The sequence below is a fragment of the Saccostrea echinata genome, unplaced genomic scaffold (genome assembly GCF_033153115.1).
Source record: "Saccostrea echinata isolate AGI-Se365-2 ecotype Australia unplaced genomic scaffold, CSIRO_AGI_Sech_v1 ptg000024l, whole genome shotgun sequence".
NCBI classification, from domain to species: Eukaryota; Metazoa; Mollusca; class Bivalvia; order Ostreida; family Ostreidae; genus Saccostrea; species Saccostrea echinata.
In genome coordinates, this window is record NW_026889773.1 from 530,787 (window position 1) to 602,875 (window position 72,089).

The 72,089-nt window shown below is 33.2% G+C and overlaps 5 protein-coding genes and 1 long non-coding RNA gene across 6 annotated transcripts; 2 read left to right on the forward strand and 4 right to left on the reverse strand.

The window, feature by feature from the left end:
* Positions 1-7,014: 7,014 nt before the first annotated feature.
* Positions 7,015-14,117, forward strand: LOC133191779 (uncharacterized). Its single transcript, XR_009721740.1, has 4 exons — positions 7,015-7,178; positions 9,708-9,808; positions 12,355-12,798; positions 14,029-14,117. It is a non-coding gene; the product is annotated as an uncharacterized LOC133191779 (long non-coding RNA).
* A 9,237-nt stretch (positions 14,118-23,354) lies between these two features.
* Positions 23,355-26,059, reverse strand: LOC133191780 (uncharacterized). Its single transcript, XM_061327515.1, has 2 exons — positions 25,596-26,059; positions 23,355-24,066 (listed from the first exon to the last, which is right to left on the reverse strand). Exons 1-2 carry the CDS (start codon positions 26,029-26,031, stop codon positions 23,657-23,659), a joined length of 846 nt encoding a protein of 281 aa, XP_061183499.1. The 5' UTR covers positions 26,032-26,059; the 3' UTR covers positions 23,355-23,656.
* Positions 26,060-30,488: 4,429 nt separating this feature from the next.
* Positions 30,489-34,447, forward strand: LOC133191781 (complement C1q tumor necrosis factor-related protein 7-like). The gene is made up of 3 exons (XM_061327516.1): positions 30,489-30,542; positions 32,515-32,575; positions 34,035-34,447. Exons 2-3 carry the CDS (start codon positions 32,515-32,517, stop codon positions 34,439-34,441), a joined length of 468 nt encoding a protein of 155 aa, XP_061183500.1. The 5' UTR covers positions 30,489-30,542; the 3' UTR covers positions 34,442-34,447.
* A 1,290-nt stretch (positions 34,448-35,737) lies between these two features.
* On the reverse strand, positions 35,738-40,844 carry LOC133191784 (protein flp-like). Its single transcript, XM_061327518.1, has 6 exons — positions 40,710-40,844; positions 38,596-38,792; positions 38,141-38,311; positions 37,364-37,636; positions 36,972-37,222; positions 35,738-36,431 (listed from the first exon to the last, which is right to left on the reverse strand). The coding sequence occupies exons 1-6, from the start codon at positions 40,821-40,823 to the stop codon at positions 35,878-35,880; spliced, it is 1,560 nt and encodes a 519-aa protein (XP_061183502.1). The 5' UTR covers positions 40,824-40,844; the 3' UTR covers positions 35,738-35,877.
* Positions 40,845-56,584: 15,740 nt separating this feature from the next.
* Positions 56,585-58,166, reverse strand: LOC133191730 (complement C1q tumor necrosis factor-related protein 3-like). The gene is made up of 2 exons (XM_061327467.1): positions 58,007-58,166; positions 56,585-56,985 (listed from the first exon to the last, which is right to left on the reverse strand). The coding sequence occupies exons 1-2, from the start codon at positions 58,164-58,166 to the stop codon at positions 56,585-56,587; spliced, it is 561 nt and encodes a 186-aa protein (XP_061183451.1).
* Positions 58,167-66,747: 8,581 nt separating this feature from the next.
* On the reverse strand, positions 66,748-68,849 carry LOC133191785 (complement C1q tumor necrosis factor-related protein 3-like). The gene is made up of 2 exons (XM_061327519.1): positions 68,634-68,849; positions 66,748-67,252 (listed from the first exon to the last, which is right to left on the reverse strand). The coding sequence occupies exons 1-2, from the start codon at positions 68,770-68,772 to the stop codon at positions 66,852-66,854; spliced, it is 540 nt and encodes a 179-aa protein (XP_061183503.1). The 5' UTR covers positions 68,773-68,849; the 3' UTR covers positions 66,748-66,851.
* Between the last annotated feature and the right edge of the window lie 3,240 nt (positions 68,850-72,089).

Genomic DNA, 72,089 nt, shown 5'->3' on the forward strand with positions numbered 1-72,089 from the left:
TGGATGCTGGAACTGAACTATATTTTACAAATGCTACCTGAACCAAACTAGCATAGATGATGTATAAAGGGATGCACACTATCCGACTTGCTTCAATTGTGGATCTGACCTGTATTTTCAGATGAGTGAAAAGGTTAAAGTTTTTAGGCGGAAGGTCTCACTTTAAACCAAACTTGCATGGATATAATTGATCTTGGAATGCACACTAACTAGAAAAAATTTGAGTGAGATTTGCCTTACTAATTATAAAAATCAATTGTCGAGGTGAGTTTTGTAATCTTTTATTACCGAATATTTGTTATTGATTTTTTGGGCAATAATTTTGTACAGCTATTTTTTGTACAGATTTCTGATGAGGCATTTCCAAATTTATTGTAAGTTAAATTTGACCTCATGACCTTGAAGTTTGACTTATTTTTCAAAAATTGTATCAATGGTTATAACTGGATGGCAATTGAATACAGAATAGCCAATTTGTTACCTGCAAGATGTTCCTGAAAAAGACTATAGCATTATTATGTTAATGCTTGATCTGATACTATTTTGATATATATGATTTCAATTATAACCTGACAAGATGACGATACAATTTTAGAACAAATTGGCCGGTATGTATACTTTACTATGGTGGCCAGTTGACTACAGGTGGCCTGTAAGAAAGTTGTGATTGTACAGTGTATGTAACCTTTGAAATCACTTCCAAGAAGTACAACCATTTTTAACCTCATTACTCTAAAGTTTAAAATACTCTTAAATTTTTTTAAACTTAAAATTGGCTTAAAATGGTTGCACCTGAAGAAGCTTTGCTAATTCAATTATCTTTGTGCACGTCAGCAGTCTGTGACAAGACCTTTCCAATATGTATTTGATTTTTACCTAAAGACCTTGAAATTATTGAAATTTTTTCATGGACCTACATTTCAAAAATTAACCTTAGCTGTGACTAATGCATCTGAAGAGACAATGATAAGACATTCATATTATTTTTTCCATAATGTACATTGTGAAAAGACATTTCATAATTATTATGGTTTTTTGTCCTGACATGACATAGACCAGTTTAACTTAAATATATTAAACTTTCAATAACTCTAATCTTGGCCATATCTTGTGCCAGAACATAATTTTATTTCAAAATATGAAACATTTTTGTGTGTGATGGGCAGACAAGCCAGGACAGTCATTAGGCAGTTACATTATGCCCCAGATAATTATACACCCTTAAACCAATAATTGCACTTATTCCTCAAGTATTTTACCCTGGATATCTCGAATCCTTGGTTATTCTAAATATTTTCTGTTTCTTCAAGTTCAAGATAACGAGGTTTGACTGTATTTTTTAACTCAGGCCTTAGCAGAAGTTGGGGTGGGGGGTTAGGGGTGGGTTGGTTAGTGGTGGTGGTGAGATATACTAGGTCATCAATTAACCTAAATTATACAAATACTAGCTGTATTCTGTAAATGTAAAATTTAGTATGTCAACACCCATAAGCCAATTCATAAATAAATAAAGTAAATCATCTACAACATATAGTCAAATATTAGGCCTGTAACGATGTATTGTTTATTTTCAGTTTCCTTCCAAACATTGAAATCTTCTCTATGCTCTTTTTGCTGGGACCTCATCGTTGGAGATGGTGGATTATTAGGACCCGCCTCGGCTGGGCATATTGGATTGGAACAGCATCCCAACAACGCTGGAATGGAGGTATTTCTTAGTCATTAAGAAATAGCAGAGATAAGATCGTTTCATTATTATTTTGGCACTCCTACTAAGTACTAACATTTCCCTCCCCTCCCCACTCTCAGCACATCTCTTGTAATAGCGGTAGATTTTTTGTTTTGTTGTTTTTTGTTTGTCTAATCTTCTCTGTTTTCTATTTGCCGAGGCCTCATCGTTGGAGATGGTGGAGAAAGGACTTGGAGGCGGCTGGGCTTATTGGATTGGAACAGCATCCCAACAACGCTGGAATGGAGGTATTTCTTAGTCATTAAGAAATAGCAGAGGTAAGATCGTTTCATTATTATTTTGGCACTCCTACTAAGTACTAACATTTCCCTCCCCTCCCCACTCTCAGCACATCTCTTGTAATAGTTTTTTTGTTCTGTTGTTTTTTGTTTGTCTAATCTTCTCTGTCTTCTCTTTGCTGGGACCTCATCGTTGGAGATGGTGGAATAAGGACGTGGGCGGCTGGGCTTATTGGATTGGAACAGCATCCCAACAACGCTGGAATGGAGGTATTTCTTAGTCATTAAGAAATAGCAGAGGTAAGATCGTTTCATTATTATTTTGGCACTCCTACCTAGTACTAACATTTCCCTCTCCTCCCCACTCTCAGCACATCTCTTGTAATAGATTTTTTGTTCTATTGTTTTTTGTTTGTCTAATCTTCTCTGTTTTCTCTTCGCCGGGACCTCATCGTTGGAGATGGTGGAATAAGGACTTGGAGGCGGCTGGGCTTACTGGATTGGAACAGCATCCCAACAATGCTGGAATGGAGGTATTTCTTAATCATTAAGAAATAGCAGAGGTAAGATCGTTTCATTATTATTTTGGCACTCCTACTAAGTACTAACATTTCCATCCCCTCCCCACTCTCAGCACATCTATTGTAATAGTTTTTTTTGTTCTATTGTTTTTTGTTTGTCTAATCTTCTCTGTTTTCTCTTTGCCGGGACCTCATCGTTGGAGATGGTGGAAAAAGGACTTGGAGGCGGCTGGGCTTATTGGATTGGAACAGCATCCCAACAACGCTGGAATGGAGGTATTTCTTAGTCATTAAGAAATAGCAGAGGTAAGATCGTTTCATAATTATATTGGCACTCCTACTAAGTACTAACATTTCCCTCCCCTCCCCACTCTCAGCACATCTCTTGTAATAGTTTTTTTGTTTTGTTGTTTTTTGTTTGTCTAATCTTCTCTGTTTTCTCTTTGCCGGGACCTCATCGTTGGAGATGGTGGAATAAGGACTTGGAGGCGGCTGGGCTTACTGGATTGGAACAGTATCCCAACAACGCTGGAATGGAGGTATTTCTTAATCATTAAGAAATAGCAGAGGTAAGATCGTTTCATTATTATTTTGGCACTCCTACTAAGTACTAACATTTCCATCCCCTCCCCACTCTCAGCACATCTATTGTAATAGTTTTTTTTGTTCTATTGTTTTTTGTTTGTCTAATCTTCTCTGTTTTCTCTTTGCCGGGACCTCATCGTTGGAGATGGTGGAAAAAGGACTTGGAGGCGGCTGGGCTTATTGGATTGGAACAGCATCCCAACAACGCTGGAATGGAGGTATTTCTTAGTCATTAAGAAATAGCAGAGGTAAGATCGTTTCATTATTATTTTGGCACTCCTACTTAGTACTAACATTTCCCTCTCCTCCCCACTCTCAGCACATCTCTTGTAATAGTTTTTTTGTCTTGTTGTTTTTTGTTTGTCTAATCTTCTCTGTTTTCTATTTGCCGGGACCTCATCGTTGGAGATGGTGGAATAAGGACTTGGAGGCAGCTAGGCTTATTGGATTGGAACAGCATCCCAACAACGCTGGAATGGAGGTATTTCTTAGTCATTAAGAAATAGCAGAGGTAAGATCGTTTCATTATTATTTTGGCACTCCTACTAAGTACTAACATTTCCCTCCCCTCCCCACTCTCAGCACATCTCTTGTAATAGATTTTTTGTTCTGTTGTTTTTTGTTTGTCTAATCTTCTCTGTTTTCTCTTTGCCGGGACCTCATCGTTGGAGATGGTGGAATAAGGACTTGGAGGCAGCTAGGCTTATTGGATTGGAACAGCATCCCAACAACGCTGGAATGGAGGTATTTCTTAGTCATTAAGAAATAGCAGAGGTAAGATCGTTTCATTATTATTTTGGCACTCCTACTAAGTACTAACATTTCCCTCCCCTCCCCACTCTCAGCACATCTCTTGTAATAGATTTTTTGTTCTGTTGTTTTTTGTTTGTCTAATCTTCTCTGTCTTCTCTTTGCCGGGACCTCATCGTTGGAGATGGTGGAATAAGGACTTGGAGGCGGCTGGGCATATTGGATTGGAACAGCATCCCAACAACGCTGGAATGGAGGTATTTCTTAGTCATTAAGAAATAGTAGAGGTAAGATCGTTTCATTATTATTTTGGCACTCCCACTAAGTACTAACATTTCCCTCCCCTCCCCCATTCTCAGCACATCTCTTGTAATAGATTTTTTGTTTTGTTGTTTTTTGTTTGTCTAATCTTCTCTGTTTTCTCTTTTCCGGGACTTCATCGTTGGAGATGGTGGAATAAGGACTTGGAGGCGGCTGGGCATATTGGATTGGAACAGCATCCCAACAACGCTGGAGGGGGGGGGGGGTATTATTATGTTTATGTTAGGTTTTTTTGTTATTTTAGTTATTTGTTTTAGTTTTTGCTTTGTTGGTGTTGTTAGTTGTAATTTTTTTGTTAAATTTTAGATAATATTATTTATCTAACATTGTTTTGTTAGTTCTGTTCTTGCTATAAGTTATTTGTTACAATAGGTTTTTTTTGTTAGACACTTGTTTATTCAAGTTTTGTTTGTTATTTGTTATGTTAGTTTAGTAAGTTAAGTGTTTAATTTGCTATAATTCTTATTAGTATAATTTTGTTGTTGTTATGATTATGTTATTTGTTTTTGTTATTAGTTTTAGTTATTCATTATTGTTATGAGTTTTAGTTATTTGTTATTGTTATGAGTTTTAGTTATTTGTTATTGGTATGAATTTTAGTTATTTCTTATTGTTATCAGTTTTAGTTATTTGTTATTGGTATGAATATTAGGTATTTGTTATTGTTATCAGTTTTAGTTATTTGTTATTGTTATCAGTTTTAGTTATTTGTTATTGGTATGCCAGTATTAGTTATTAGTTATGGTATCAGTATTAAGTATGTGTCTAATGTTCTTTGTTGTATTTTGCAGTGGTATCTACATTGGACATGGTGGATATAAAAGACTTGAAGTGTTGAAACCTTGTGTTTCAACTGAAACTTCTGACCTGATTGAGGGCCTATTATCTAATTATATTGGTTCTTTTTACAGCTTTATTTTATGGTTGGACAAAGCTTGAAAGTTGCAGAGGAATAAGCAATATTCTTAAGCAAGACAAGGTAAAATGTAACAGAAAGTATTGAATTAATCAAAAATTCAGAGTTAGAAAATAACTTAAATAATGCATCACTAGTATTGTTTGATGATTTAAAATGTTCCTGAAAAAAGTAAAACTGTGCTAATTGACTTGATTCATCTTTCGATAATAAAGAAAATAATGCTTGATATTGTGTAGCTTTTCTTGGCAATGGCCAATGTGTTAGCTCTACTGGTCAGAGACTAGAAGAGCTAATGCATAAGAAGGTGTCCCTTGTCTGTCTGTACATCTGTAAATAATTTTTCAAAAAGCTACCTCTCTTTCAGTTTTAATTAAAAAAGACAACAGGACATGGTGGAAACAACTGGAATATGCATGCCTGATGGACAATGAATCTCCAAGATGTAGGAACAGTAGCTGCACCCATCAGGACTTGGTGAAAACAACTGGAGGAGCAAGTCTGATGGATGTTGATCTTCCAAAATGTGGACACAGCAGCTGCAGCCAACAGGACTTGGATGAAACAAATGCAGGAGGCAAGCCTGATAGGCAATGATCTTCCAAGATGAGGAAACTGCAACTGCAGCCAACAGAACTTGGTGGAAACAACTGGAATACAAAAGCCTGATTGACAATGATCTTCCAAGAATCATGTGGAAACAGCAACTGCAGCCAACAGGGCTTAGTGGAAACAAATGGAGAAGACAAGTCTGATGGATATTAACCCCACCCCTTTCAAGACATTTTACAGTAGATAACTGACACTGCCTAATCAGGTATGTGACATAATCATGATCAATGATCATCTTATTGATAAAAAATACCAAATTACAATGGCTTCAATTTAGAATAATTAAATCAACACAGCTACAAATAAAGTGTTATATAAAATTGGTTTGAATGATACTCATTTGTGTAATAATTTTAAGAGCCATTTTGTTTCCAAGCTTCACAGTCTATTAAAATTTACATATATCATACACTGATATCAGATACACATCATGTATAGAAATCACAGAAATCTGATGAAATTTCATCAGAATTGAGGAATTTCCTAATTTTTCATTTTCTTGTAGCTTCCATTAATACACTTTAAATCAATACAAAACAAGCATCACTTACAGTTATTAATTTTAACTGCATTTCGATTTTTATATCAAACAAGGGCCATACCTTTGTCCTTTATGTTTCTCCCACCATCTTTTCATAGAAAAATTTTCCCCATCAAGCTCAGTCCATATCACTGCACTTAATCAGAGATCCCCTTCTTCAAGATAGTAGATCTTTTATGCAGAATGATAAATTTTTTTTCCTTAAGTTGATTTTTTTGTTAAAGTGTAAGTATTCATAACCCCTTTTTGCCCCTTCCAGGATAAGAGATTGAGAAAGGCACTTGAAGAACTATCTGGCAGATCAAAACTGGAGCCCTGTAAGCATGGAAGATATTTCCTACAGGCTAATGGATATTGACTCTGAAAAAGTGCAGATGCTGACAACAGGACATGGTGGAAACAACTGTAGGAGGCAAAGCTGATGGTTGTTAATCTTCCGTATTGTGGAAACAGCAGCCCCATCCAAAAGGACTTGGTGGAAACAACTGCAGGAGGCAAGGCTGATGAATGTTGAGGCAAACCTGATGAACAATGATCTTCCAAGATGTGGAAACACCAGCTGCTCTCAACAGGCCTCAAGACCATAAACTGAGAATAGACTTCAGTCAAAATTTCAAACCAAAATAACTTTTGAATGATTTTGATTATGAGACAAAAATGCCACCATATGTTTGAATTCAAATGCTATACAAAACTGGTAATGTTTTAGCAAATACATTAGATATGAAACTCAAGATATTGAAAATAAAAATTCTGACTCCGTCTCAGTTTATGGTCTTGGGGCGAGGACTTGGTGGAAACAACTGGAGGAGGCAAGGCTGATGGATGTTGATCTTCCAAGATGTGGAAACAGCAGCTGCAGCCAACAGGACTTGGTGGAAACAAATGGAGGAGACAAACCTGATGGATGTTAACCCCCCCCCCCTTTCAAGACTTTTCACAGTAGATAACTGACACTGATCAGGTATGTAACATAATCATGATCCAAGATTTTCTTATTGATAAATAGATCCAAATTATATGGCCTATAATTCAGAATAAATTAACATATCTTAGCTAAAAATAAAGTGTTATATAATGGGTTTGAAATTTCCAGTGTTTGACATAATATCGTAGTGTCTGTACAGATGTTTAGTGATAAACTTATTTTTTCTTTGTTTTTCACTAAAAAAAATAGTGTAAGTACTGAATTATCAACCAATGACATATTGTGGCAGGTGGCTTAATTTTGCTATTATGCATGCACCAGAATTTCATTCAAATTAGCTTTGCTTGGCGTTCATATGAAGCTAATGCGAAATAATTTTATGGCAGTTAATTAATTCGAATTAAACTAATTCTCATGAAATTCTCTGTGTGAATGCGATTCAGATTTAATTCACTGTAACTTGCATTTAAATCGAATCTGTGTGAACAGGACATAAATTGTGTAGCTTCTCAGACATGTGAGGAAACAATTTTTCATATTATTTCATGGGATTCCCACATTGGGAATGCCAGAAGGTTCAGGAACTGTGAAGCTCAGAATATATAGTTTCCAAGAGATAGTTGTACATGTACTTTCAAGCCCAATATTCAAAAAGGACTTAAGTATTGTTAAAAATATTTAATCTTTTATATACAGAACTAAATGTGGTAATGAGGTTTTGACATTATAAGGATTGCTTGGATACATTAAAACATACTATATGCAATGAAATGTAGTACAACAAAAAGTAATCAAATACACATGTGTAAATGAGTTTAAAAATAAATGGAAAGATTGGCTTTTACTTGTGTAAGACTCTGAAACCAAGCAGTCAAAGACATCTTGCAATTCTTGGACATACTCTTACCAGTACTGTACTTTAAATGTGTTTTTGACAATTGACATCAATGAAAAAAATCTTTTAAACAAGGTCAAGTTAACTAGCAGACTGAATTTTTAGCCGGTACGTTGCATAGCTTGAAGTCATTCAGCAGTAGCCTAAGCTTTTGTAATGGTGTACATTCAACCAGACATTCTGACTCTTCACACCCAAATTAAAATTTATGCTAAGAAACACGGTGCATATACTCTACATACTATTGAGACAGTTAACTCAAACACTTTAACAAACACAAAGTAAAGAGAAGTGAAGATTTTTTTAAAACAAATATTGAACATTAATGTTAATGCATTTTCTCCCATGTTCTTCTTTTGACTTAATAAGATTGCTTAAAATATGTGTTTTTCAATGAGCCTTCCAAGGCCTGTCTGTGTCACATTCTATAAATACAGGCTGTGCTATCATGTTAACACTATGTGACCTGATGCACACCTTGCTTGCAGAATTCCCTGCTCAGAGGCTTCAGTGCACAAATATTTGACTTTAATGCTTCATCAATGAGTGTTTACTGTTGAAAGTGATATAAGATGAAAGTGATATAAGACCCCAGAATGATACATCTGATATAAGTTGTTTAAGCTGTGAAATTCTAATCAAATTTCAGTTCATGTTTGACATTTTTTTCATTATAGTCTGTACGTCATGTTGTATACTAAAATCTGATTGGTTTTAAGACACATTTAACAATTTGTAATATTATACTGTCATGTAAATTAGTTGAATCTGATTTGTCGAGAAACATTTGTGAAAAAACACTATTACCCGCTGAATGATGAAGCCACGCCCTCCAGCGTAGCAACAGTTAACATTGCTTGACGACGGGTGATATTCCAAAACATAGTGACTGCCCAGAATTTATGCACACACAGTTCACTATTATATGTATTTGTATAAAACATTCAGTATGATATAATAAATATTGCATGTAGTTGAGTGTAACATTGAAAATTTTCACCCCTTGAAAACCACTGTCGACCGAGGTGCAGCCAATTTTGGTTTTCTTGGGGTGAAAATTTTCAATGTTACACTCAACTACATGCAACATTTATATAATGTTACCCTCAGCATTAGCAACACTTGACAACAATTAACAATAATGTCACATGCATGTAAATTATGCATGTATGGTAGAATTCTCAAGATGTCACCTGTGCATTTGAAAGAAGCCAAATAAACTTGACATCAATCATAAAGCTTGCGTCCATTCCCGTTATAGCTTGATTTAAAACAACAAACAACAGACCATAAAAGCATGCTTGCAAGCTAGTGCAGAAATAACAAACTTGTGATGATAAAGGGACTCTGTTATAAGTATCAAACAAACAAAGAGATAGGCTAATCTTCAAAGCTTAAATTTCTTATTGAGAAAAACAGAAGCAGGGAGTTTGAAAACTTTCTGAACTTAACAACGATCTTCAATTTTGCTGACATCCTATATCAATTAGACAATCAGTATAAAAAATAAACTGCACAATTTTTGAGAGTATAGTTTAAATTGACACCCCTGTGAAAAGCACTTTCAACCTTCGCTGACAATGGTTTTCCTTGGGGTGTCAATAGTTTTTCTCATTTTTCTGTTTTGTTCTAGTGGATACTATATAGCGTGTGTTTCCTCTTCTTTAAAGTTTGAAGATTTGGAGACCATTCAAAGTACTGGGAATTAAGCAGATCTTGTGGGCTTGCTGTGATTTGCTTGATGACATTATCAAGAATGTGGACCATTCAGGTATGGCAAAGTTACCTTGATTACTATTTTTGTAATTTTTAGGTCACCTAAGTGACTCAGGTGACCTATTGCTATTTGTCTGTCCTCATCAGTCGTGTTAACATTTTAACGTTTTCACTTCTTCTCTAGAAGGGCTAAACCTATTTTAACCAATTTTGGCACAGAATATCCAGCTATGATTGAAGGGGAATAAAAATATGAATTTCATGGCCCCTGCCACTCTGGGCCTTAGGGGCTTAGGGGTGAGGCTAAATTAAACCATCAAAATTAGTGTTATCTTTAAAAAGGTTCTTTACTCCTGGACATCAAGCAGTCAAACTGTTGGCATAATTATGATGAGCACGGGTGCCTCTTCCAAAATTGTGAAATTTGTGGTCTTGGGGTCAGGGATTCTGCAGGAGGGAGGCTCTATTGATTATAGGTAAAATGCATTATTATTTAAAAAACTTTTCTGCTCCTAGATATTTGGCAAATAAATAAAGTGCATGGTTATGATGATCAAGAGTGCCTCTTAAAAAATTGTGAAATTTGTGGCCCCTGAGAGTTAGTTCAATTTTATAAGAAGGGGGGGGGGGGGGTGGCTGAAGGGCTATTTTCAATACATAGTGAAGCTGCATTATTTCTTTGAAAGTCTTCTCTGCCCCTAGGTATTTTGCAGATAAACTAAGTGCATAGGTATGAAGAGCAAGGGTGCTGGTTTAAGAATTCTGAACTTGTGGCCTCTGCATGGTTCAGGGGTTTTGGTGTTGGAGCAGAGCTCTATTCATAATTAAGATAGTGAAAATGCATTAGTTCTTTCAAAATCTTCTCTGCCCGTGGGTAAAGAGCAACATACTAAGTGCATAGTTATGATGAGCAAGGTGCCTCTTGCGAATTTCTTTGCCCTATGGTCAGAAACTATGGTGTTAGGGTGGGGCTTTGTAATGGATCTATGGTGAAATTGCATTATTTTTTTTTTGAAATTCTTCTCTGCCCCTGTGCATTTAGAAGCAAACAGAATATATAAAGTTGTAATGAAGAAGGGAATTTTTACCAGATTTGAACCGAGACCTCAAACACAAAAACATATCAGCCAACAACACTAGACTAGCAGACTAGTAACAAAGCAGGTGTCTATTGAGTATATATAGCACCAAGATAGAGTCTTAATAGGATAACTGAGGTACATGTATATAATCAATTTTTAATATGAAGACCAAGTTAAACCAAAGATTTTAATATAACTGTATGCTATATAACATCAAAAGAACATAACCCCTTTAAGATGTCTCTGGTTTAAGTTGGATCAAATACGTAAATCTCTTTTTTTTTTATAATGCTCACTTGATAGTTCTCCATATATCGTATGCAAATTCTGTAAATTTCATTGATTTTGAGATGATTATGACTATTTTTTGCCATTTAATGGTATAATTTGTATTTGTTTATAGCTAGATTTACTAAATACAGTTGAACCTTGTTATATCGAACTCAATGGGACTGAGAAAAAACTTTGAGATATCTGGGAATTTGAGATATCAGGGCCAAAACACTTAAATAATAAGTGGTTGGTACTTCCAAATTACTTTGACATAATTATGGTCTTCGAGATATCAATCGTCAAAATATCAAAGTTCCACTGTATCATAAAATATTGAAATATTTTGGATGGTTGTAAATGTGCTGTATTGTAGGCCATGCCATTTACTAAGTGTGCTTTACCTCTTTGTACTAGTATTCTACTGACAGAAGTTATTGCTCTTTTCTGTTCATCTATGATAATTAATCACCTTAAATATTGTAATTGAAAGGTCAATTGAATAACAGAATTCTACAAGAATTTTTATAATATTTAATACGAAAAGTACTTTCATAGTTTTTAGTGGTCAGGAGGACTTGTAAACAATACATAAATAAAAATTGGACAAAAAATATTTGTACATTAAATGTTCTTCAAAGACTAAATGAGGTTAATGTTGAGAGGGAATGAGATTTGTTTACTATCAGTGTTCAAGAAATAGTGTTTTATTTAATCTGCATGGGGATAGTGTCAAATGGGGGAAAGTGCAGTCAGATAAATAGATCAACTTGTAAGGTATGTTACTCAGAGCACTAAATTATTTTGCTGATTCCTGATTATTTTTTTTCTCCTGATTTTGGGCAACATAGCTTCATTTTTTAGCTTTTGTTGTTTTATTTTATATTCAGTCTATGGATCCTTTACAGAGTTACATTATACTCATGCTTGTGCCTCTTGCTTTTTTTATAACCTGACAATTACTTCTTGCTTCATTCATTTACAGAAAATAAGAGGGAGCCCCAAATTTAAGGGAGCACATTCTTGAGATAATGTATGGAAAAGCAGGACAAGCTTAAATATCCAAACCTTCAAAGCACTGATATAAATGCATTCTAGCAACATCAAAAACCATTTTAAAAAACATTTTTGTAAAGGTTGTCCAATTACACAAATGGGTATGGGGTCGCCCAATTCGGACACATGGGTTAAATCTCTTTGGGTATTTCGACTTCCTCCCACACTGACCCCCCTTTTCTCTTTCTTTTAGGCAAATGAGATAATCATAATCCATCTGGCAGGTTGAAGAGGAGACTTCCAAGAATGGTGTTCATAAAGTTATTTTGGACAATGTGAAAAAAGCATTTGAAGCCTAACAGGAATTGGTAGAAACAACTGGTTGAAAATGCAATGTTGATGGATTTTGACCCTCCAAGATGTGGAAATAAGCAGCCATAGTCAGATATGAATTGGTGGAAAAACCTGGAAAAGGCAAGACTGATGGATGTTGACCCTCCAAGATGTGGAAATAGCAGTTATAGCCAGACATGAATCGGTGAAAAAACCTGGAAAAGGCAAGGTTGATGGTTGTTGACCCTCTAAGATGTTGAAATGAGCAGCTACATTGGTGGAAAAACCTGGAAAAGACAAGACTGATGGATGATGACCTCCCCAAAAGCAAGACTAATCACTGTGGAGAACTGTCACTGATCAGGTACGTGACATATATAATCATTATGATCCAACATCTTTTTTTGAAAAAGTACAGCAAAAGAATATCTCTTAGAGCTATATAATATTTAACTTAGATATGTCTGTTCTTTTATTAATTTCTGTTTATACGAGGGTTGTTAGAAAAGTTCGCGGACAAGTTCTATTGTGAGTGCGCTTTTTCCATGAAACCGGTTAAACTCTCCAGATAAAAACTTTACCTATTTTCCAATAAATATACAAAGATTTGATGTTTTCTGGTAATCCTTAAAAAATATACAGCTATATTATTTTGGTAAAACATGCTTCACGGAGCATGCTACTTTTTCGCACGTTAACAGTACATAGACTTTTTATTGAAATAAAAAATTGCACAGTTATAGTGCAGAAAGAATTATGATATTTTACCTGTCGCTACAGTATTCATGAAAGGTCACTTGCCGAAATTATTGAATTAAATTGGAGGGTGTATGACTGTTTTATAGCCATTTATAAATAATCAACGTGTAAAAACAAAACCAATAATGGGAATGTCATGGAACGTCATGGAGCACCGAACTACTAAAAATAATGTGTGCAGACAGGAAAATGTCTAAAATAAACTAAAATGCTTCTAGAAGCTGCTGGAAATTGCCTACATGTACAAAGGACAAAAGTATTCAAAATGTAGTAGCTTTATAAGAATGGAATGATTAACATTTTTAATAATCAACTCCATCGATACCTCATTACCCCACTTACCGCAAGGACATTGCGCCTATGGATTTTGCATTGTTTCCATACCTGATCTCTTAACTGCGTAGACTATTATTTTAAATTTTCACTAATTTCCGAAACAGCACAAAAGACATTATAGATGAAAAGTAACATGTCTTGATATAGTTATTTAACTTCTAAGTAGAAAAAAGACAAGAAAAGTCCAAAGAAATGAAAGATATTTGGAACTTTGAAAAAGCTTAACGGTTTTGAAATCTGATTGTCACGTACGTCACTTAACGTCAAGTGATTGCTCCGTGATTCCTATGACTGCATAGTAAAAATTGTAAATTTTCAAATTTTTTAGTAAATGGACCTGATTGTTTTACATACTAATAAACAAAAGATAGGAATTTAATCAGACATAAGTCATACTTCACAGTAAACAATAGATTTTCCCTAAATCAATGTGTCTGCGAACTTTTTTAACAACCCTCGTACTTGCATAGATGCTGAAGTATTAACTTTTATTTTATAGTGTGCTTTATGAGTTGGTGACAGTACCCAGGAGACTTAGATGAAGTCGTGTTGGTGTGCTTGACATTTTAAATTACAAGGAGCCCTCAGGTATTTGAATAATTTACTCAGTTATGCCATTCTATAAAACTCTGTTCTTCATTTTACTTCATTGGTCCTTATGGTCAATTACCTTTTTTTTATCATTCATTGACAGAAAATAAAAGTACTGAAGAGGCATATCCTTGTGATCGCATGTGGAGAAAGACAAAGATGACCATGCAGAAAGCCAGATCTGTGAAGTACACACAAGCACATCCAGTTTAAAATGTTATAATTTCTTTTAATCCAAAACAAATTCTGTTTAAAACATTTGTTTTGGAAATGGGTGTCTGAGTCATAGGAGGGTATGGGGTCGCCCACTCAGACACGTGGGTTTTCTCCGGGTGCTCCGGCTTCCTCCCACACTGACCCCATTCTTTTTCTCTGTGCCAGTGTAAAAATCTTGTGTTATCTATTGTTTTGCTCTAATGTTATTTTATTTTGTTTATAATATTTTATATTATAAAATGTTTAGATGAAGTAGTTGAAAGCTAGTTGTTTAGTAGGCCTTGTCGATACCCTGGGGCATTACTGGTTGGAACTTCGTGGATCCTTGGCCGCTACGGTTGCCAGGCTGGCCTGGGGAGGAGAGGTTGAAAACGCAACTAGTTGTAGGCTGCTTTGTCTTTAATAATCTGTTTTTATTTTATCTAAAATCAAAAAATCATACATGTTGCAGATGTAATGATTGTTAAATATTAAATTAGTATTCCTGGAATGTAATTCTGTCAGCTACTGTACCAGTAATAATTTGTATAGTTGATTCTGATTATTAGCTTAATATTGTGAAATTGAATGCCTTATATACTGATGTGACTAAATATGCAGTAAAAGTAATTGATGAGAAATTTGATGTGAAATTATGATTTGTAACATGAATTGTGATTTGTTAATCTTAAATTGTGATTTGTTAATTTAAATTGTGATTTGTTTATGTAAAATAGTGAATTGTGAATGTCTGATTTAATTGGCAAGTTTTGTGCAAAAAAAAAAGCCAAAAGAAAACAAGAAAAGACAAAAAAAGAAAGAAACAACACAAAAAAGGGGAAAAAAAAAAACAAAAACAAAAAACAAAAAAAAAGAAAGAAAAACAAAAAAAAAAAGAACAAAAAAAGAAAGAAAGAAAAACAAACAAAAAAAAAAAAGATTTGAAAAAAATATATATTAAAAAAAAAGAAGAGCAGAACAAAAAAGCACAGAACTTTTAATGCTGCCTGCTTGAATAAACATATTTGTATGTTTTTTCAAGCAGAAGGTTCCAAGCCCTTAAAAGCAGAGGAAAAGTTTTGGTATTATATTGTATATTGACATTACTGAATGTATGCCAAAGAGGATGGACAGACAAATTGACAAGAGAAATGCCTATAGTACAACAAACATGAAGGTTAAAAAATTAAATCTCAATTATAGCAAAATTTCCTTTGATACTTCATCTAACATTAAAGTATACTTTATGTTAAATCTCCACAATTTGCAAAAATCTTACAAAGATTGAAATTATTGCTTATAAAATAGCAAACACACAATAAGGAGGGCAAAAGGTTTTATTATCTCATACTATTACACAATTTTTCAATATGAGTGGGTCTTTGCTTCATTTTTTTGAAAGTTTATCCTCAAAGTTTATGTTAAAATATACAGTTGAACTTCGGTATCTCCAACACCAAAATATTTCAAATATCATGGATATATCGAACTGATTTGGAAGTCCCAATCACTTATTTTACCCTCGATATCTCGAATCATTGGATATCTCAAAGTTTTTCTTCGGTCCCATCAAGTTCAAGATAACAAGATTTGACCGTACATTTCATGGTGAACAAAAACATGGAGCAAAGACCCACTACCTCTTAAAAATACACTATTATGACACAACATTTGTATCTTTTTCGAGAAATACTTGGAGTCCATTTAGGGTCATATCACAAACATGATTTAAATGCATTCGTGTAGCATAGTGGTTAGTGTGTTAGTCTCAAAGGAAATTGATACTTATCATTTTTAGCTCACCTCGACGAAGTCGAGATGAGCTTATGCTATACCCCCGGCGTTGGCGTCGGCGTCCCGGTTAAAGTTTTAGGAGCAAGTCCCATTCCCAAGTTACTATAAGCCCTACCTGGACCAAACTTGCATGGATGATGCATCTAGAATGGACACTGCCACACTTGCTTCGGATGCTGGATCTGACCTAGATTTTCCAGATGAGTGACCAGGTTAAAGTTTTTGGAGCAGGTCCATTCCCAAGGAACTATACGCCCCACCTGAACCAAACTTGTATGGATGATGCATCTAGGGATGGACACTACCACACTTGCTTCGGATGCTGGATCTAACCTAGATTTTCCAGATGAGTGACCAGGTTAAAGTTTTTGGAGCAGATCCATTCCCAAGTAACTATAAGCCCTACCTGGACCAAACTTGCATGGATGATGCATCTAGGGATGGACACTACCACACTTGCTTCGGATGCTGGATCTTACCTAGATTTTCCAGATGAGTGACCAGGTTAAAGTTTGTGGAGCAGATCCATTCCCAAGTAACTATACGCCCTACCTGGACCAAACTTGTATGGATGATGCATCTAGGGATGGACACTACCACACTTGCTTCGGATGCTGAATCTAATCTAGATTTTCCAGATGAGTGATAAGGTTAAAGTTTTTGGAGCAGGTCCATTCCCAAGTAACTATAGGCCCTACCTGAACCAAATTTGCATGGATGATGCATCTAGGGATGGACACTACCACACTTGCTTCGGATGCTGAATCTGACCTAGATTTTCCAGATGAGTGACCAGGTTAAAGTTTTTGGAGCAGATCCATTCCCAAGTAACTATACGCCCTACCTGAACCAAACTTGCATGGATGATGCATATAGGGATGGACACTACCACACTTGCTTCAGATGCTGGATCTGACCTAGATTTTTCCAGATGAGTGACCAGGTTAAAGTTTTTGGAGCAGGTCCATTCCCAAGTAACTATAACCCCTACCTGGACCAAACTTGCATGGATGATGCATCTAGGGATGGACACTACCACACTTGCTTCAGATGCTGAATCTAACCTAGATTTTCCAGATGAGTGACCAGGTTAAAGTTTTTGGAGCAGGTCCATTCCCAAGTAACTATACGCCCTACCTGAACCAAACTTGCATGGATGATGCATCTAGGGATGGACACTACCACACTTGCTTCGGATGCTGAATCTGACCTAGATTTTCCAGATGAGTGACCAGGTTAAAGTTTTTGGAGCAGATCCTTTCCCAAGTAACTATAAGCCCTACCTGAACCAAACTTGCATGGATGATGCATCTAGGGATGGACACTACCACACTTGCTTCGGATGCTGGATCTGACCTAGAATTTCCAGATGAGTTACCAGGTTAAAGTTTTTGGAGCAGGTCCATTCCCAAGTAACTATACGCCCTACCTGGACCAAACTTGCATGGATGATGCATCTAGGGATGGACACTACCACACTTGCTTCGGATGCTGAATCTGACCTAGATTTTCCAGATGAGTGACCAGGTTAAAGTTTTTGGAGCAGATCCTTTCCCAAGTAACTATAAGCCCTACCTGAACCAAACTTGCATGGATGATGCATCTAGGGATGGACACTACCACACTTGCTTCGGATGCTGGATCTGACCTAGAATTTCCAGATGAGTTACCAGGTTAAAGTTTTTGGAGCAGGTCCATTCCCAAGTAACTATACGCCCTACCTGGACCAAACTTGCATGGATGATGCATCTAGGGATGAACACTACACACTTGCTTCGGATGCTGAATCTGACCTAGATTTTCCAGATGAGTGACAAGGTTAAAGTTTTTTGAGCAGGTCTATTTCCAAGTAATTATAAGTCCTTCTTAAACCAAACTTGTATAGATATTGATCTTGGGATGTGCACTAACTAGAAAAAATATGATGTGAGATTTGCCTTACTTATAGATAACCTTCGTCGAGGTGAGCTTCGTAATCTTTGATTACCTATGTTTATTGCTAAGGTTAAAACCCCATGAATACCACACTTTTTAAATTAATAACAGAATAATTTTGCTGAGAAAATTTTCATCAGAAAAATTTTGTTTATCACATAAATTCATAAATTACAATAATGTTAACATAACTCTAAAGACTAAATTAAAAAATTGAATATAATTCTTGTATATCAGAATCAATAGGCATTCTGCACTCCATCAATTGTTCACTCATCTTCTTAATGTTGACACAACTGATCATGATATTTTTTAATCATTGGAAAATATCAATTATTTTGATGTGTACAATGTATCAATTTAAATCTCTTAAAAAATGCTAGTAAAGGCATCTTCAGTTCTGATTTTTTAATGCAGTATTTTGTTGAAATGAGGTGCAAAATCAAACTTTATTGCTCTCTTCAAATGGATTAACATCAACAGTTGAATAAATGCATGCACAAATTTAAAAAAAAAAAAGGGTCACAATGCTCATCCTAGTTAAATTGATCCTGCTGTTCTCAAGAAAGAGATTTTTAGCTCACCTGAGCTGAAAGCTCAAGTGAGCTTTTCTGATCACATTTTGTCTGTAGTCCGTCTGTCTGTCTGTCTGTCCATCTGTCCGTCTGTAAACTTTTCACATTTTCGACTTCTTCTCCAGAACCACTGGGCCAATTTCAACCAAACTTGCCACAAAGCATCCTTGGGTAAAAGGGGTTCAAGTTTGTTCAAATGAAGGGCCACGCCCTCTTCCAAGGGGAGATAATTAAGAATTGGTGAAAATTTGGTGTCATCTTTTAAAAATCTTCTTCTCAAGAACCATTGAGCCAGAAAAGTTTATACTTATGTGAAGTCTTCATTACATAGTGTAGATTCAAATTTGTTCAAATTATGACCCCCGGGGGTAGGGTGGGGCCACAATGGGGGATCAAATTTTTACATATATAGGGAAAATCTTTAAAAATCTTCTTCTCAAGAACAACATAGCCACAATTAGTCATATTGATATGGAATCATCCTCAGGTAGTGTAGATTAAAATTTGTTCAGATCATGACCCCCGGGGGTAGGGTGGGGCTACAATGGGGGATCAAAATTTTACATGGGAATATATAGGGAAAACCTTTAAAAATCTTCTTCTCAAGAACAACAAAGCCACAATTAGTCATATTGTTATTGAATCATCCTCAGGTAGTGTAGATTCAAATTTGTTCAAATCATGACCCCCAGGGGTAGGGTGGGGCTACAATGGGGGATCAAATTTTTATATAGGAATACTTAGGAAAATTCTTTAAAAATCTTCTTCTCAAGAACAACAAAGCCACAATTAGTCATATTGATATGGAATTATCCTCAGGTAGTGTAGATTCAAATTTGTTCAAATCACGACCCCGGGAGTCGGGTGGGGCCACAATGGGGGATCAAAATTTTACATGGGAATATATAAGGAAAATCTTTAAAAATCTTCTTCTCAAGAACAACAAAGCCACAATTAGTCATATTGATATGAAAGCATCCTCAGGTAGTGTAGATTCAAGTTTGTTCAAATCATGACTCCCGGGGGTAGGGTGGGGCTACAATGGGGGATCAAAGTTTTACATAGGAATATATAGGGAAAATCTTTAAAAATCTTCTTCTCAAGAACAACAAAGCCACAATTAGTCATATTGATATAGAATCATCCTCAGGTAGTGTAGATTCAAGTTTGTTCAAATGACCCCCGGGGGTAGGGTGGGGCCACAATGGGGGATCAAAGTTTTACATAGGAATATATAGGGAAAATCTTTAAAAAAAATCTTCTCAAGAACAACAAAGCCACAATTAGTCATATTGATATGGAATCATCTTCAAGTAGTGTAGATTCAAATTTGTTCAAATCATGACCCCAGGATGTAGGGTGGGGCTACAATGGGGGATCAAATTTTTACATAGGAATTATATAGGAAAATTCTTTAAAAATCTTCTCAAGAACAACTAAGCCACAATTAGTCATATTGATATGGAACCATCCCCAAATATTGTAGATTCAAGCTTGTTTAAGGCATCCTCCAGTAGTAGGGTGGGGCCATAATGGGGGATCAAAGTTTTACAAAAGAACTCATACAGGAGATATCTTTAAGAATCTCCTTCAATCTCAAGAACAACAAAGCCATGATCAGTCATATTGATATGGAAGCATCCTCAGGTAGTGTACATTGAAGTTTGTTCAAATCATGACCCCCCCCCCACCCCCCCCCCCCAGGGTGTTAGACATATTTAAAATTCTGTTTTAAAGAACAGCAAAATCATGATTAGTTATATGAAGATAGAAGCATCCTCAGAAGGTTTATATTCAATTTCATTCAAAACATGGCACCTTGGGGTAGGGTATGCCTAGAACAGGCGATCAAAGCTTTATATAGGAATATATAGGAGAAATATAGGAGAAGAAATATGCTGACGAAGAACAGCAGGGCCATATTGACTCAGGTGAGCGTCGTGGCCCATGGGCCTCTTTTTTTTTTTTTTTTTGGCTCAACGAAGTTGGGGGAGCTTATGTAATTTACTGGCGGTGTCTTTGTCTCAGGTTAAAGTTCTTTTCAAGTACCGGGTACTTCTATGCCCTATTTTAATCAGAGATGCATGGAGGATACTTCATAGCATTCAAGGTTTCAGATGCTGCAATTTCAGCTAGAAAATGACAAGGTTAATGTTTTTGGAGCAGATCTCATTTCCAAGTAACTATAAGCCTTACATTGACCCAACTTGCATGGATGATACATCTAAGAATGCACACTACTGGACTTGCTTTGGATGCTGGATCTGGCCTACAATTTTCAGATGAGTGACCAGGTTAAAATTTTTCGAGCAGGTCCATTGCCAAGAAACTATTAAACTTGCATGTATGATGGATCAAGGAATGAACACTCTCAAACTTGCTTCAGATGCTTAAATTGACTTGCATTTTCTGGATGAGTGACTAAAGTTTTTAGGCAAGTCCATTCCCAAGTAAGTGCAAGCCCTATCAGACCAAAATTGCATAAATGTTGCATCTATAGGGATGCAAACTACTAGATTATTAGTTTAGTGTGGGACTTTGCCTCACTTAATTAAGGAGGAATGCCTCACCAAAATTTTATTTCATAGATCTTTAAGACATCCCTGCTAAGTTATGGTTTCAGCATTGAAAGGCCGATATTAGCTCTTAATTATTTTAGAATTTTTTTTTCTAATTTCTCATAGAAAATGAAAAAAAAAGTTTTTTTTGCAAACAAGATGCTTTAGCGTAAAAGTTTGCTGTTAATAATGCATAATATAAATATCTAATAAAATATGTAAAAGAAAAGCCAGATAAACATTTTAATTTAATTTGTGTAATATTGGTTAAAAAGTATTTGAACTTGACAATCAAATAGATTTCTTAGTGGTAAATACAAAAAGAAGGAAATAAATTATTATATTATTTATTTTGTGCTAATTTTGATCGAGATCAGTTTAATTTTGATCGGGACTTGGTCCAAATATTAAAATAATTATTTTCCTTAAAATTTTGCAATTTCATTTTCAATTTTTTTTAAAAAAATGTGATTGACTAAAATGTTCTCCCTAGTTGTGACTAGTTTTATGAGGATTATATCCATATGTTTAAAAAATATTCAAAAATAATGTGTTTTATTTTCATAAAAAAAAAAAACTTATTTAAAAAATTAAAATGTCTATCCTGCCTTTCTTTACATATTTTATCAGGCATTCATTCTATGCATTTATTAACAGCAATTTTTAACCAATAAATCATCTTATTTGCAAATAAAACAATTTTATCATCTTCTTTGAAAAAATACAAAGAAAATCGTATAAAATAATTAGGAGCCTATGTCTGTCTTTCAATGTTGAAACCATAGTTTAAAAGGGATGTCTTAAAGACCTATTAAATAAAATTCTGGTGTGGCATTCCTCCTTAAAGACAACATTGTGGTTAGCTCTATAATATCTTATTACCTATTTTTAAAATATACTTGGGAATCATCTGATTTGCTTCGACTTTTGACATTAAATATTTTTCATTAAATTATTACAAATATGTAAGCAGTATTTAACTGTGACATAATTTTCTGCTTTAACTTTCCTTGTGACCTTGAACTTACTACTTGTACGTCCTAATGTAGCATAGAAGAGGGTATTTTTTTCATGTTGCATAATTAATGAACCTTAATTGGGACATTCTTGTCCTCTGGATATATTTCTAAGTTTTAGATTTTCCCAGTAGATATTCCCATGGGGCCATGTTTCGAATAAACCACACAGGGATAATATCTATCACTAATCTGTTGTTCTCAAGAAAATTTAATTTTTATCTCAAATATTATCCCTTAATTAGTTGTAGCTCCATCCTACCCCATGGGGCCATGACTTTGAGCAAACTTGAATCCTCACTACCTGAGAAATTGTGCATATTACTAAGCATGTCCCTGCAGTTCTTGACAAGAAGATTTTTAAAAAATTCAAATGTATAAAATATGTATCTGCTATTGTGGCTCCACCCTACACCAGGGGACCGTCATTTGCGCAAACTTGATTCTGCACCAAGGATCCTTGCATTATTAATATCACTAATCATGGCCTTGTTGTTGATGAGAAGACTTTTAGCTCACCTCAAAGTTGGGGGGAGCTTATGCAATAAACCTTGGCATTGGCTTCCCAGGTTAAAGATGCATGGGAGATGCTTCAAGTATACATGTACTAGGAGTCAAGGTTTCAGATGCCGCAATTTCAGCTAAAGAATAACCAGGTTGTTGGTTTTGGAGCAGGTTAAAGTTTTTGGAGCAAGTTTAATTTACAAGTATTGACCAAACTTGCAACGAAAAGTCGTTGATTGACCAATGCTGGAAAGTGGCGAAATACATCCCCAAAGTGCGCAGAAAATCTTGCGCCGTGAATTGCACAATATATGCATTACGGAATCTGTAGCGTTATGGACAAAGACTAAAATATAAAACCATAAGCTACAGTTCTGCAGCTATTCTCTAACATAATCAGATTCATCACATTAAAAATGCAAATTCAAGGTTTTATCAATTGATTACTTCTTTTTTTAGATACAAATGCACTTTTAAAAACATGCTTACGCAGAATGCCACACTCGGTAAGGCGAGATATTCATGCTGCGCTCATTTCTCTATATTTCCTGATTCTGAGCTTAAGAATACAGTGATCACAACTTTGGGACAAATTCGCAGTTGAAAAATGCAATACGCAAGATGTCATGTTCTGAGTATATTAAAATAAGTATAACCTGTGATTTTAAACAGTGTCAGGTTTCAACAATCACACTAACACCAAATTTATTGATATTATGTAGCTTTGTCAGAGTCCCAATCATACCATATGTTAAGTTACAGACAATATTTTAAAATCGGGATAAAGTTTTTCACGAAGGTTTTCCTTTCATTCTTACCTGGCGTGCCAGGAGTACAATTTGCTACACATAATTTACTCGAATTCTACTTCCTATAACACAATATACAATAGATCTGACATTGTGAATTAAAAAAAATGTAAATTTATTTGAGTTTTCGTTCAAATAGTGAAAAATAGTCTACAACTTAAATCCCGAAAACGCAGGCCAAACTCCTCCATGAAGTTTCTGTGCCGACATTGCGTATGCAACAATCCATATCCTGTCTCCGGGCACCAATTCCACGGTTGTTGATTGAGAACACATAGTGTATGTGTTTTGAAACGCGGAACAGTAGCAGAATGCAAGGTAACCCGATGATTTGTTTTTCACAATTGCTGTATTCAGTCCTACACTTGGTGAGGTCAAGGTGCTCCAGGTGAAAAAATAAACACCGGCAGCCGGGGCTGTAAAAATCCCAGTGCTTCCGTCATAATTATTCCCTTTGTTGACTTTTATAGAATTGTAGATAACTGTGTCACCAGCGTCGTATTTAATGTCTTTACCACTCAAGAGAGCCGTGAAAGCAATAGGTGTCTGTTGAATCTCTCCTATATCAATACAGTAAAAAAAAATATTTTATATTAATTCATCTATTGATACCGATATATGGCAGCTACGTACAAGGGATGAGATTTTATGTTCGATATTATTTTTGTAAATATTCTTTAAATCTGGGTATTGATTCGAAGAAATCCAGATGTTTGATAAATGAGACACAAACCAAAGCAAAACAAATATATCGTTGTCTTAGTGGTTGTGATGCAGTTGTATTTATGGCATATTGTAAGTGTCTTGTATGTACAATGTATGTCATGTCTTGTCTGTCAATCATATTAAAAAGATTAATTAATAAAGTTATGGCCAAGATTTAAGTTTCTTAAACTACATCAAACAAACCTCAAGGTTCGGGTCCTGAGATCAAATAACATAATATAATCCAAAAGGTCTTGTCAAAAGTAATTCTCATGTAAAAAAAAAAAAAAAAAAAAAAAAAAAAAATCAAAAAATATGAAAAGCCCTGTTCTCTTTTAGAGCGAAAGTTACGGCCAAAGTTAAAACTTATCATATTAAGTACCCTAGTAGGGCATACCTCTAGGTCAAGGTATTGAATCAAAAATGATGATGAAATATGAAAGCCCCATATTTCCTCATTTAATAAATATGAACACTGTTTAAAAAAATGAAAATTACTGTAGGTTAAACTTCACGGTTAAGGTCACGAGACACCCCCCCCCCCCAAAAAAAAAAAAAAAAAACGTAGTAAAAGGCGTTGTAACAGGTAGTGCACATGTCAAATACGAAAACTGTAATCTTCTCCGACTCAAAAGTTATCACCAATGTTAATATTTTTGAAAAGTATGTAAGAATTCAAGGTCATGGTCACAGGTAAAAAAAATCATAGTTTGTCTTACCACCGGTCCTCCACATGTCAAATATGAAAGCCATGTCTTTTCTAATTGAAAAGTAACCACTAACAATGACTAATGTTAATTTTTTTGAAAAGTAGGTCTAATTTCAAGGTTACGGGGTCAAAAATCAAAATATTTGGAAAGATTTTGTCATAGATGATCTACATGTGAAATATGAATGTCCTTTTCCTATTTAAAAAAATATGTTAAAGTTAAGGTTAAAGTTTTTATGACAGAGAGACAGACTGACAGAGGAATGAGATTTATTGTCACCTTGCTTTCGCAATATTTACAATATTTATCAATCAAAAAAAACTGTACGTTACACTGTACTTTTGATGCTATGGATGGTTGATTCGGAATGATTCCGTCTCTAATGTACAAAATGCCGAATTTTTCAAGGTTATTAAAGCTTTTCTAAGCTAATTTGCACGTTATCTAAAAAAAAATCTAGATTTATATAATTTTTTTTATCAAATGCAAATTTTAAGGAAAGCTTATTGTCAATGTTCGGGATTACTGATTTATTTGTTATAAACAAGTATAAAGAAGACTAAGATTCTGAACTTGTTTCTAATTCCTTTGACTTTTTGTCAATAAAATGTTCAATACACACATTAGTACATGTATTTTTATTTTCTTCAAAGAATATTCTGAAGTCTACTTACCAACAGATCCTGAATCTTCACTCGAGTTTTTTATATCTCTCACAGGCAAAGGAGTCGTGATAACTGTAAGCTCAAGTCTTTCTCGTAGTTTTCTCGTTTCTTCTGACTGGATTAAAACAGTTTCTTTAAGTTTTGCCAGGCCGTTTTGAAAAACACCTCTGCTTTCGGACTGTTCATTTCTAAGGCTTATAACAAGGTTTAATATTTCTTTCAACAGAGTGTTTGTTTCATTTGCCATTTCTTTTTCTTCCAGAGCTTCATGTAATGCAAGAGATTGCTGGGAGCCATCGGTATTCCCGGTAAGAATTAATTTCATTAAAATATCCTGATTCAACAAAAATTTTAAAATTGTCTTGTCCATTACTTTATCTGTCACTACGGAATGGGCTTCCACTGATGATAAATATGAGATAATTAAAAAAGTGATGAAAAACATTTCTCTTACTATGGTTTAAGAAGCAAATGATTCAAAGAGTGCACAAAGTCGAATCTGTTTTAAATCTTATTTACTTTCTCGTTTTATATTGAAGTCGGTAAGGATTTAGCTCACCTACATATACTGACGGGACTTGAAAAACGCAACGCACGTTTTTTTCCTTATAATCATTTTTCAAAACATATTTAAAACTTTTATTGCAAACTTCACCCAACATTGTGTTAATTTTTCAAATCCATCACATGACTTACCTGCGTTCATTTTTAGCACGATATGGGTAGTATTGCACGAAACTTTCAGGACTCTTTTCAAAGCACATGAAACGATAAAAAAAAAAGAGTTTCGTTGTTTCGTTATAAAACAACTTTGTTGGTGATAGCATAGGCACCACTAACAGAAGAAATTAGCCACGTTTAAATAATGAAATACGAAAGCGAGCAATCGGTTTGCTGCAAGCAGGCGTTAGTAAGCGGGAGGTAGCAGTCGTTTTAATGTTCGTCCCTGTACAAAAAGCCGGTTGCTGCATCGGTTTCATCAGCCAGGATCAATAAATGATCGTCCAAGACCAGGTCAACCGTTTGTGACAACACGACGTCAACAAGCGTACATACGGCAAACGTCATTTGCGAGAATGGTATACGGCCGCTGCTACAACGGCGAGGGAAATTATCATGTTGGGCACAATTCCCCTTTTCAGTAATTGTTACGATAAAAGGAAATCCTCTTTTCAATAATAAAAAAACATTACTGTATACGGGAATTTTCACTCGTTTACCCTCTATTCTTGTGTTTGCTTTGAGTAAAAGATTAACTGCAAGAAAATTTTCACATCCTCTAAATATTTATAGTCTGTTAAGTATGTATGTACTTAAAACTACAATATTTATTGCTGCAAAAAGCCGAAAAAGAGTGATGAAATATTTCTACGATATAGATTTCTTGATAACTTTACAAATGTGCTGCATTAAATAAAAATTCCAGGCTTTATAATAAAAATATTGTGAAATTTGGTTGTTGTCTAGGTCGCATGTTAAATGTTAATCTTCAACCATTAGAATCTGCTAGTTAGAGTTATCTTGTTATACACAGAACATACCGTTACATGTAATATGAAGAGAAAATTCGGGATTTTCCCCTCTCGCATTGATGAAAATAACTATCTGAAATATTAAATTTTACAAGATAGTCATACAACGATGGTTTTAGAATGAATGCCCTTATAAGATTCCATACTTTTCGTATCATTTATCAACCGTTTTTTTTTTTGGTTGTTGTTTAACGTTCCTCTCGAGAATTTTTCAGTCATATGGAGACGCCACCACTTGCCGGTGGAGAGCTGCAAATTTGACCTATGCTCGGCACTCAGGGCCATTGAGCAGTGAGGGATCTTTTTCGTGCCAGCACCTACGACGACACGGGACCTCGGTTTATACAGTCTCATCCGAAGGACCTGTTCCACAGTGGGATTCGAACCCGCGACGTAAGGTTATCAACCGGTAAAATTAAAGTAAAAGTCACGGATTACTGCTGCATGTGAGTTTAAATTCCAATGCATATACAAAAGATTCACTTCCATGAAGCCAAGCTCTGAAATTTTTTTGTTTTTGAACAAATAATAACATACATTTAAGGGAAATATTCACACCCGTTGCAATAATACTCACGATGTCGTCCGATTAAATCTCATCATGCTTTCGTCTGCAGCATGAAAATTTTTGTCAGCGAGGTTGGCTAAATAAAGTTTAGCACTTCATATAATATTTTTCAAGCACTTTTTATTGGATAAACAGATTTCTTGCATTATTTTAAAAATATAATGAGAATTCCCTTTTAGCGTAACAATTACTGAAAAGGAGAATTGTGCCCAACCTGATTACTGGACGCCATGGGAGGCCTATCCATCCTAGAACAGTTACTAAAGTATTAAAACGCCATGGGATCCGCCGCAGAAGACCTTACAAAGGGCTATAACTTGAACTGCATCACTGTCGTTACAGATTGCAATGAGCCAGGCAAAATCTGAATCAACGCCAGAATTGGACACAGGTTGTCTTTCCGATGAATTTAGATTTAATGTTAGCAATACAGACGGCAGATGTCGAATTTTGTAGACAACTGGGTTCTTGAACCTGACAGATTTGGAGAGGATAGCGTCATGGTCTGGGGTGCGATTAACTACCATTTTCCCTCACAACTGGTCATTTTGAACGGAACCCTCACTTCCAAGAGGTACGTGGACGAAATTCTTCAGCCTGTTTTAGCACTATTACTGCAGTGTAGACAAGGCAACAGGTTAATTTTTCAACAGGACAATGCGCAAGTGCATACGGCAAGGTTGACACAAAATTTCCTTCAAACGAACAACATTAACGTCCTTGATTGGCCCGCTATGTCCCCAGACTTAAATCCGATCGAGCATTTGTGGGACAAGCTGGGGAGACGTGTACACAGCCCTCAGCCTCAGTATCCGCAAAGAACTTGGGAGAGCCTTGTTGGAAGAGTTGCAGAATATTCCTCAAAAGACTATTCGAAGTGTCTGCCAGTCAATGTCACGTCGTCTTCGCGCCGTCACAAATCCAAATGGAGGCCATACCCGGAAGTAGGACCAAAACCACATTTTTGACGCACCCCTCTTTGACATTCTTTTCAATTGTAACCTTTTTGTGCATAAAATGATGTTAAAAATCAAAGAACATTGGACAATTAACATGGTAGATTATATACCAAAAATTATTTGTTTATTAAATCTATGCATAAATCTACAATACAAAAATTATCAAGCATTGCGTTTTCTAAAGTCCATCAGTTTAGAAACAGTACATATAAATTCTCTCTTGTAGATATATTCTATTTCCAGCCATTTTTCTTTATGTCATATACCTTATTTCATATGCTTTTGAAGAAAATAAAACCATCTTTTTGGTGTTTCATTTTGTAAAAATTTTTGTACAAGAAATTAGAAATACTTCAATAAACCTCATTAGTTACTTTAACTACATGTACATGTTTTTTTTTTTTTTTTTTTAATATAAATATCGTTTTTTTTAGGTTCACGAATTTATGATGATAATTAAAATAGCATATAAGCAATGATTTAATTTAAATACTAGTACTCCTTATATTTTCAGTTCGCTATTACTAGGTATAAATACATACTGGAACATATTAAGCCAGAATTCCTGCTGCAAGCAATACAGGCACCTGTCCTCTTTGTTTAATAAAACAGAAATATATGTATAAACTTATGGCTCTTGTATTTCGGCTAATTGGTCACTTTGCTTGCTTCTGACGTCAAGTACTCTATCGCTAGATCTCTAGTGCGGACTTTTATCACATCCGGAATACATGTATAAAAATGGTAAATATGTAAAGAGACCCAAGTTGATGAATCCGAGAGTTAAAATTCAACGATATTCATTGGATTTGCAAACCCTTCCTTTTTTCTGCTAGTATTCTATGCTTTAATTCCAGTGCATGCAATTCAGTTTCCGGTTTAGAATTATTAAAAAAAAAAATGCAACTACTTGTTTGTGGCAATCATTTTTTTTAAGTGATCCTGTTTTGTTTCAATTATTTGTTTATTAATTAGTTCCCATAGGACTGACTTAATAATCTGATGGAAAATACATGTTGATGAATTTTTCGTAGCCCAGAAAGGATTTTTTTTTTTTAAATGGGATTGGCAAATAGTCTTGGGCAAGAAGGATACCTACTGATGGCAAATGGTCACCTATGTGACTAATTTGAACGATTAAGTAAAATGTTCAAACAAACAATGAATAATCTTCATGCATATGGTATTAAAAATAAAAAGATTGGACAAAGCATTCGAAATCAAATACAGTCAAACTTCGTTATATCAAACTCGATGGAACTAAGGTAAAACTTCGAGATATCCAAGCATTCGAGATTTCGAGGGTTAAATGCATAAAGAAAAAATGGTTGGGACTTACAAATCACTTTGACATATCCTTGGTATTCGAGATATCGGTGTTCGGAATACCGAAGTTCAACTGAATTTCAAATGATTGCTGATGATAAACACATCCTTGAACAATGTAGCCGCTGTACTTATCCTCTGTGCACCGTGACTAGACAATAAATTATGTTAATTAAGAGAACCCTTAGGCCAACATTACGCCAATATTTATAAAACGGAATGTTTTTCAATGCATAATTATTGATGTATTCACAGATTTGAAACAAATGTTCTCGTTTCCTTAATCCAAAATTGATTTTTTAAGGTAAATTTATGAAAAATTGCCTGGTAATGACACAATCATCGGCACGATAACAGATAAATAACCAATCAAATCATTTAAGAACAGCCATGGCAGATGTTACATACATGTATTTGCCTTCAGTAAAAATTAAATCACTACAAATAAAGATTTTGATACAAGATTTTATATAGGTAGAGGCAAAAAGGTTAAAAAGGAAATATTATTTGAGATAACGCATTTAAGTTTTTCTGGCCTGCATTTTTCTTGAAGAAGCCACTTCTGTGAAAGGTATGTAACAACACGAATTGTTAACGACTTTGGAATATGGGGTGCGTTCAAAAGTGATTCTACAGTTCTCATTTTTCTCACAAAACAAGAGCCATCTATCTTGTTTATGGAAGTCGTTAAAGGTTTTGCATTCAGTGTGGGCAAGAAAAAGAAAGTGATGATTTTTACGGAAAGAGAATCTGTATAGCAAACATTTCAAAACGTGCATATGAATATTAACATTTGATTTACTTAATTACAAGAAACTTTAAATAACTTGCTTCAAAATAATATGCTTTTCTTATAGATTTCAAATGTTTCAGTAAGATTGGCATCAAACTGTATGCTTTTAGCGAATAAATGAATTACAAGTTCAACAAAAATGTCCAGAGTCTAAATTGACGTGCAAGGATAATATCTTACTATTTTTCGAGCGATTAAATTCTATTTTTTTTTCATTGATTACAAAATTCATTATATGCTTATAATGTGCTAATTCAAACGCTCAAAATAAATGTCTGATTGATAAATTTACTCTGCAAATTAATATTTTATGCAACATTTAAGAGGTTCAACTTATTTGTCCAGTGCACGTTTTTGACGCGTGATTCGTTTTGCATCAACGTAATGTACGAAAATGCGTTTAAGACTGATTTGAGTAATTGACAATCTTTATCATACATAAATCAAAAGCTCCTTTTTTGTTCATTTGCTTAATTACAAGCAGTCTGTATTTTCTACGCATATTTCAAGTACAAAGAACACCGGTCATTCTCGAAGCGCTCTTAATAAGCGTAACGTTAAACGTCACCGACATCAAGCGTATAACGTTATAAAGTAGAAAGTCTTTTTTTTGGACAAATTTTTACAAACTTCTCAATGGAAATGTGTCGCTCAACAGAATTTATAATAATATATTTGTACCTCGACTATAGGCTAAATGAAATATACTTCGAATATAACGACTGAATGAATTATATTGAATTAAACTTCATTGTATACTGTGTTTCGACTACATGGTGAGTAAATGTTCTGTGTCATCCAGGCAGGTTTGTTGAGTTGTAACTGCAAAGCTTCTGACTGATAAAATGTAGCGGTAATACAACATCTGAAATCGGAATTCTTTTTTATTTGTTAAATTCCGTTCGAAAATTTTCATTCACATTGAGACGTCAAACCTTGTCGGTGGTGGGATGCAAATTTAGACATGTACTGTACTTATTGCATTTGAGATTTTTGTGCAAGCACCTAGTGTGACATATATGACCTCGGTTTATACGGTCTCATCCGAAAGACCGGTCTCCAAGTTACACAGTGGATGAAATCGAGGTTAAAAGTAGCGGTAATGAGTTGTAAATTCTTGCAATCTACAGGTAATTTGTTCCTCCTGTAATATACAGGAATCTGATTATAAAACTTTATGTAAGTAACACTTAATCCATCTCATCAAACCCAGTCCGGAGTCCGAATACGAGGGGCGTTCAATAAATAATGCAAAAGGTCATCAAAAATTAAAAAAAAAAATAAAACACACACAAAAAGCAGTTTCTTTTATGTTTTTAATCTCTCTGTGGACCTTAACACGTCTAAGAAGTCTTTGAACCTTTGACCAGTACACCTCAGCATACTCCTTTTTGGATTTTTTTTTTTTTTTTTTTTTTGAGTTATTTAATAAAAAACGTTTCAATGATTGATTCAAGCGAATACTGGGGAGAGCTAAGCTCTTTACACGTTCCTTTCTTCAAAATTTCCCTTGCACCTTTATACTTATTTACAGAAGCGTTTTTATGTACAAGAAAATCACCATATTGAAGGACCCTCGTATGATTATATTTATATTTTTTGGCCATGGTTTGCGAGGATGCACTTAATTTTGCTAGGAATAACATGCCAATTATAACATCAGTTAAACATGTTAAAAGCAGTGCACCAAAGACGCTCTCTTAGAACTACGAATGTTGATAATAAATATTTTTTTTAATATTTTCATTAGATGCTGGGAAATTTGCTGTTGTTTTCCACACTTTTCATTGTCTTGAACTGTGCTGTAAGTGGTGAGTATACTCAATAGGTTTGAAATCAGAAAATGTGAATTTTAATGGCTCACATAGTGGATGATTCAAACGGAGATAAATAAGGATACCTTACATTGTTCTTTCTCTTTTCATACCCAATACAAATTTCCCGTGGCAAAATACAATTAAAACCTCTTTGAACTGTATTTTCAATTCAAAATACAATGGGCCACAACGCTCACCTGAGTAACTTTGGCCCTGCTGTTCTTCACCATATTCCCCCTTGTAATACTTATTGTGGCCCCATCCTACCCCAGGGGGTCATAATTTTAACAATTATGAATCTACACTACTTCAGGAGGCTTCCACATAAGTTTCAGTTTTCTTATCCCAGTAGTTCTTCAGAAGAAGATTTTAAAAGATTTTTCCTACATATTTCAATGTAAAACTTTGATTCCCTATTGTTGCCCCACCCTACCCCTCGGGGGGGGGGGGGGGGCTATGATTTGAACAATTTAAAATTTAAACTACCTCAGAAAGCTTCCATATAAGTTTCAGCTTTTCTGGCCGAGTGGTTCTTGAGAAGATTTTTAAAGATTTTTTCTATATATTTCAATGTAAAACTTTGATTCCCTATTGTGGCCCCACCCTACCCTGGGGTGTCATGATTTGAACAATTTAGAATCTACACTACCTCAGGAGGCCTTCACGTAAGTTTCAGCTTTTTTGGCCCAGTGGTTCTTGAGAAGATTTTTTTAATAACACCACCCTATTTTGTCTTTTCTTGATTATCTCCCTTGGAAGGGGGCTTGGCCCTTCATTTTAACATTTTAAACTCCCCTTCACCCAATGATGCTTTGTACCAACTTTGGTTAAAATTGACCTGGTGGTTCTTGAGAAGTTGAAAATGTGAAAAGTTTACAGACGGACGGATGGACGACGGACAACGGGTGATCAGAAAAGCTCACTTGTGCTTTCAACTCAGGTGAGCTATATGAATAAAACTTCATCAAGAAAACATAAAACAAACAATTTGAAAACTGAAAAATGGGTTTGTCCGATGCTATTTCCACAGTCTTACTAAAATTTGTACTGGCAGATTTTTTTTCATAATTGCACGCGTCTTCAGTTTTTTCCTTTAAATTACATCTTTTAAAGAGTTAGCTTAAACTAACCCCTCAACAGTATTACACGTAGGATGTAGAAAGACACAACATTCAAGAGACCGATATTTTCATTTCGTCTTTTATTTTATGGATTTTCAAAAAGAAATATGCCTCATTAAAAACAGGCTGAGGTATAGTAAGATGTGTTCGACGATGAATACTTTAATCTTGACAACATAATTAGCCTTAATCAATAGTTATTTTGAAACTCTCACATGTGTATTACTATCTGTATATACAGTTTTGTCTGAGTTTCACATCAGTATACAATTACTATAGTAATATGCCGCACAGCATAAAATTATTATTAATTTCATTTACCCCTTATAAAGGTGGAGCTCAGTTGTCACCGGTTGCTTTTACCGCTCTGTTGGATGGAAACAACCAATACGAACAGGATGATACGGTCATCTACAACGTTATAAGAACAAACGCAGGAGACAATTATAACAGCTCCACAGGAATTTTCACTGCACCGGATGCAGGTGTTTACTTTTTCACCTGGAGTACCCTGACTTCGCCGAATAAACGACTAAATACAGCAATTGTGAAAAACATGTCATCAGGTTACATTGCATACAGCTCCTGTGCTGCGTTTCCAGACACGTACACGACGTGCACTCAATCAACAACTGTTGAATTGGTGCCCGGAGACAGGATATGGATTGTTGCGTACAAAATGACGGTGCAAAACCTTCATGGAGGACAGTGGCCTGCATTTTCTGGATTTAAGTTATAATTTTTTTTAAATTGTAGAGAAAAATCCCATAGATATTGAATTTTATAATGAAAAAAGAAACATAATCATTTGAAATGCTCATAACAATATTTTTTACCTCGCCTTTTTTAAGATTTCCGAGTAAAAAGTGAGATAATGAGTTCATGAAGTAATGAGAATTCAGGGGATTCTCATGACTGCTTTAAATCCATTTATTTCTACCATAGTTATTGAATAAATCTCTGATTGAAAGGAAAATCTTGCTTATTTTGATATATTTATATCTGCGTATCTGTACATACAATTTTTTTCTAGTTACTTTGTAAAGAAGACAGATTTTATTTACGCCTTTTTTATGTTATGGGTATTTAAAAAAAAATACGTTGTGACAGAAAAAAGTCCATGTAAGCTACATCGAATCAAAAGTAAGTTAAGAGACATTCCGATAATTTAAATACTTTCATCGCAAACTACATACATTTGTATCTCCTGCTTCCGCTTTATTTTAAGTCAATAAATTTAAATGTAATAAAAATACGCCAACCAAAAATTTCTCTCTCTCTCCCGCTCTGTGTGTGCGCGTGTGTGTGTATAGTGACACCTAATCGAAATACGTTGTACCCAATAACTAATGATAACTTATCATAAGTTTAATGACCCTTCTGTTAGTCATAGTATATTATGAAGTTTATCAAAAGTAACTAGATAACTATTCAAACGCAAATGAATTTTAATGATTTGAAGCTCTGGAACAATGCAATTGCAGCGACAATTGTGGTGTATGTCTTCACCTGAGAGAACTTTGTAAACAATAGCTTCGACGGTTAGAAGTCGCTATGTCACTGATCAGGAAAAAAATCATCACAAAAATTGGAGGATTCTTACGTACAGGGTGTTTCATCAAATATGTTCCAACTTTGAATGGCTATAAATTTGCACAATTAAAAAATATTTACAAAACACAATATTTTAGAGTAAATTTCCAAGTAAAAATTAAAATTTTAAATTATGATTTTGAGTGCGCTTATGTGTGAAGTACATGTATATCCATATAATGTCATTTTTTTTATGCATTTTATTTTCATCCATTAATTTAAAGCATGGAAAATTTGATAAATGGACTTTCTTCATTTCTACTTTTTTCATTTGTCTTAGCAATTTGTTAAATTTTATTGTCTTTCTTGTTTTGTTTACCAAGGAAAAGTGAAAAGGAAACCGAAAAGTCAAAGATACATCCATGAATAGGAAAACACCCCTTTTTAGTTTATACCTACTCTGGCATTTGAAAAGATCAAGGAAAGTTCTTTGTAACAATGGCATTTATTTTTTCCCATAAGTTATACTCTTCAAAAAAGAATATGTAAGTAAAGATACGTACACAGGTTAGACACAAACATCTACATTGAATAGCCATACATTTCAAGCTAAAGAAAGGTCTTAGAAAAAGAACAATCACGTTAATCGTCAATTTTCAAAAATACAGGTGGATATTCTCCACATGTTTTACACAAGCTTTCAATTTTAATCGACACGATTTGGTCTAAGTCGTTGGGTATGAACGTAATGTGATACATGTTAATCAGGTATGTTATGTCCCCTGTGCCCTCGGCTTTGAATTTGTCCTTTCCCGACTTTGTCCATAGATTCCAAGTTGCCACGCCATATTTTAGTACCAGGTGTTCGTTGTTGAGGTCCATTGTAACGTCAAGATTGCCATATATTGGATTATGGTAGGTGCCAACATACTCCCCAATAAACCTGCTCGGATTATTTGTATTGGAGTAACCCACGTATTTTGGCTTGGTTAGTTGTGCACATATTGATGACGCGTCCAACCAAGGTGTCACTTCAAGAGCAACGTCAGACAAGAAATTGTGCAACAATACACGCAACATATAGTTGTCGTCTTCACCGTTCATAGAAGTGAAAACCCCTATATTCTGGTTTGGGAAGAGTGTGATGAAAGACCTGTATCCAAACGTACTGCCGGAATGAAGGAGAATGTCTTTCTCTGTCAATAGATAAAAATGTATTGACACCTTTAGAAATGCAAACGGATAACAGCATTTTTTGTTGAATGTTATCTTCTTGTATTTTTTTTTTCAAATCATATTTCCCGAAAATTAAAGATGTATACACCAGTTTGGAAATACATTTTTTTAAGAAGCAAAACATAGATAAAATATTTGAAATATCTTTTTTTTAAATTGTATATAAAATATTTGAAAAAGAAACTTGATATTTACATATAAAATGAAAACATTTTTGTAGCATAAAAATATGTCATTAACTGAGCTCAATTGTATTGGGTGCCTGTATATTCTTGCTAAATGTTGCTTCGTTGAAAAAAAAATGCTAAAACCTTCTTAACGTATTAAAATTGCAGAGATAAATTTATTTCAAAAAACAAATTAAGATTTAAAAACATACATTTGAAGCGATAAAATCTGTTTTTTAAATTAAAACCCAAACATACACTGTTTAACATCTCCCTCCTACCCATCCACCCGCTCTCAGACCCCCCCCCCCCCTCCCCAAAGTACTTATATACCTCTATATGTTCCTCGTTTCCAACCAAGTCCATAACCATTTTCAGTCGTCGGAACCTCTTTACTCCCGAAGTAGGTGTTAACAGTGGTCGAGTACAATTTTCTATGCTCCTGATGTAATGCATCAAAAGACACAGTAGACATAAATGGATTGCCGTTCTTGTCTTTGTTACTTAAGTGAAAATTCATGTATTGCGCCATGTCCACAGCATTGGACATTATAGATCCCGAACCTGCCCAAAGACCCCATTTTCTACAGACAGAAGAAAACTTATGAGATGAATTTCATTCTGCATTCTGTGATACACATAATCATACAAAAATAAGACCATTGACTTGTCTCTGTGTGAAAGGAATTTCTATATGATAAACAAAATAGATCTGATTTACATACTTGCTGAAATCTAATGGAACGGGTACTAAAGCCTTTGGTTTAGACTTTGGTCCTTTGTCATACCCACGTGCAGCATTTGAGAGATCTGCTATTGTGGTTATAAAAGTGGACGATGTCATATTAAGAGGTTGAAAAATGTTTGATGTCACTAGGTTTTCCCAAGAGATCCCATTGGACATTTTCTCAGAAAGGGATGTGGCAAATCCATACATCATGTTTGAATAGAGGAATGATTTTCTGAAAGTCTTTACAGCTGTCATCTCTATGAAACGTCTACAGAATACACATTTTCATCAGATGTTTGTTGATTAAGCACCTGCATTAATACTATGTATACTGCAGGACTATTTATTGATGGATAGAAATATTTTAAAGGACAGTATTTTTCAAAATGTTACGTTTGTGAAAAAAGTAAGATCTAAAGTGCTAGTATACTGCTGCCAATTCTTTTCTTGCCTCTCCAACCCCGAAGTTAAAATTTTTTTGATTTATTACAATATTTGTTCTACAACGAGGCAAGTTTCTTTGTATCAGTCAGTGTATTATGCATCTTATATGTAATAATGATATCTTAACTATGGCAGTTTCCCTCCAAATTATACAATAGTTTCAAAATTGAAATGTAATTTTTTAGTTGCAGTTGGTAGATCAAAATGTGTGGTTTATTTCAGAGAATTTACATTTGGGAATAAAACTCGTGTTATGATCTCGAAAAGGGACGTGGAAATTATAATCTTCTAGATCACTGCTTAATCTAACAAAAACCAAAATTCCTACTGGTGTAAGTTTGTTCTAGTGAGGCTCTGGTCTAGTCTAAGATTCGTATGGTCAGGAACTCCCATCCTATGAGCTAGAATATCTACCACGGTGGCCTTTTGTGTTCGTTCAGCATCAACAAAAACGAGTCCTTCGTCCATCATGTCTTTGACTTTAGTAGACAGATCTAGACTAAAATTGTGCATATGAATGTATGTTTTCCATAAATAAATTTAATTGATTGTCATAAATGCTTTAACATGAATTGGTGATATTTTAGCAGAACCCGAACAAAGCCTTGAAAGTATGTAAAATTAGTCTAATGTAAGAAGCAAGGTTTTTTTTTCGAAAATTATACAAACAAATGAATTTCTTGTCAAAATTGAAACTTCTGCTTTATATCTAAATATTACAGATAAAATTTCTTAAGGTATCATAGGAAACTGCAGATTAATATTAAAGTAATGGGGCTTTACTTAGCTTCCTCCATTTGCTTTACAAGAAGTAGTGCAGCGAAAGATTTAGAAACGGAACCGATTTGAAAAAGAGTTTGGTCAGTGACAGAAATGTTTGAGTTGAGCATGGTCTCGCCATATCCTCTGGTGTATAGTGTTTCGAAATCCTTCACAACAGCAACTGTCAATCCAGGGATCCATGAAGCACAGGACATGACCTTTAATTAATGAGTAATTTATACCTGTTACATGCATCATGACATTTTAACAAAATGGATTTATAAGTAGATAAATGCACTATTTTATTATAAATTGTAATTGATTTCATGACGGTAAACATTAACTCAGAATAACAACCACGAGATAATGAAAATTGGATTCCTAGGAAATTGGAGTGGAAAATAAAGAAAAAGAATTCCTTTACATATGTAGATAAAAATATCGATTTCAATAACATATATTTATTTCATATCTTTTATGATGTTCAGTTAGCAGAATACCATCATATAATCAGGCAATTTCGTGAAGCATAAAAAACAACAAATCCTTTGAAATCCCTTTAAATACAGAAGTTATAAATGATTTAAACTGATTAATGTAATTTTTATGGTAAGAGGTATTTATATGATCATGGTTTATACAGAGTGCGAACATTATATTTTGTCGCCAAAAAATGTAGACATTTTAGAGCTTTTTGTAATATTTATTTATAATTTACGTTTTGCGTTATTGAATTTGTTAAAAAAATATATGGGGGAGAGATTTCAAATTATCAAATACTATAATATTATGGACGTTTGAATTCATAATCATTATAATTAGTGCATTATTTACACTTTTAATCTAAAATGTGGAGTTGACAGGGACTTTAAGGACAGACGATTAACGTTCCTCAATAATATATAATTTTTTCTAAGATTTTATCACTGAAGTATTGCTACTTTACTCGCAAAAACTTGAGATACCTTACCAGACATTTGTGCAAGATACCAGAGGATGTTGTTTCCTATAAAATCCTTTTGGAAAAAACTTAATTAGCCAATAACACATTTTTCAGTGTTTCAATTTTTAAAGACAATTAGAAACCAGTTTAGAAATCAGAAGGTAATTATAATTTTGAATATTTTCCATACAATACTTAGATATAGAAAACAGATATTTGAGGAACGTATCGTCTGACCTTAAGCAGAGGGATAGTGTTATATTATTTTTTTTTACCGATATAAATGACCATAGAAATGTAATAGCTATAGCTTGATTAAGAAGAATTAAATTAAAGTAAGAATTCTAATTTATATATATATATATATATATATATATATATATATATATATATATATATATATATATATATATATATATATATATATATATATATATATATATATATATATGCGTTTTAAAGAGGCGTTTTCTTGCCCTGTCTAAATACACTAATCAGCTTGTTGACACTACATGTACAATGTAATAGCGAAAAGGAAAGAATTAATCCATTTTTTTTAATTATCAACCTATGGCTTAGATAAAACTTGTTCGTTACGCCCAAAGTCTGCTAGAATAACGTTTGTTTAAAATCTTTCTAAAAATAAGACTTTCCTCGAGAAAGCACGTCTTAAGGCTCATATTTCCAACAAAATCTCTATTAATGAGCGCTAATTCGAGAAAAAAAAACCCTGATGTCTTGTTATATTTATTGATAACATTTGATTGCATGGAAATTCGAAAGTTAGAAAAACAATATACTTATACAAACTTTCATTACAATGCATTTTTATTACAAAATTCGATCATTTTTTATATTTTAATTTTTCCATAGACTTTAGCCTAAAGTTCCTTAGAGAATCCTTTCAATTAATTAAAAATTATAGTTGTAACAAAGCATCTGGGTTATATTTAACAATTAAGGCGTAAAACAAACATTTTTGGGGGAATGAATCCATAAAATATTTCCAAAGGGGCACACAATTGCTTGTGACTGTACAGAGCAATTGCTGTTTCTACAGCATATTATTCTAAGCTGATAATCTGCCAGTACATTTTGAATTTAAAATGCGTAAAACTGTGAAAAAAATCTTTTGTAAGAAACAACACAGAAATATGAAAGAAAGGGAACACATTTGTGCAAAATGACATACCTGCTTTAATGTTTGGTCAACTTTATTCTCATATTCCATGGGTGTAATTGACTGACAGGTAGGAAAAAGACTGGCCTGTATTAGACACAGGAACAGCAACAAACGTCCCTCCATTTCTAGATTCCCTATGTATCTCCTGATTACGGAAAGTCGCCTTTCTATTTTATATCTATTTGCTGCGATTAGCAACAGTTCCGGGTTTGCTAAACTCTGTATTTTGTTTACTAGTCGATGCTACTTTTAACCATCATTGAAGGATATTAAAGCTCTACGTTATGAAATGATTTACTGTTTGATAGTTCCAAAAGAAAATCTCGGTTAATTTTCCGATAAAAATGACACAGCTTTTCTCTCATTTCTAAAATGAAGGGGTCATTTAGAAGTCAGATAAAGGCGATGAGATATTATATTGGTACTTTGTGCATCCGTAAAACCTTAGTGACCTCATTATCAGCTTATTTTTTTAAGGAAATATAAGGAACGGTATTATTTAGTTAGTAATATTCTCTCAATCATCAAAGGGTGTTCGCTCACGCGTAAAGCTTCACCGGACGTAACTTCGTACGTTTAGGACGTATGTTAATATTAAAGAGCTCTTGCGACTTGTTCTGCTGGTTTTAGGATAGAACTTCTACTTGAAAAATTTACGATAATCTGAGTCTACCCCTATGTATGCCAAAATATACAAGTGTTGTATGTTTTATATAATAATGTTTGCATCTATGAAGTACATGTATGTATGTGGAATGATCAATGTAAGGTTTAAAATTAGCATGTGTTGAAGGACCTTTGAAGTTGTCAGATTTTTTTCATTTTTGCACCTGAGATTTCTTAAATAACTGTCACTAACATCCTGAAGTCTGGGGATCTAATTCCCATTATTGCTGGAGATATGATGCATTTATCTCCCTTACTCCAGAGCAGTCAAGAATACACACTGAGCACTCTGACAGAAGTTTTTTGTGCATATTTTGAAGCAGAATTTCATCCTTAATAGACTAAGCCTGGCAACCAATTTTGTATCCGTGGAGAGTATATGCACTGTTCTTCACAACAAACAAAAAATAATTCACAAGTCGGAGACCATTATGCAATTATTACATAACAAAATTGCATTTTACCCTCCTAAGAATGACAAAATTTACAGAAATTGTTAAATATTATGCTGATAAAAAAATCTGCATCTGGTCAATTTATGTTCCAAATAAAGCCTAGGTACTTGTCTACAACCTGCTATGCAGAATTTTATCTAAAAGCTGTGTTGTAACACAGGGCAGTCCAAATGATATCAGCATCTGGGGAGGTTCTGGACAGCTCTGACACTCCATTAAACTTGCTTTGATGATAAGAAAATGGAGAAAACAATTCAGATGTAATTTATTGTTGTGATTTATGTAACTGGCTTTCTCTGCAGACACAAATTAGCCATGAAATTCCAATTGAACATACATAATTATCCTCTTTTCATTGAATTACTCAGGAATTTCAAAGGTGTTTGATGAATTTGCATGATTAATTCAAGATTACAGCTTTTTGTATCACCAAATTTACATAAAAATTCAACATTTAAATTTAAAAATATAAATCTTAAGCATTTTTATGGGTCTTAACACTTTTAAATGTGAATAACTGCAACAAAGAAACTAATATCAGGCCATCTTCCATGATTCTTGGAGGTGAGTGGGTGTACAAAAACTGCTGATAAAATTTATAGGAAGTGACAAAAGAACAGGGCACTTTATTAGCTGAATTATGGTTATTCTGATATTTTGATTGTGTAAATATGTCAAATTTCTTTATCACTTTAATTTGTAATTTATTAATTTTTCAGTACATTAATGTGCCTAACAAATCATGCTAAAATAAGCATCCTGACTGAGACTTAATTTAAAAGAGAGGGTCAACACCTACATAAAAGTGTTAAAATGACAAAAAACATTCTCTGGCAAACTGAAAAATCTTGAATGTCAGCTGCGAAAGCATGGAAAAAGTCTAGAGAACCATAACAGGCATACCATGGTGCTAAGTGACATTCTGTACTATAAGTGTGATGCATGGTTGGGACTCAGAATAAGTATTCACTCTCATGCCCTGACAGTATTTATGCATTTTTGGTCATAAGCTTCTTATTTTTGAAAAATTCTTAATAAATTTTATTCGTGCATTACTTTTATTAGACAAATTTAACTCATTTCATTATTTCTATTCCTCCACTCCAGTAATAAATGAATCACTTAAGGTGAATAAAATGAAAGTAAACCAAGTCTCTGTAAAATTTAACACTTTTTAAAAACATGTTTTACTTCTTCACATTTTATCGCAGTTGTCGCTTTTGTTGAAAACTCATTCGCAAACCCAGAATTAGTCTTTTCTTGAAAAAATCAGCCTAAAGTGCTTTTACGGCAAAGTCTGTAGACACTATAATTGACTGCGGTCAGGTGGTGCAGAGTTTAAAGTCATCTAAAATTTAAAAAACCACATTTTCTAACTTCTTTCTACATGTCAGATGCATAATCCTACTTTGAAAGTCATAATTTGGAGTTTTGAGGGTAAAACATGACATATTATTTGTATTTTACATAGAAATCTGTATAAATTAATGTCAACCCTGCTCCTAAATTTAAAAATATGTGCTTTCACACAGAAAGTTCATAAAATGACATATTTTGTTGAAATATGCCTTTATAAAATTAAAACTGCCTTTAATATGGGCGTAGATGATTTTACACAATCATCTTCAAGGTATCACACCGGTAATTGTTTTCCCTATGTAATTCTATATAGAATAAAAATTCATTAAAAATCAGGTATTCGAATTCTTGAAAAAATATTTAGCAGGAAGTGTTAAACGTTACCAGTCACATCAGCTGACACCAAAAAATAGGGTACCTACACGGCATTTTCTGATTTTTTCCATCCGCAAACAGGAATACCCTCAAAACCACGTGTATTCAATGTGTTTATAAACATCCTGTGTGCACCCCAGGAAGTGGCCTCCTATGCCCCAAAAGAAATAGTTCCTGTCAGAAACCTTTAATATTTTACAAAGTACATAAAATATCCTAAGCACAGATACCAAAAATGTAAAAATAGAATAAGGGAAATTAAAAAATTTCTCACAATAAAAAAAATATTTCTTTATTATGTATGGAACTACAATTGACTAAGTTCATTTTGATTGGTCAATTACCGGTGTGATACCTTGAACTTGCTGACCGTGATACCTTGTCTTTCTAAATAAATGTTAGATCCGGTGTAAAGACAAATATTGACCCCCATGGAAAAATGACTGGGAGTCATTTTTCGACTTTGAATGATGATTCCCCCCCAGTCGTAGAAAAATGGGTTTTCTTGATAGAAAAAGAAACCTAGGGGTCAGTTTTCTACATGTGCAACCTATAAGAAATTGATCCCCGTTGAAACAACAGAGTGAAACAAAGTTTAAACGATATGATGGGTCTCAAAGTTTAATTCTCTTGCGTTTTCCTGGCAAACACTGAACGAACAAGCAATGTTAAAATGTAATATATCACCATTACATTGTGTGATCTTTTGTACCTATTTGGATATTTTACTAGAGAATAACACTAATGGCAAACTAACAACAAAACTTTGATAAACATGATGGCTTCAACATTTCTATCGTCAATTCCCCTTGTTTATGTGGCAATATACCATTATCACCTGCATATGGAGTTTATGTTTCCCGCAAGAGAAAACAACAAACAAGCAATTCTAAAACGAGACAAGCTATTGACAAATACGTTGATAATACGAGGATATAAACGGTCTCGATCAAAGTCAATATTTCGCAAATTCTATGGTCGATACAAATGACGTGGAAAAATGACCGGGAGTCGACTTCGAAAAATGACTCCAAGTCGTTATACTACAGAGGTCATTATTCGTCTTCACACGGAATGTAGAATAATAGCAGCAGAAACAGCATAATTTTGCTAGTTCTTGTTTTGGGCTAATTATTTGAAATCATATGATAGTAGAAAATTGTTGTCATTCCAATTTTAAAGTTTACTTTAAAGGAGAGTTTTTCAGTAAAAATCCATGGCTTTTGCCCTTATTTCTCAAATGAAGTGGACATTGAGATGTAAGATAAAAGAAATCTCCTATCAGCAGCGGATGCTGTGTTATATTATGAATATAGTTCATCCGTAAAACTCCAATTTCGTTTTTTTTTTAAGCAGTCTTCTGTGGAAATATGAGGATTGGTGATATTTAGAGAAGAAAATCATTAAAGTCTGGCCTTTATTTTTGACATTTTGGACAATAGTTCCTCTGATTATCTGACTTTCGTGATGACGATTCATCGTCATCAAACTCACTCTTTCCAATTTTTATTTGATAAATATATATATCAAGATTTATCGTTAAATTCTAATGTTATACTCAGAAATAAAAAATGTACACTGAGGATAGTTGTAAGCATTGATTTAGCCCCCTGCGCTGATTAATATTTTTGTACATTGAACTCTTACATTACCGTTAATGGATTTTGGAGCAATTCTTCCTCAAATGATTATAGCCAATACAAAATGTACAACTTCCCTTCTTGTCATGAAATAATGTTAACCGAAGCAGAAAATCAAGATTCAGAAAAAAATTCAATTTTACAATCATTTAAAAGACGAAACATATAAATTTAAGTCTAAATACATGTATGTATATTTTGCTGAAATGATATCGAAGTCAATTAGATCAAAATAAAAATGCTACTCATCATTACATCAACAAACTTCTGTCATCCGCAAGTTTAGATTTTCGGTAAATTAAAAACATTTTACAAATGAATTAAATTTTGACTTCTAAAAGTCTAATTCGGTTTCGTGATCCAGGGGCCTGGACCCTGATTCATTTAAGGACATGCGCTCACATGTAATCCTTTTCATGATGCACTTTGTAAATTTCGGGACAGCGTGCAATTTCCGAAAAATCTGCATTTCCTCAAACAATATAAGTTTACGTCAACCAAGAACGTTTAAGATAAAAAGTTGAATATGTTGTCATCTTAAAACGAGGCCTTTATTTTTGCATCCCTAAATAGACATCTTTGCTTCATTGTCTTGAAGTTTTTTTTAATATATTCAACATTTTTTACAACCATTCTCTCACGATTAATTAAAGACCAGGGACCCGTTTTACAAAAGAACTTACGACTAAGACCAAAATCTTTAGTTTATTATATTTACATTTCCAATGTCTTTGTCCGAGATAAAATTACAAATTGTAAAAATACTTTATTTCTACATAAATCTATTGGTTCATCGATAGGCGCGGTTAAAAAAAATCACGTGCGGGGCGGGACAAATAGAGAGAGAAGCGGAGCTATTAGCACGGGAATTTGCAGAATCAGGAGCATGTAAATATAAGGAATAACTGTCAGATTTTTTTTTGATTCATGACAATGATCAATCGATTGGCTTGCGTGATAATTTTATGCATAAACGCCTTCGGCGTTTATGCAAATTATCACGCAAGCCACTCGATTGATCACATCATGAATCCAAAAAATTAGACAGTTATTCCTTAAGTAAAATTTTGCAAAATTATTTATTATGTTTGAAATTGCTAGCATAAAAATATCTTGTTTAAATTATTTATTATGTTTGAAATTGCTAGCATAAAAATATCTTGTTAAATTCTTTTTTAAAAAATTAAAACCATTTTCAAATGAATGTAAATTAGAAAGCAATAAGCAGAATCAAATTTTGGTCTTAGTCGTAAGTTCTTTCGTAAAACGGACCCCAGGCTTTTTGACATCATAGACAATTGTTTCAACAATAATAATGGAACTCGTATATTTACATACATTGTCATTGGTCACCTGCAAATTATTTTATTAAGAAATTTCTGATTTATAACACAGAGTACTTTGACGTTGATATTAAAAATGTTGCTGGATTTCTCATTGACAATATCCATGTAGTTTTTGGAGACCAGGCCTTTCACTAATCTGTTGGAATTCCCATGGGTACTAGGCCTAATTGCGTCCCGTTATTAGCAGACCTGATTTATTTATATGAAGCAGAATTTATTTTAAAAAAACTTCTACATGACTCTTGTCGTGACCGTTAATTCGACATTTGATATATCGACGACGTTTTATCAATTAACAATGTTCATTTACACTCCTACGATTATTAGATACATCCTATTGAACTCGAAATAAAAGACACCATAACGTCTGGCACTTCTGTTTCATATTGGGATGTTTTACTAGAGAAAAACATCAATTGATGGCAAACTAACAAGAAAACTGTAATTTATGATCAACGTGATGGCTTCAACTTTTCTATTGTCAACTTTCCTTATTTATATAGCAATGTACATGTACCATTATCACCTACATATGGAGTTTATGTCTCGCAGTTGATTCAATCAAGAGCATGTTCTACAAACGAACAATTTCTAAAACGAGACAAGCCATTGACAAAAAAGTTGATGATAGAAAGATATCAACAAAGTTGTTTTAGGTCAACATATTGCAAATTCTATGGTCTATACAATGACCTTGTTAGTAAATTCTGTCGTTAAGTCGAATGTTGATTAACGTCTTTCATACAAATTGTTAGGCCTTTGTTTTCACACTGAATTGTCTACGGATTTTTCCGTTCACTCAATCATGACAAGGACCGAACGGCAGATGTGACCGGTCGACAGGGGATGCTTACTCCTCCAAGGCACCTGACCCAACCTCTGTTTTCAGAGGTCTATGGAGTTTGCTCTGCTCACAGTTTAAATTGTTTAAATGGATTTTTGAGCATGATCACTGTTTGTTATCTTCCCATTTCATTTGTTTTAAAGTTCTAGTTAGTTTTTTAAGTGCACACTGAAGGGATAAAGTTTCTGCAATTTTTGACTTTTACTTTAAAAAAAAACTTTAATTAGCTATGTATGATAAATGTGATTAAAAAATCAAACGGCATAATAAAGCTTTTTGTGTAGCAAATTGTATAACTAATTGATCTGGAAGTTTGGAGTTTTTTGTTCAAAACATGAAGTTTGTAATTAATATAGTTTTTTGGTACATATTTGAAAACTAAATGTGAAATGAAACTTGTAAAAAGCAATAATGGTTGAGGAGACAGAATCTATAAATTTAGAAAGTTTTGTAAATATATATCTGATGCTCCATCTTGGAATAAATGCATCTGAACTAAATTGCGTGATTTGGGTTTTCATTTAAAAGAAAAATTATATTTATTTATTGGCTACAGTCATCCTGGGAGCTTCTTGTTTTTAAATCTGCGCCGTGTATTGTATTTTTGTAAATACAAAAAAAAAAACACATTGCAATTTTAATTCTCACTTTCATTTCTTTTTAGCAGGAAAACCATGGTATCCATCAAATGAATAATTTCTAGTTTACTAACGTGAATTAATTGAGAAAACGTCAATTGAATATTAGATCTAAGATTATTTTCTTCAAACTGTTTTTTACATTTAGGACAAAAGAGATCACACTGTATGAAAAGAAAACGTCATACAACAACAATGAAACAACAAATTAAGTATATCATGACAAGAAACTTTACATTATGAGTCAAGATTTATTTTTACTTGCTTGTGATGCAAGAAAAATGAGATGCTTGTTTATGTCTGACTAAAATTACTTGTGTTTTTGCCATTGGTGTCTAATGACAAGACATCTATCTCATCCAACTCCACCCTCAATCCCGCCCCAACCCTTCCCCCGGTTAAGATTTTTTTCATCAATCATCTTTCTGTGGCACGTTTGGGATCTAATCCATATTATCTATCTTAAAAATCATCTAAAAGAAATGGTGGTGAAAAAATCCTTTCTAACTCTATATATAAAACAAGTTTGCTAACTTCGTCTGCAAGCCCAGCAAAATCTTTGACAAACTGTCCCATGAAACTACAGCCAACATTGAGTATAGGGTTCTGTAGATATATGGTTTTGTTCAATCAGAAGTAATTGTTGATGTTTTTGCTTTTTTTTAAAGAAACAAATATCACGTGGGATTTTAAGTATTAGTTCAAAATCAAAATATGTACATTAATTAAATGGACGTATTTACAAAAACCAAAGCATTTGATATCATTTTTAATGGCAAAATCATATTTGTGTAATTCTGAGTATATAAAATCATCGAGGAATGAAGATATACTCGGATAAATGGCTCAAATTCATTTGATGCGTGCAGCAATTCAACGACCTTTTCAAATGATTAACGATATCTGCAACTCTAAACTATTGTACGCATTAATTCAGTTGTTGATAACATAAATTAATTTACTATACTGAAGCGCAAAGTAATTGAGTTGTTCCTCTTTTTAAATGAATCAATGATATCAATAATCCAATTGATTAATAATCTAGTTATTTCTTGCGAGAGTATATATACAAAAGTATAAATGCAACAGTTCAATACACTCATTTTTATATTTTTCTGTAATTCTTTGATTTCCAAGCAATGATTTTATTTCAATACATAATCTTAACGTATTCTTTCAGTACACAAAACAAAACAATGATGTATCTTGCATAATGACACTACTATAAATGTTGACTCAGATAACTTGCATGTTTTCGTATTAAGTTTACATTACATTGTATGAGTAAAGAGTCAATATAAATAAGTTGCATGTTGACGTAATAACTTAAGTACGTCAAAATTATCACTCTCTACCATCAGCTCATACATTCACCTCTGACGTTGGCTCGCGTATATCACAGTGTTAAGCACAATGAATAGTACGTTTGTTTTAATTCATTATAATTAATTCCCGCACTTATGTTTGTCTTTTAAGGTATATATTTACTAAAGGGCTCTAGAACTATTAGTTTAATTTAAAATAATCCTGAAATATCATGTTTCTCATCTTATGTCAAAAATCTTGATGCGAGCCCATTGCAGAGGTGCTGAGAGAGAAACGAACGACAACTCTGCAAGGGAGATTGCAAAATTATTAGTAAATTGTCAACTCGTTAAGTTTTACTTTGCAAGTGAAATGTTACAAATAGGCACAATTTGTCCTTTTATAGGAATATTTTACTATATTATAACTTCCCTTATCTATAGCGGTAATATACCGCTATCAACTGCAAATGGAGCTTACGTCTTCCAACTTATTCGATACTTAAGAGCATGCTCCGAGTACGATCAATTTTCAAACCGAGGCAGGTTATTGACGTTTTAGTTAATGTTGCAGAGATATCGACTACCTCGTTTAAAGTCAGCATTTTGTAAATTCTATGGTAGTTATGATGACCTTGTTAATAAATATAACCAATCAGTGGGTGCATGGCTGACACACAGGCACTTGGGGTCTGGACCCCCCCCCCCCCGCCCCCTTTTCCATTTTTTTTTTCTTTTTAAATATGGGGTCGAGTCACCTTTTTCCTATTTTTGTATTCTAATATGCACTATATGTTATCAATAATGTAACTCTTTTGTCTCTATATGCTGTTTTTAAATATACCGTTTTCGACTGATACATAAAAAGAGAGAAGGCTTGCAACTCTTTTCTCGTCGTCAACAAAATTTACCCTAGATGCGGTTGATTTAATCGAAATATTTACAAATCGGGGGCACATAAAAATTAAATGGAAATATGAAAAGGAAGAAGAATATGTAACAAATTTATTGATGTATGCATATCCCATGTGTTCTTATGCTTTAGATAAATAGTCAGGCGAAGTTTAAGCGAGGTGAGGCAGACGACGAGAAAAGAGTTGCAAGCCTTCTCTCTTTTTATGTATCAGTCGAAAACGGTATATTTAAAAACAGCATATAGAGACAAAAGAGTTACATTATTGATAACATATAGTGCATATTAGAATACAAAAATAGGAAAAAGTTGACTCGACCCCATATTTAAAAAGAAAAAAAATGGAAAAGGGGGGGGGGTCCAGACCCCAAGTGCCTGTGGGCTGACATGTTCCATACCAATTGTTAGGCAGCCTATGTTTTAATGTTAAATTTGACCACGGACTATTCCGTCTACCTGATCTATACATAGGGCTCACTGCGGATATGACCGGTCAACAGGGGATGCTTACTCCTACGTACCTGATCCCGCCTCCGGAATTTCCGGTGTCCGTGTGTTATGCCCTGTTCACAGATTTATATCTAGTGAAATGTCCAATTATGAAAAAGATGTTTCAGACTCTGTGGTATTTTTTATTTCAGTTTTACTGGGATATATCGAGTCGACATGAATGGAAGTAACTATTGTTAATTGGTTTTGCCAAAGGTCAAGATGTCCAAAAATTTATCTTTACAATAGCTCCAAAACTATGTGAGGTAAATGTATAAAGTTAAAACTTTTACAGTTTATAAATATGTCATTGATTAACATATAGAAAGTATCACTTGAAAACAAATATTTTAAAAAAAATATTTTTTGAGAAAAAAAAATCAAAAAAATTGCATATTTTTAAAAAAATGCACCTGTTTAATTCTGTACTTTAAGTGAAAACTATCATTGAAGAAATAATATATGTTTATCAATGAAGGGCAAGTTAAAAGGCTGTTATTAAAAGCATGGCATGTATAAAGAAAAGACCCCTATAAAATCCGCCATTTGCAATGTACTTTCGGTTTCAAATCTTAACATTTGCCAAAATAAACAGGGAAAACAACTTAAATTTCCGAAGGCTATCGAAGTCCAACTTGCCCTTCATTGATAAACATATATTGTTTCTGCAATGATGGCTTTCACTTAAAGTACGAAATTAATTAGGTGTATTTTTAAAAAATATATGCATTTTTTTTTAAAAAGAATTTTTCTCGATAAATATTTTTTTTAAGTATTTGTTATCAAGTGTTACTTTCTATATATATGTTAATCAATGATATATTTATAGACTGTAAAACTTTTAACTTTATAAACCACATAGTTTTGGAGCTATTGTAAAAATAAATTTTTGGACATGTTGACCTTTGGCAAAACCTTAAGTGTTATTTACGGTAGTAAATATTTATTCAGCTGAAAATTTTGTTTGGTTTATTCAAGGATTTTTTTGTGAAGGCGTATAAACGCGGGCACTTTAAACTGCTTCTGCAAATGCCTTAAAAATTTCGCTATCAAACAAAAATTCAGTTTTTTAAATAATAGTTTTTTCAACAATCTGTCGAAATTCCCATGGGTATCTAATGCACCCCGTTATTAGCAGACCTATTTTTGTATTCATATGAAGCAGAATTTATTCAAAAGCATATATGAGAAGAAGAGAACACTTGCTGTGTCCTTCAACTCGACATTTAGATATTTCGACGACGTATTATCAATTAACAATAGTTACTTCCATTCATGTCGACTCGATATATCCCAGTGAAATTGAAATAAAAAATACCACAGAGTCTGAAACATCTTTTTCATAATTGGATATTTTACTAGAAAAAGACGTTAATGGAAACCTAGCAGCAACTTCAACTTTTCGATCGTCAACTTCCCTTCCTTTTGTAGCAACATACCTTTATCACCTGTGGTGTTTATATCTCCCAGTTGATTCGATAAGAAGTGCATGCTCCAGAGCATGCTACTTTATATATATATATTTTTAAACATTACTTAACGTTGTATTTTTCTTTCGTGTGTTGAAAGCCACGATCCGCTCCTGAATTCATAAGAAATATTGTAAGATAGAGTCCTTTTCTTCTAAAATTAAAAGAAGATTTTGAATATTTTGTTAATCAAACTGAGACATTAATTACACTTACTTTGTTTTGACATAAACGCATACTGTTTTCGCTCTCAATCGGATCAATTTTCTTTGGGTACAAAAATCGTTTAAGATTTAAAAAAAAAAAACATAGGTTGGCTTAGACTAGATTACCAATCATTGAATTCTATCATGAACAATTTGAATTAATTTGTGGTTTAGTAACATTGAATTACGTTTTACTTTAAATGAATACAAAAATGAAAAAAAAGTTTGTTTTTTTTTAAAATCCTAAATGATTTAACAACTTAATCAGAATAGAAGGTCTTCATTGTTTTTGAACGATACAACGTTACATTATTTCTAAATTAATTTTCAGAACAGCCTATCAGATTAAACAGTTCGGATACACTACCTTTTATGGGAGGCACTTTTCAACACGTGACGATGTTTTCGTCAAACCCATTCTCCAATCAATTGAAAGAATCGCAAAGCATGATGGTCTACTACGTGTTTACCATTCAACAGCGACATGTGTTTTTCATCGGTTTACTGCATAATGTTTACTTAGTCACCGGGAAAATGTACAGCTTCTTTTTCACTTTATAGGCTGAAATTGAAAGATTATAAACCAAAGACACTGTTCCGTGCTCACATTAAATATTGGAGTCGTTTTAAGTCGAGTTAAACAATAATTGCACACTTTGTACTGATGTCTTGATAAAAGAAAAATATCTTTAGTATAATACAAAATTATTTTCGAAATACATGAATATATATATGTAGATGCAAAATGCACTCAAAGACAGTAAATATGCTTTGCATCTTGTATGTCAACAAAATCATCCAGATCTTTTTTTTAAATTTCACGCCTAAAACTCCTATTAAAATATAATTAAATAAATTTTCTAGTCGCTAATGAGCACTCTTTTTAAAATGGTATTGGAATGCATGTACAGAATGCTATTACCAAGAAAAAAATTACGCTAAGCATTCTGTAGATTAACTTAAAAATACGAGGGGTTATCAAAAAGTTCGTGGACTAGCGTCATAAAATTAAAACCGCTTTAGGTACACCAATGAATTTTTACACATTTAGTAAGCATCATCTTTTCTATCTATAGAATAAACCATAAATCATAATTTTTATTTTTTAATAAATTGTTAGTGTTTTTGTAAGCAAAGGTATGTCCAGGCGGCGCAACCTCTAATATGACGTTTTTTTCTACCTGAGTGTAACTGAGAAAAACTCTTTAGATATGAGTATTTGTCATCAAATAATCTCGTTAATTCAGGCATGTGGTACGACACATTTGTTCAGTAAAATTTGCAATTTTTACCCCATTCTGTAATTTCTATGAAATTTTATCGTAAATTTTATATGGAGTGTTCAAACAATTATGGGCTTGAAAATAACGTCAAAAAGGGTGAGAGGTTTCTTTTTCAAACACTCTATAGAGTTTCGCTCCTGGAAAAACTGGTATTGACCTAAGGAATGTTTAAACTGGCTACAGAAAAATAAAATGCATCCAGAGTACTTGTTTTTTAATGCCCAAAAAGATTCAGAGAGATGAAATATGCACAGTTAGTGTCGATTTGTAGTCAGGGTGTCAAAAGTCAGTCACGTCGAAAAGTGACGTTGATCATGAATGGTAGAAATTGAACTCCAACAAGCTAAGTATTCTGGCATAATCAAGTGAGGATCTTTCCCCACATAAAGATCCGTTTACAATATTATATGCATTGAAAACAACTGCTCATGACATTGTAAATTCATATAAATAAGACGGGTTTAAGTCCTTACTTAACTCCAGGTAATCTCATCAAGATAAGTGTATGAGGTAGAGAGAGCGGACATTAAGAAACAATGACGTTAAACGGACGTCATGACACTAAACGGCGACAGCGCCGGATGATCACATAAAGTCTTTTTAATTTTAGAATAATTTGGCAAATTATCAACGTATCAAGCTAAAATTTTCAACATTTCTTAAACTTTTGTTGTTTTATGTTCCGCATAAATTTTGTAAGCAAAGACTACATATTATTAATTTTATCGCGTCAGTCCACGAACTTTTTGATAACCCCTCGTACTTTAAAGCGCATTCTGTCAAATAAGGTTTTTTCTTTGCTGTCTAAAACTACCTATATCAAAAGAAGAAGAAAAAACTATCGACATAACAACACCTCCGTGTCTTTGAACAATAGCTGACGTCGGTGTATTTTATGTTGATATAAGGATTCATGAACCAAATTTTGTGAATGTGAGCATACAAATGAAAGATTAATCATTTTCAATATTTCTTTTATAGAAATCGAAAAAGAATTGAAAATAAGTTTCCAAAGAACAATTAAAATTGCTCTTTATTTTCAACACACTGAGTACGTATTGACACTATTGCATTGCAACTCATTCTACTGATTGGTCAATCGGTAAAGTAAACACATGGCTTATTTAACATGCAAATTTATGCTGACGTCAGAAAATCTAGTAGTCTCGACCTGTTAAAGGTGACAGGTGATTATGTACCAGTTATAACTCAAACAAGTAATCAACAATATAAGTTGTATATTAAATGATCGTAAAAAAGATGCAACGTAACTTAGTGGTAAAGGCGTTTGCCAGTGAATAAAAGATAGAAAAAAGGCGTACGCCCGTGAAGTAGAGGGTCCTGAGATCTAGTCCATCTTGCGGACACTTTTTAAATTTTTTAAATTCTAAACGCCAAGTTAACAAATGTGTAAATCCGGCATTTACAATTTGCAAAACAAAATTAATGTTTAAAGAATAATATTTTACCTATAGAAGCAGTTTATTGATTGTGTAATGGCGGCTTAATGAAGGCTTAAAGATGGATTACAGGCAGCTTATAGGAGTTTGGACATTAAGCACCTCTACGTCTGGCTATTTATTACTTATTGTTTTAAAGGTGACTTAAAGACGATCTTTAATCGACCATTAAGCAACCTTAAGCTGTCTTTAAGCCAAGCTTAAAGGATGTGTTTCATTTAGTGGTTCAATTATCTTCACCTTTTCAATTGTTAAACTAAATATCAAAAATGTGAAGTTACGTATGTACATGTATCTATAAAAGTTTGATGTTAAGTGCTATACATAAATTAATTTTAAAGTTTTTCCTCCAATACATTTTTATTCAAATAAATTATGGGAACAAAAACACTCTTATTTCATCTTGAATAGACACATAAAAATTTGTGACAACAAAAAAGTTTCAAATTACTTCGCGTGGACAGTTATTTGACCTTTCTGCACTCAAGAAATGTCATTTTTCTGGCATTAAAAATTTTTACAAGCAAAAAATCTTTTGAAAGTAATGACATATTACTGAATTTAAGAAGAATGATTAAAAGTATCTTATATATTCAGAAAAAAAAAATAAAAATGGGTGTCTGTGATGTTAAATTTTTAGATATTATTAATTAAAAATAGTGTTAATTTTGAGGTTAAATTGGGACAATTTTTTTCTGGATTTTCACAATTATATTTGCTATATTTGTCAAATATGATGATAGAATATATAATTTAGGACCATCATGAAACAGTTCACGGCACAAAATAACTCTTTGTGCATGCTGCATGAATAATAGGAATCCAAACTTAGCAATACTTAAAAACTTCGAAAGAGAAAAAAAATGATCATATTCTTCTAAAAGAAAAACCTTCCGCCACAAAATTCAGTTCCTCACTTTATGCTTTTTGAATGGAATTTAATCATGGGGTTTTAACTGAATATAGTTTAATTGGCATTGTAGAATCCTAATTTATTGCAAAAACTAAAACAATTTTTTAAATAAAGGTCAAGACAAAAATCTACTCAAAAGCTCAGAAGAGAACCTCTTTAACACGTACCAAAAATATGACAATTTTTCATTACGATAAACCTATTGCGTAGATTTTTTTTTAGGGGACCCTTGTATGTTTTATTATACCGTTAGAATATTTATTACATTTGAGAATGAGTAAGTCTTGAAGACTCATAAAACATCTATGAAAATCAATTCATTTTTTTAAAAACACAATTCAAGGGTGTTCATTTAATGCATTTCTTCTCTAAATCTAAGAATTTGCATAGAATAACAAAAATTATAGCATCTTTTCTTATTCTTTTATTAAAAAAGTCAACTGTTCATGAAAATTTGGCACTTTAACTTTGAGGCAGAAAAAATACATTGTTTATAACTTTCTCTTGCGAAGTTTATATCACTGTCATAATATAAATCCAGAAAACGAGGGCCAGTACGACCCGCTCACGAAGTCCATTGCTTCGGTTGCTATGACCCAAACTTTATCGCCAGACATTAGTTGGACATGAGTGGACTGGGAACAAGTGTTTCTTTTCCCTATTGTAGAAAACTGATGACAAGAGAGAATGGCTATTGTAGCGTTGTTTTTCACCAATGCTGTGTCAACGGGGGAATCTGGAAGGGAGGTAACACTCCACGTGAAGAAATAGACTCCGGACATTGGGGCAGTGAAGGTATTATTTTGATAAACATTACCCATGTTGACAACACTCATTGTATATGGTATAGTGTCACCGGGCTGAATATCCGTGACATTTTCAGACATTCTTGCTGTAAAGGCTATAGGTTGATGGCGCATATGTCCTTCATAAAATAAAAAAAATAAGTATTCACAAAGAAAGCAGAAATGATTTGAAACAATCAATTGAATAAAGTTTACATGTAATTTATAGATATCTTCATAGCAATGTAAAATAATATATCATTTTTTATTTAAACTTCTCTTTATTCCCGAGAATTTTCTTTTCGCGCAATTACGCGATACTGTCTACTTGCGAAAATGTCATTCTTGTATATATTTTTATTTTTTTTATTAGTAAAGATTATATACAACAATACTCAAAATTCGTAAATTTTTTTCTCGCTTATAAATACCAAATACCTATCTCACGAAAATATGGCTGTTGTGAAAATTTGATGATCTACAGTAAATATCATAACGTGAAAACCTCAGAAGCGAAAATTACTTTATATATACCTTAGTTTCCAAGTTTTAATAGTATATTTTCATATATTTTAATTTTGGATGTAATGCGTCATTTGATTAGATAAAAAAAAAATAGTTTATATCATATAACCTGTGTTGCCTACATCACAATGACTTACGTATAAAAAAACCGTATCAATCCGCTTGACGTTATATTTAAAATATGTTCACTTTGTCATTTTTGAAGGAGAAATTGTCTTATTTTTTATACTTTGTGATGGAAAATGAAATTTTAAAGCTACCCAAGTTATACTGGTATAATCTTGGTTGGAAAAGTATACGCTTTTTTATAAACCGCTTCGCGGTTTATAATTCGTAACTTGCCCTAACCAGGTTATACAGTATAACTTGGGTAGCTATTAAATTCATTCCTTAAATATTTCAATCGACTGAGAAAATAAGATTACTGTATGAGGCAGCACATTTATTATTATCTCGTTTAAAACACCAAAATTCATTAGAAAAGATAATAGTAGCCTTGCTATATATATATTATTAGCCTTTTAAAGCTAAAACAATTTAACTGTTTAACTGTTAACTGGTCATAATATAGTCATAAGATATCTTGTTGTTAGATAAGTAATTAAAACAGAATTGACGTGTTTATTAAGTACTCACCACGACCACGACCACCATGACTGCCACGATTTTCCTGACCTCCACGACCACCACGACCACCACCTCGACCACCAGGGCCACCTCTACCACCAGGACCGACACGACCTTCACAGTGTTGAATAAAAACAACAAGGACAACCAACAACAGTATTCTCAGCATCTAAATTTAAAAAAAGATTGCCTTCATTAGGGCCAATTGCTACCGAAATGTGTTCGGTATTATTTACCTACAAATTTCTCTTACTGAATAAATTATTCTGTTAGTTATCGGACAAAGACTATCTCTCTCAAAAAGTCGAACATTCTTTAAAAATTCCGAATGGCGTGGAACCCCATTTTTGGACATTATGATAATATTGCTCTCTTTAAAAATCAGTCCTTATCATTTGTGTATTATTGTGTTATCAATGTCTTATTGAAACATAGCTAAAATATAAATTTAACTTATAACTAAAATACAAAAATGAAAAAAAAATCGCTTAAACATACATTTCCTACCTTGATTGTTTTCTATGCCTATGAAACCGAGAATGCAGCAGCCGTAGTATTTATATCTGTATTCGTAGATGACCAGTGTTTATTCTTGTCACGTTTTCTTAATAAATGTCATACACCTTCTGATACATTTTATTTTTTTAAACGCAATAATTGTTGTTATTAAAACATTTGCTGCGTAAATTAATGATTAATGTATGATAAAAGACACTGAAAAAAAAACAAACGTTGACACCTCTCCCTTTTTCTGGTTTAATCTAGAATTTTTATTAAGTACTGAACTTGGATTGTTTATTGTTTTTGTAAAGTTTTTCCGAAGGTAAGTGTCTTTATTTTTTAAAATACGTTATCTAATCGTCAAAACTTTATTAATACTATTACGTTACTCACTTCAAAATTCATGTATCATATCTTCAAAGCTTTATCAACACACTTTATTACTTTACCCGCTTCGTTTTTTTTTTTTTTTTTTTTTGATTTTTTTTTTGTTTTTTTGTTTTTTTGACATTAGAAACGATAGGACAGGATAAACACAATATAATATGGGATGCATGCATGATAAGATAGGATAAACGGTCTTTACGATTGTGGAAAAGTTTAAAATAATCTGAATCAGCATTCAGATAATATATGACAGTGCAATTGTTATGTAGATAGATGTAGAAAATCTCTCCCCTCTCACTCTCTATCTCTCTCTCCAAATTTCAGCGCATGAGCAATGGTACATGTACCTCGTTACGGATTTAAGCTTTGAGTTGACTTAATCGAAGAATACATTTTACATCCCAGGATATGTCGTTGAAACACAAAGTTGGTCAGAAAAAGTTTTTGGCATAAACCCTCTGACGTGAATTTCCCAAAGAACAAGGTACGATAAATACCAAAATCAGCCATGTCCCCAAACCAGATGAAGTTTTAAAAAAAACTTTAACTTGTCTTAGATGTCCTCTTTTAATTTATCTCAAATCATTTTTCCACAGAGCCTCTAAATATAGATATTTTTCTTCACTTTGAAGTTATAACATCAATATGGCTTTTTCAGACTTTGATATGTTGATATTTGAAATGATAAATGACCTGGTACTCTTATGTGATTCCAATGTGATTTATTCTAAAAACTAAAAGAAATTTTAAATTTAGCTGAATAAGTATCATAACTTTTAATTACTGGAAATATTGTTCTTCGTTAATCTTGATAATTTTCTGAGATAACGATTTTCTTAAGAAAGCCAATGGAACTTAATTTATATTCTCTGTATATACATGTATTATAAAATATTTTATGCAAACAAACAAGAAGATATACGCATTGCGTATATACCATAGTCTGTATATCATAATAATGATAATTCTTATTGGAATATTTTCCATTGATTTTTTCCAAATTAAGTATGATATTTAGTATAAAAATCTAGGACAATATTTTATGCGTGTTTTGGTTTGATTTTTAAGAATACTCGTAAATTTACATAAAAGCTTCTAAATACCAGAAGAAAAAACCCGAATACCACCAGAATGTCAGATTACCTATAAAAGTGTATGGAAAAGCATTATAAACATTTCCGATCAAGTGCCGGTATTTTGATTTACCGATGGTACTGAAAAGGCAATCCCCAAAACTCATCCTTTCTATTGAGTCACAGCGCCATTAATACATTCGCCCTTACGATTATCTAATGAAATATGGAGATCTAGGGACAATGTCTATTAAAAGGCGTTTCTGTTTTCTCTCTGGAATATTTTTCAAAACTTAAAAGGAAAAATCACCGCCCTTTGTTAAATGTTTCATTATAGGTGGTTCTTGTAAAATTTACTAGCAAGGAATGTCCACTTCCATAACACATACAGTATTTGTAGGCGGATCATGGTAATATAACATGCACAAACCGCATGGCCCTCTGTATTTTTTTTTTTTTTTTTTTTTTTTTTTTTTTTTTTTTTTTTTTTTTTTGACTTACATGTACATGTGTGCTCAAGATTTTTTTTAAGTTAAATGTTTGCGTTTTTATTCCATGATTCAATTTTTTTTTCGATACTTGTTCTGAGTCCCTTTTTGACAGAGCTTTGGTGTAACATTCAAAAGCGGAATAGTTTCTAAATAATATTACCTAACACAGCTGATTTAAATTTAAACATTATTTTTTACTATTTCTCTGTATCTTTATTCCTCTGAACTATTTAAGGAACTTCAAAGTGATTTAAGGAGGTTGGATCCTGCTTTCAGAAATCTTAAGAATTTTTTTATCAAGTATATTTTAAGTATCTACATATATAGCTTAAATAAAAAACAAAACAAAAAATGGGGGTCCATACGCTTCTTTTGGCGCTATGGTACATCTTATATGACCTTTTTGCAGTGAAATTCTGTCTTAAACAGATATAAATTCTTCAAAGTTTTTCTTCCAATAGTTTTTATCCAAATAAATCAATAGTACCAAATATACACTAGTTTATTTTGAAAAGAAACATTAAAAATTGTGACAAAGATTAAGTTTCAAATTACTTTGCATAATCAATTTGACCTTTCTGCACTCACAAAATGTCATTTTTCTTGCATTAAAAATTTAACAAGAAAGAAAATTATTTTAAAGTCTTAAATTTTTACTGAATTTAAGCAGAATGATCAAATTTATCTTAAATATTTAGAAAAGAAAATAAAAAGTGTGGTTACCAGACAAAAATCTTCTCAAAAGCTCAGGATCGAACATCTTTAATTGGACCACCGATAGATAGTTTGAAAATTTCTTTCTACTGCGCTACAATACATTCAAAAAGTGGTGAAGATCAAATGTAGATTCTCGAAGTGTCAAAAGTTCTTTTAGAAAATTTAAAATAACGTTTCCAAAATCAATAATATCAAATATATCACTTTTCTGAACTTCCTCATAATGAATTAAGGCCCTTTTTGACATCATAGGCAATTGCTTTTTCAATTAAATTGACACATTTTATTTATCTTGATTGATCATTTAGAAAGTTACATTGATAAAAATAACTCTGATTCAAAATAAATACTCTGAAATTAAATTTTCAGGAGGTTCGATCCTCAGGTTTTGAGATTTCTGACTGGACCTCTATTTTCAATTTTCTGTATCATATTTTAGTTCTTACAATACATTTGAATTTTACTAAACCAATAAAACTAAATTTAATTAAAAGCACACGAATAAATTTGCTATTACGTATTAAGTGAGGAACTATATTTTGTGGCGGAATGTTTTTAGGAGAAAATGATCAAGTTATTTCTTTCGAAGTATTTACAGTACTGTTGCTTCCTGTTTTTCCATGTAGGCTGCAAACAGAGTTATTTTGTACAGTGAGATATTTTTTGCTGATCCCGAACTGTATGATTAATTAACTATTATGAATTTTGACGTCAGATTGTGAGATATATAACAAATAAAACGGTGTTAGTCCAGGAAAAAATAGCCCCGATTTTAGCTTAGAATTTTCTCTTCTAAAAAAAATTACATTATAGACCCCCACTTTTAATTTTCTTTTCTGATTAAATAAGATATTTTTGACCATTCTGCCTCAATTCAGTAAAATATTAAGACTTGTGAAGAATTTTATTGCTTGTAAAATTTATAATGATAGAAAAGGTGACATTTTATGAGTACAGAAAAGTCAAAAATAGGATTATAAGATCTTTTGTCACAATTTTCAATGTTTCAATTCAAGAAACAATAAGACTTGGTACCAATATTTAATTGGATATTTACATAAAAAATTTTGCAAGAAAAACTACGAAAAATTGATGCGTGTTTCATATTAAATGCACCAATGGAAGCATATTGACTCCCATTTTTGGTTTTGATTTTAATTAAGCTATATGTGAAGAAACTAAAAATACATTGACAAAAAAATCTGAGGGCTTTTGATAGCAGGATCCAACTTCTTTAAAAGATGCTGGAGTCCCCTCATTGACAATATTTATGCAGTATTTTGTATAAAAAAAAATTAAAAAAAAAAAGGTTTCCAACAATCTGCTAAACTTTCGACGAGCAATAATTGTGCTTCTTTCTAAGCTGACCTGTTTTTATTTTCTTATGATGCGGACTTTATGCAAAAAGCTTCTACATTAGAAGAAACCTCTTATTGTGGCTTTCAATTTAGATATATGGACGATGTTTTATCAATTTTAAATTTAATTTTTTTTTTACCTCTAGCTACGTATGACGTTTATGTATGGAACGCCATCACTGCCTTATAGGATAAAACTATACATTCATTATGTCAACTTATCATTACATGATGTGAACATACCTTTACATGATGTCAACTTTTAAGTGAGGTAAAAATATCTTAACATTATGTCAATACTATATTACACGAAGTAAATATATTCTTCCATTATGTAAACACTTTATAACTTGATACCAGAAGTTCATTATGTGAAGTGAAAATATTTTTACACTGTGTCAAAACTTTATTGCGTGAAATGAATGTTTCTTTACATCATTTCATTTCTTTATTACGTGATGGCAAAATTGCATTACGTAAAGTAAAAATGTCTTTACATAATTATATTCTGTAATTAAACTTAGCATTACGTTAGGTCAAAAGTCCATTTCTTGAAGCGAGTGTATCTTTACATTATATCAAAGCATTATAACGTGATGTGAATGTATCTTTATATTACGCCAAAAGCATGATGATGTGAGGTGAATATATCTTAACATTATGTCAATACTTCATTACGTTGTGTGAAAAAGTTAATTTCATAATATGAACATATCTTAATATTATATCAACACTTTATTACATGATGTCAAAACTCCATCCCATGATGTGGATATATAGTTAGGTTATGTTAACTCTTTTTGGTGTGATGTAAAATTATCTTTATATTGTGTTAACCCTTTATTGTGTTGGTGCCAAAAGTTCATTATACGAGATGTAAAATTACATTTACATTATTTCATATCTGTATCTCTCGAAATATCTATATGTATTGTGATAACATCTTTATTATGTCAATATACTCATTACGTGATAACGAATGTTTGGTACGTTTTCAGTGAATTTATCTTTCCATTTGTGTTGTTGAAAGAGGACGTAATTGCGTCAACTGAGCGTAGAGTGGACGTGGACGACTGCGTTTTCGCTACCGGGACAGGCCAGTAGAACTTGGGGGGGGGGGGGCCCACTTTTTTTTCTTCTAAGTATAGCACTTTGCTGTAGTAAATTGACCTTTAGATGTTGTTGCGCCCCCCCCCCCCCCCACTTTTTGTTGCTTGTCAGAATATTTTTGGGAAGTTGCACCCTTTTTTTGTCAGTTTTTTTTTTTTTTTTTTTTTTTTTTTTTTTTTTTTTTTTGTCAAATTTTTTTTGGAAATTGCTCCTCCCCCCACACTTTGAAACCGTTCCTACGTACGGAGATTGGGGCGAACCAGTCCTTTTTCCACTGAAACATTCCAGGGCCAGAATATCTATCTCCAAAATCTTTCACCCCCCCCCCCCCCCATCTAGACCAAATGTTCGTGCCATAGAAAGCACGCATACACATGCGATACGATTAGTTTACACTTGTTGGAAAAAGGGAGGGTTAACAGCTGATAAAAACCTTAGGACAATGTCTTGTAGAAAGATTAGAAATAATAGACTTTTATGAAAGAATAATTCAAAAAAAAAATTTTCTAAAAACTTTTTACTGCATAAAACAAAATTTTATGTAACATTTGATGGGCAAAAATTGTCAGATTAAACGTGATCGAATTTTTGCAATAAAGAAAAATAATTTTACATCAGTTACATGTAATAAAGATTCCACAGTAATATAATCCTATATAAGTTTAAACTTGATATTTAATTGAGGAATAATTAAGTCTAGTGTATAATTTTATATTAGATGCCTTTTTTGTGCGTGCGTAACATAAAATGAACTTTCGGCATAACCTATTGAAGGAGTATAATCTGTGTAATGATCGGTATAAACAAACTTCATATAGTAAACTTTCTGTATCGTATAAAGATTTATTCACTTCACACAAAGAGTTGAAATAATATAAGATATGCTGACAACAGGCTATGCACCTTTGGCACAATGTAAAGGTACAATGGCATAACGTAATAATGATTTGCCGAAACGTAACGGCAAAATCACATCACGTAATGGATTTCCGCCATCATGTAGCATATTGTTAACATAATGTAGTAAAGAATTCACCATATGTGAACATTTTTTTCACATCATGTAATGAAATTCTGACATCATATAATAAAGACTTGATATAGATATACGGATAAATTCACATAATGTAATGAACTACTTGCACCACATAATAAAGAGTTCACATAATGTAATGATAAAGTGATACAATATAGGTATTTTCAGAGAATTCATGAATTTTCGAGAACATTTAATAAAGAGTTGACATAATATAATAGATATGTTGACATAAAACAGATGAATTTTTACATAAAGTTAAGAATTTTTGACTTAATGTAGCATTAAATCGCCATGATGTGAATACATAATTGCATCACGTAATGAACATTTAACCTCACGTAATAAAGAGTTGAAATAATGTAAAGATATCTTCACATCACATAATAAACTTTTATTCTAACGCCATAAAGAGCTGACACAATATAATGTAAGGTTGACACAATGTAAAGAAAGTGTTCTGCTATAAGGCTGTGAGGGCTTTCCATATTTATGTCTCCCAATTGATTTAATACTAAAGAACTATGTTCAGAGTAGGATCAGTTTTAAACCGAGATTGGATGATGTAAATTAAATTAAAAATCTCGTTTAAAGTTTCAGCATTTCGCAAATTCTAAAGTCGATATATAATGACTTTGTTTGCAAATACAACTTATCGTTGGGTCGTATTTTGTCTAATGTGTTCCATACTAATTGCTAGGTCATTGTTTTTACACTAATTTTGACTAATGGTTACTCGGTTTACCTGATCAATACAGATGAATCACGGCGTTTATGACTGGTTGACAGGGAACTCATACTCTTCCTAGGTATCCGAAATCACTTCTGGTGTTGCCTGGGGTACCATGTCTGTCCTATTCGAGATTCATATTGTGTACAAGATTTCCGTTCCTTAGTTACCGCTGTTAATATACTTTCGGGAGGAGTAAGGGAAGAGGCGTAGTAAAACATTCACTAGATCCCACTATGCATCTTTGTAAGGATTTTTATATTGGAATCCAGTATAGGTATGATTATTTAAATTCAATTAAGGTGTTGATAAAAATGAAATATTTAAAACTGAAATATTATTTTTGAAGAATGTCTCTCTTTAAAGGGGAACTATGAGCATACATTTGATTACAATTGTAAAATAAAATCCAAGTTCTTCTAAAATGGAATTGCAAAAATGAGCCTTACAAAGACTAACTTGTTTTATGTTTTGTCAGTCGGAACAAGTACGTACTGATCATGTAATCTTTTTAATTCTTTAATTACTTCGAATAACTGAACAGAGTTGTTTGATTTTGCCGCTAAACCTCCATGCTATACATTTTATTCATTTTGACAAAGTGACAATGTCTTCTCCGTCATATCTGACCCATCATCTGGTACAATCATTGATTCCCTAAATTCTGGACTTTTTAAAAGATTTAAGGTTATATTTGTGTGCTTAATATTTACAGCTACAGTAATGGTGTGCCCAGCAGGAGTATAGTTGAAAGGAAAAGAACATGAACAGGAAGATGTTGTTACAGATTGTCAATATCTAGGTACTGTGATTTTTTATTGAAAAGTTTGGAAAGAATAGTCGAAGAGTAATTGTAAGAAATACAGAGTGTGGACTTCAACTTGAAATATGGTGGAATGCAAGACTGGATCTTTTTGAGAGAGAAAAAAATGTTACTATTATTTACGGCGTCAATTCCTTTCTTTGAGAATTTTAGATCAGAGAACCATTGATACACATAAGAATTATTCTCTAGCCTTCAAGAATCCAAGGTGGACTTTCTTTAGTCTTTTCAAATAGACCATTTAAAACTTTCAAGGGAAGAGAGAAAAGTTTGGTGTAGATGTGATTAGACAAAACGGTTTATTTATTATATTTAGAAATGATTCAAATGAATTTGTTTTTAAGGAAAGAATTTTTTATAAAGACTTCTGTATTTGCCTTAAGATTTTGATGAAGAAGAAGATTTGTATGTATCAAACAACTATATCCACAACTAAATATTTTCTTCTTTAAAGCATTTTTATGTCGTATGTTAAAATCTCATATAGCTTTAATATGCTGGTATTGATCAAACAAAAATGCAAGATCTTTTCGTATGCTTTTATTATGAAGGTACAAGTCTCGACAGTATTTGGCATTTTAGGTTTAATGATAAAATACAAAAAAAATATTTTAATTGCAAATCTTTTTCATAATTTAAATCCAGAAAACGAGGGCCAGTACGACCCGCTCACAAAGTCCATTGCTTCGGTTGCTTTGACCCAAACTTTATCGCCAGACGTTAGTTGGACATGAGTGGACTGGGAACAAGTGTTTCTCTTCCCAGTTGTAGAAAACTGATGACAAGAGAGAATGGCTATTGTAGCGTTGTTTTTCACTAATGCTGTGTCAACTGGGAATTCTGGAAGCGATGTAACACTCCACGTGAAGAAATAGACTCCGGACTTTGGCGCAGTGAAGAAATTATTTTGATAAACATTACCAACGTTAACGACACTCGTTGTATAGGGTATTTTGTCATCAGGTTGAATATCCGTGGCATTTTCAGACATTCTTGCTGTGAAGGCTACAGGTTGCATACGCATATGTCCTGCAGAAAATCAATACAATTTGTATTAAAAGTAGGTGTTTCACAGTTTAGTATAGCAGAATTTGAATTATTTCAAATAAAAAATTTAATTTCAGTTTCACAAACATACAGTTGTTAACAAAATAAGAATGTTATTACTGACAATATGCAAGTCACTAAAAACTTTTAGTTCGTTGATTGATATTATTAGCTAATTATCCGTCCTTTAGAGCTAAAGCAATTTAAGGACAGATGAAATAAAGAAATGTATTTTGAACCTATTTTACTTGTAAACGACGAAAATATCAAATTTCTAAAATATCAAGAAAATGTAAACTTTCTATGACGTTAAAAATTATACCTTTTTGCAATCACCCGTATAAATCTAAACAATTTTTAAAGACTTTATAGTATATTCCTGTCAACTCTTTTCCTCTGAATGGTTTTTAAACTGATTAAATCAAAACGCGTAGTAGAATCGATTTTTAATTCTTAACAAGTAACCCCCCCCCTTTTTTCTCACCCAGAACTCATGCACTTTCCTTGTCTTATTAAAGATCAAATATTTTTATCAATTTTTATTTTGGATGCGTTATTTTGATTAAAGAAGCCACCTAAAGGTGAAATGTGTAGACAACTCTACCAGTTAAAACTGCTGCCACCTAATGGTGTTTCAAGGGCAATGACAATTCACGACTGCCAAAAAAGCATTTATTTATATAAATGAAAATTATTATGAAACTTTGAATGATAAATCAAAATATATTCGGTAAAACTTATTTATTTTATTACTATGAACGTGACTTCAGTTATTTTATGATTTTTGAAAAAAAAAAGTTTGCATCATCTGTCCTTAAATGTTCATCGTTTAAATTACAATATACCTCTTTTGTTACTACTATATTAAACAATTATGGACCGACTAGTAGGGAAACTTCAAACGAAATCAGAGCTGAGAAGGACTGGCACCCAGGGATGACAGGATGACATTTTTCTTTTCAGACTCGATAATTTGTGAAGTCTCAGTTCTTAACTGTCCATATTAATTTTATTAATTTATCCTGAAGAATCAGAATTTAATACAACAGAGCAGATTAATTTCATGCAAATTTATTGTTCTACAATGCTCCGAAAAAAGGGTCGACAACTAAAATTTATTGTTTACCGATCCTGCATATCCATTAGTTTATATATTTTATATATCAGAGTTATCTTGTATTTTATTGTCATCTAAAGGGAGATATCACTGTTTTCACCCTACTTATTAGCTCGCACCCTTTGACAACTTAAAGGGATCAGTCAGTTGTCTCCCTTTACATGTCATACTTTGGGCCAATCAAATTGACCTTAGTAGGGATGATAAAAGCAATCAAAGTTAAACTCATGTTGACAAAGAACTCACCACGACCACGATCACCACGACCGCGATTACCTCCAAGACGACCACGATTTTCACGACCGCCATGACCACCACGACCCCTACCACCTTCACAATATTGAATAAAGACAACAAGGACAACCAACCCCAGTATTCTCAGCATCTAAATTAAAAGATTTTGGACATTTCATAACGCAGTAGACAAGTTCTGAACTATATGTGCAGTATCATTCCGTGCTTCATAATTTTAGTAAAAATGTTCCCAATGAATTATTCTATAACTTAGCGAAACATCTTACTATCTTAAAAAGTCAAGTCTTTACAAAAAAAAAAACAAAAACAAAAACAAAAAAAAAACAATTTGAAACAAAGACTCGCATTTATAGTATGATACTTTTGATTCTCTGATGGATTATTTGAATAAAAGTCAACACCCCCTGTCACCAGTGGATTCTTACAACTATAGTATATTAGATGTGATTAATAATGATCGTAGAGGAATCGCTAAGAAGGTTCCGCTAAGAATTCAAACATCTTTCGTTACTGAAATATAACAATATGAAGTTTCTTTTTTTAAAAAGAGTAACCAAGAAATAATGATAATCTTAACATACAAATATCTTACCTTGGTTGTTTTCTTTGCCTATGAAACCGAGGATGCAGCAGCTACTGTATTTATATGACCAGTGCTAATTAAAGTATAAAAAGTATCGAGCCCCACATGCTTTGAGGGATTAATTATATTAATGATGACTGTATTTACAATTGTCCAAAATCCGGATTTGTGCAGTTTTAGCATCATTTTTCCCATGTGTTCTAATTAATATATTTGTCTATATACAATGAGTTTTGTCATTAAAAGCATCTGCTGCGTAAATAATTTCGTTTATCACGATGAGATACATAGCACAAAAGCACGCAGACATCTGCATTATTCTCTTTGGTAACATGTTCAAGGCTAGCCTTTAATTTTTATTCAGTACTAAACTTATATTGTTTTACTTTGTTGTTTAGTTTTCTAAAGGGTAAATGTTATTTGCAACATAACGGCAGTAAAACATTTATGAACAAAGTTTAACTTTATTACTTTACATGTAACATTATTTTACAGCGGATATATACCAGCACGAAACGATCCTCCTGCATACAATTTTATTTTTTCAATGTGTGGTAAGCGTTGTTTACAATAAACTCAGAATCTGATAATTCTGAAAATGTATTATCTTTTCCACTTCTTTGTGTAGTCCGTAGGAATACCTCGACTCGACGTTCCTATCCAACTTGATTGTCAGAAGGCAACAATATACATTTATTGACTGAGTTCGAGGGCAACACGTGTTTTGTCGGATCCAAAAACCGAACTGTATGCCTGAGGCCGTTAGGCAAGCAGTTTGGTTCGAAGGGTCGACAAAACACATTTTGCCCAAGAATACAGTCAAGAAATGTTTTGTTATACCTTTTATTTTTTGACATGTATCTTGTGCTGGCTTCCATGATAAAAATTTTAATGTCAATTCTACCGCTGTCGAACACCAATGAATGCAAATAAGATTTAGCAGATCCCACTCAAAGTGTGACGTACGCGGTCCAATATCTCAACGACAGATCCAATATCTCACTCTATGCGTATGGTCAAACATCGATTTTTTTTTTTTTTTTTTTTTTTTTTTTTTTTTTTTGACCGCTCGGTAAAATATTGGAAATATTAGAGTTTTTAGTATAGATTTACATAGGAACCAATTTTTAAAGGTATAACAATATACAATTATGTTTTTTCTGTACAATGTGTTTCGTTCTTCATCAATAAAACTAAATGTACCTATCAATTAAGTTTGATTTCGTATTCAGGCACTTATCATTGCGCTAGTATTGATTCATGAATATAAGTCTTAAACAAATCACATCAAAAGCAAATACAGACTGCATATACAAGAATTTACCCTGAATGAAAATTAATACTCATTCATGAATGTTTATCATAAATTAGACTTCAAATACAATGTAATTGTCCAAAATAACTTTATATAATAAGCAAGTTATAATATTAATTATTTTAGTTATATTTTGTTTGTTTGTTTTTTAACGTCCCTCTCGAGAATTTTTCACTCATATGGAGACGACACCACTTGCCGGTGGAGAGCTGCAAATTTTGACCTATACTCGGCACTCAGGGCCATTGAGCAGTGAGAGATCTTTTTCGTGCCAGCACCTACTGCGACACGGGACCTCGGTTTCTACGGTCTCATCCGAAGGACCGGTCTCCACGTCCCACAGTCGGATTCGAACCCGCGACGTAAGGATCATCTCCTTACTGCCCGACTCCAGAGCAAACGCTCTAACCACTGCGCCACGCGACTCTTCTGTTATTAAAAATCACTGCAAAGGATTTTTCAAGATTTACCTTGAACTTTACAGTCGTTCCTTGCTCGAGTACGACTGAGTCAACATTTTTTTTGTCACAAGTCATCTACATATTGACGTCATTTTCACATTGTGACGTCATAAACATGGAGCAAAATATTACATAACACCTGCTATTTATAGATCATGTTATGCCAAATTTCATTCTAATCTGAATAATGATTCTGAAGATACAGAGATCGTTCACGAACTTTTTGATCACCCCTCGTATATATACTTAATTTGGGGTGTCTTGAATACTGTATACATGAAAAAATTGTTCCAGTTTTATTTTTCCCTTCAGTGGGCATTCAAATCGGGACGAATTCAACATACAGAGTTATATAAAGTCTCTCTCATTTAACACAACTGTGTCTGGGAGAATTTAAAAAAAGGGAAAAAATCGCTTTAAGTGTGGTAGGGCCAAAATAACATGGGCAAAAAAAAACCCTGTATACAGTGCTTATAAAACATCTTTTTAAAATCACTCCATTTGCTCTTTTTAAAACAATCCAAAGGCGTTTGTTGATTTTTTTTTCTCATATAGCTAACAGTTTCTAAGGTATAGATTAGTGATTAATAAATTACAATATCTTTGCAAATTATTTTATTCAGAAAGCCAAATAAACATAGAAATTTGGCATTTCAAACAAGAGGCAGAAAAAACATAGTGTAAGTTATTTCTGCTTATTTTTTTTCTCATAATCGAAATCCAGAAAACGAAGGCCAGTAAAATGCGCTTACAATATCCATTTCTTCAGTTGCTATGACCCAAACTTTATCTCCAGAAATAAGATGAGCAGTGGTAGACTGGGAACAAGTGTTTCTCTTCCCAGTTGTAGAAAACTGATGACAAGAGAGAATGGCTATTGTAGCGTTGTCTTTCACCAATGCTGTGTCAACTGGGAAATTTGGAAGGGATGTAACACTCCACGTGAAGAAATAGACTCCGGGCTTTGGCGCAGTGAAGACATTATTTTGATACGCATTACCCACGTTGACTACACTCATCGTGTAGGGTATTGTGTCATTAGATTGAATATTCGTGGCATTTTCAGACATTCTTGCTGTAAAGGCTAC

What these genes read in the sequence shown, in the direction of transcription:
- LOC133191730 (XM_061327467.1), bottom strand. Translation starts at nt 58,166, where the DNA reads ATGCTGAGAATACTGTTGTTGGTTGTCCTTGTTGTTTTTATTCAACAC. An exon ending in TCATGGTGGTCGTGGTCGTG is followed by an intron (nt 56,986 to 58,006) that starts GTGAGTACTTAA and finishes TATTTTATGAAG; the next exon opens with GACATATGCGCCATCAACCT.
- LOC133191785 (XM_061327519.1), bottom strand. Translation starts at nt 68,772, where the DNA reads ATGCTGAGAATACTGGGGTTGGTTGTCCTTGTTGTCTTTATTCAATAT. An exon ending in TCGTGGTGATCGTGGTCGTG is followed by an intron (nt 67,253 to 68,633) that starts GTGAGTTCTTTG and finishes GATTTTCTGCAG; the next exon opens with GACATATGCGTATGCAACCT.
- LOC133191784 (XM_061327518.1), bottom strand. Translation starts at nt 40,823, where the DNA reads ATGGAGGGACGTTTGTTGCTGTTCCTGTGTCTAATACAGGCCAGTCTT. An exon ending in AAGCAAATGGAGGAAGCTAA is followed by an intron (nt 38,312 to 38,595) that starts GTAAAGCCCCAT and finishes GCACAATTTTAG; the next exon opens with TCTAGATCTGTCTACTAAAG. An exon ending in GAAACGAGGAACATATAGAG is followed by an intron (nt 36,432 to 36,971) that starts GTATATAAGTAC and finishes ATCTATTGACAG; the next exon opens with AGAAAGACATTCTCCTTCAT.
- LOC133191780 (XM_061327515.1), bottom strand. Translation starts at nt 26,031, where the DNA reads ATGTTTTTCATCACTTTTTTAATTATCTCATATTTATCATCAGTGGAA. An exon ending in TGAAGATTCAGGATCTGTTG is followed by an intron (nt 24,067 to 25,595) that starts GTAAGTAGACTT and finishes GTATTGATATAG; the next exon opens with GAGAGATTCAACAGACACCT.
- LOC133191781 (XM_061327516.1), top strand. Translation starts at nt 32,515, where the DNA reads ATGCTGGGAAATTTGCTGTTGTTTTCCACACTTTTCATTGTCTTGAAC. An exon ending in CTTGAACTGTGCTGTAAGTG is followed by an intron (nt 32,576 to 34,034) that starts GTGAGTATACTC and finishes CCCCTTATAAAG; the next exon opens with GTGGAGCTCAGTTGTCACCG.